Below are 63,771 nucleotides of genomic sequence, written 5' to 3' on the forward strand. Positions count from 1 at the left end.
ATTGGCAGATACACTAAAACTGCGCCCAGAAAGGTAAGATGAGAACCATTCTAACACAGACCCAGACAGTCCCACTTCATCCCTTAGTCTTCTCAGCAGGATCTGGTGATCAACTGTGTCAAAGGCTGACGACAGATCCAAGAGAACCAGAACAGTGAATTTACCAGAGTCAGCCGACATCATGATGTCACTGGACACTTTCAATAAAGCTGTCTCCGTAGAGTGATGTTTACGGAAGCCAGACTGAAACTTCTCATGGATGTCGCTCTGATCCAAGAACAAAGACAGCTGCTCGGACACCACCTTCTCCAAGATCTTGGACAAGAAAGGGAGCTTAGAAATAGGTCTGAAATTACTGAGGTCAGTTGGGTCTAAGCCTGGTTTTTTGAGCAGAGGCTCCACAATGGCATGTTTAAATGCATTGGGAAAAACCCCTGTGGAAAGGGAGAGGTTCACCATATTGGTAACCCAGGGGCCAATTACATCAAATACTTTGATAAAAAGCCTACAAGGAAGGACGTCATCTGAGCAAGAGGAGGGTTTCATCTTGTTCACTAGTGCTGAAATATCACCCAAAGATACAGCAGAGAAGGATGACCAAGAGGAGGAGATGGGCTCAGAGACAGTAGGGGTTCCCAACAAAGGGGGAGAGATTTTCTCTTTGATCAATTTAATTTTGTCAATGAAAAATCTCAACAATGCATTGCTGTCAGCTTCACAGAAGACCGGCGTGATTTGAGGAGCAGGAGACACGAGAGAATTAATCGTGTCAAACAAAACTTTGGGGTTTTTCCTATTTGCTGCTACCAGTTTTCTGATGTAATCAGATCTAGCAGTTTCTACCATCTCATTGTAAGAAGTCAACAGATCCCTGAGGTGAAGTCTGTGCACCTCAAGTTTAGTAGACTTCCAGAGACGCTCAGTCTTTCGACAAAGTCTCCTCAGACTCAGGAGATCTTCATTTGTCCAAGGGCACCGTTTTTTCTGAATTTTCAAGTTCGATTTAACAGGTGCCACTTGATCTAGTATTTCAACACAATGATCAGTAAAACAGTGAATCAAACTGTCCACAACTGGACAGTCATCAAAGGAAAGACGGTCAAACATAGCAGAAAAACTGTCTGCAGTATCGGCTGAGATGACACGCCTCTGAGACCTAACTTTCAAAGGCTTAGGTTCAGGGATGAAGTCCAGGTTGAACAAGACAAGAGAATGATCACTCAGATGGACATCATGTACAGAGTGACGTCATCGGTGCTGAATGTGGGACTTCTTAATGTTCGCTCCATTACTAATAAATCCTTTATTCTTAATGATCTTTTCACAAGAGTTAATTTGGATTTATTATGTCTTTCTGAGACTTGGCAGAGAGAGGAAGAGTTTATTCATCTGAACGAACTCTGTCCAGTAGGGAGCGCTGTCCTGGGGAAGCCTCGCCTCTCTGGTCGTGGAGGAGGTCTTGCTACTGTTTTTAGGGAGAGTTGTTCTTGCAAAGTGATTCAGACACAGGAATTCACTTCTTTTGAGTCTCAGATGATCTTGGTTGGTTCTACAAGACCTTTCTATTGTGTGTCAATCTACCGTCCGCCTGGTCCTGCGGCGATGTTCTTGAAAGACTTTAGTGACTTCTTATCTTCCATTATTCAGATGGAATCTGTTCTTATTCTTGGAGACTTTAATCTTCATGTTGATGACGTCACATCTTGTTCTGCTAAAGAACTTTTAACTTTAACTGAAGCCTTTAATTTTGAGCAACATGTTTCTGAACCCACTCATCAAAAAGGCCACATTTTAGACTTAGTTTTTTGCTTAAATATTATTAATTTTAACATATATATCTTGTCTTTGTGTTTCATGCACATAATAATATTTTCCTTGAAACCCTAATAAAATCATTTTCTTGAAATACTGTTTTTTTTCTATACATGTTGGTATACTTTACTATTGCAGGTTATGCAAATATGCATTTCATATTTTCATTTGAACAACTTTATGACATTGGTTAAATATTAATATATTAATATTACATTAATAGTTTTTTCTGGTTTCATTTCAGCATTTTATTTTGGTAAACTGTATTTTTTGTTTCTCGCAATCACGAAATCACTTCTTATTTCTGACATTTCCCTCCATACTTAACTTGAAATTTTCCAATTCAGCTTTATTAACAAATATCTTGGGTCCTTACTACTCATTTGGCCCCAAAACATGAGTTGTTTTTTCCGCTGTAAGTGAATTGCTAGAAAGAAAGTCTAATTTCTCTCTTTTTCTTCCTCCATTCTAAAGATGAATTGAAGTATATATTCGAATGACATCTCAACAACATGAGTTTATTTTATTAAGAGTATTTATTTACACAACTCTGTTCTTCAATTGAGCCGTTAAACATAAACATTATTTGACAACAGTATAAAAAAGGCCTAAACTATCAGACGTTGCCTCAACCGAAAGTTCAGAGAGGTTACTTGGCCCCCCCAGTTGGCTAAACATGATATATCATTTACAAAACAAACACAAGTATACTGTTATTTTTTTTTCGGCATTCATGCATTTAATAAAACAAAAATAATTATGAACATTTATGGTTAACATCCAATTTTTGTATTCAAACGTCATTTTTTTACGGGTTCATCGTCTATAGTGGTACCTCTTGAAGTGGAACCACAGCTGAAAGATACCATTTGAAAACTGGCATCGGAAACCATGACGGTGAGAGTACTCCCACTCTCTGTTCACGATCTTAAATGCGATATCCTCGTACGGTGGCCCAGCATGGAATCTTAAGATGCCAAAGTCCTTGTTGTCGGGACTGGGCTCTAGAAAGTACTGCGGGGTCGAGCGCTTGTCGATCAGATCTGGGTAGAAGATATTGAACTTGTAACCTTGAACAATCTTGGGTGGCGGGTTGTCAAAGTCATAATGCGTCTGGTTATATTTGTTCCACTCGAAGCCAGTGTGTACTCGGTTAAAGAATCTCGGCTTCCTGGGTCGGTATTTGTCAGCCCACAGGTACATCTTCCCTGTGACTGGGATCTCCACGCTGAACTGGGCTTCGTTGTTATCCATTCCCTGTTTGGCTTGACGTACAAAGAAGTCCTCGGCACTCTCGCTGGCGTCACCTAACAGAAAGACAGGAAAAAGTCAAGCTTGAAGTAAGTCGTGTAACTTTATATGACAGACAGAACGAGGATGAGGCAGACACACAACCTTATGATACTGTGTGCCATTCGTACCTGTAACCTGCAACTGTCTACGTGCTAGCTGCAACTTGTGCGCATCTTCCTCTGCCGTTATCGTGTGTGTGTCGAGTGGCATCTCCGATGAAGTCAGAAGAGCTGGACTGTAGCGACCGGAGTCATACTCTGCTTGGCTTTGCTGGATAAGATCTTCCTCCGTCAATACAATTCTCCTCTTCTCCCTTGTCTTCATCCTTCTTTCCTTCCTCGTCTTCAATCCCTCTGTTAGTGCTGGTTGATGTTGATGGACCAGGCTCATCATTCTCCTGTGCACTAGCTTCATTCACAATTCTACCAGTTGATGATGAAAGGCTGGAATCTTCTCTGCTCCTGCTGTTTCGAAAACAAAAAATGTTTGTAAAGGATGAGGAGTATTATAATAATATTCATTTTAATATGGTGCCATCCTACAATTTAAAGACACCTTCAAAAGGCCATAAAGAAGTTCATTTTTCTTCCGTGAAGGAACATGCATTCAAACCCAATTGTGTCAAGACTCAAATTTGACACAATTATTGTCGTACTAGGACACAAACAAACTTACTCAATGCTCTCAGTCACTGGTTCATCCTTGATGATGGGGAACGATGGTTCGCTTTCCACTCCCTGTTCTTGTTTCAGCCTGAACAGCTTTTGGCGAAGCACATCCTGGTGTCGCTCTCTCAACCTGTAATCATTCATTGATAAACACATTTTAGTTTTTTGAAAGGGTTGAGACCTTGGGTTAGAAATGTAATTATTGAATAAGCGGAAGGTGTGGACCTTGCTCTCGCCATGTAGACGCGGACCTGTTGCAACAAGCTCTCCCAGTAGCCGATGTCGAGGTTAGATCCACCAGCTCGGATTTTCGTCTCGATGTTCAGATGTAGAGCCTGCAGTTGGCTGTATGTCTTGCCTTTAAATACTATCTGAACATCCGTGCTTACAGCTGTGTTTATGCCTAAGACAACGATTATTTAACATGAATTAAATATGAAAGATTATCAGTTAATCAAGTGACTATTTGAAATGTGTGTTAAATCTAGATGATTGATTACAGTAAAGTTGTCATTTCCTTACAATATTTTATTTGGATCAATTTGAGGATATATCTTCAATCCCTCCTTTGACCTCTGAAACCAGAGGTCAACCTTAAAATGTAAGGCTCAAATAAACTAATCAGACAGATCAGGTTGAGAGTTGAGGAGGCCACATCTGGCTCCACAGTTGTTTTTAATTTAGGTTCCTAATTTAAACTATTAGTACAGAGAGATAAGGAGAAAATAAATTCTGAAAAAACATAACTTCCTTATAGAAAAGTACATGTAAATAATGAATACACTTGTTGTTTGTTGAATATATATTGAAGTTCCCCTTATAAAATACAAATATGTCAACATTGTTAACTTTAGTTTAACTTCCGTTTCATCAATTCCAGTTAGCTTTTTGCTTTTTGTGTCAAACCCATCAGGAGAGCTGTCACTTTCCAAAAAAATGACATTTTACTTTCATATGAATTACAGTAATTTACATTTCACACCTCAACATTTATTAATTCATTTAAATGTAGTAAGTTATTTATTCACCTCTTATATCATTTGTTTTTGTACATTAGAATTAACAGGGCAATGTTTGGAAGTTAATTTATTAGCATAGACATATCCGTACATTTTGAACAAGTAAGGAAATCTAATATCATGACAAATGCACACAGGTGTCTAAAATCAATAATGAAAAGTATCAGTAGAAACAATTTGCCACAGTTCATAGGATAGGCTCCCTTTCAACAGCTAATAGGACTTTTTTTGTTTGTTTTTTGCTATTTCCAAGGTCTGAGGTTACCTCATGAAACCCATCACCTGCTTCCACACATTCCCAATACAATTTCCAAGCTGCATCTGGTCTAAAAGTAACATCTCAAATGTGTATTACATCTATGTATATGAATGATATTAATTGGTGCCACACATCGAAGATACAGCCAATGCTGCTGCTCAAAATTACTGCACATAAGTCAGCAGAGTAACTGTAAGAGATAGTCATTGAAGACTGAAAAGTAAATGCTCAACAAAAATATACTACTTCATTGTACAATACTGAAATTAAGAAAACAACTTACACATAAATCAACCTTCTTATAGTCATTTTGCAAGAGCTTACTTTTCAAAGCATTATTGCAAGAGATTAAAGTACATTTTCACCAAGTGACTATTCTAATATGAATTCAAACTAAAACAGAACTAATGTTTTCATCCTCCTCCGACGGATCGAAGATTTCAGCCAACATCTGGAACCGTGGTCCCCAGTTGTTCAGGTCCTGGTCTTGGTCATCAGAGCTGAATGAACAAATGGAGCTAAGACTTTCAGACACAGAGCCCTCTCCTTCACAGTGGAAGATCTGAACCACATCATGTGCTGGAACATTTGGATCTTTTGCTGCCACTTCCAGGTACTGAAAAGAGGAAAAAAATTCATGACTCTTTCTGTACTTTCTCCCTCACCTTCTGGTAGAAAGAATCGTTTGCTACACTTGTAGTTAATTATATCAAAGTATAGAGTAGGAATTGCATCCAAATCTACAGTAACATACATGCAGTTTTCTATTTTCAGTACAAAACAAAACCAAAAATGATTCAATGAAATATCTGGGATGTTGAGAAATGTACTAACTTGAACCAAACTGTAGTGTGTTACTTGAGCAGGACTTAAGGGCACTTTAAGAAGACACTCACCCTAATGATTAGGTCCGCAATGTTTGCTTGATCTCCTGGTGGTCTGCATGGTTCGGAGGATCCAGATAGGCTTTTTGGATCCTTTTCTCCAGTTGATGCTTCCGGGTTATTGCATACTGGGTGGATATTTTCAGAGGCAGGCACAACGTTGGTGGCTGAAGCCATGGTGTTGTCAGTGGCACATACTGCGTTGGTTGGGGCCAGCGCAGCATTGGCGGGAGAAACCACGTCATTGGTGGGGGCAGGTGAGGCGTTGTTGAGAGCAGGCACTGCGTTGTCAGGGATGCTCAGGGCGTTGAGATTTATCGAATTCTGGGGCATAACAAGACACCATTAGCACTGAAATCTACCTCGCACTGTAGTAGACACATACCTCTTCGTCTTCTTGACCATTTTGAACGTTGCAATGTCCTCCTCTGCATAATTTCCAAGCCACTAACGACCCCACTTCAACATTAAGATATTTTGGGTTATTGAAGTAATGTAACATTGATGACACAAGAACTACTTAAAAACATATATATAAAGTTATTATAAAGTTATCTACTGAAGTGAATGACACACATGATATCATAACGTTTCAAAGGTCCAGTTTACTGAGCTGAATTTTTTTTATACCCTTGTCAGGCTAACCATAAAAAGTATGGTTAACTCTGAGTTATTTTGCCCTGCCCCCTACTTAGTAGGAGAATTCGTAAAAGTAATAAAACTTTATTGTACCTTGACCCTTACAATGATGTATGCGATGGATCTACTGTTAGGTTATTTTGCAATAATCATGATGATAGTAGAATAAGCGGAAAACTAGCCACATAACATTCTGTTCATGAACTTAATGAAGTGACGGTGAATTTACACAGAGTCACCACAAGTAGGACAGAGATGATGATGGCAGCGAGGAAACCGGCTTTATTGCTAGAATCCCTATTTGCCACCAGGATGATTAGAACTGTGGCTGTGCAGGAAGCTCCACTGGTATCTACAGAGATAAATACATTCATATATATTATATCTATATATTTTTAATATTAAAATCTCATTACAAAATCATTCCAACCCACATAGAAGCTTTTTTCAAACCAACTCACAACAATGTTTACCCATTCACACACAATCACCCAACTGATGTGACTAAGCTGTGACAGCATGATGTTCAACATGAAAGCGTGGAGTCTTGATGAGATGTCCTAAAGCGCTCTCTAAACAAAGTTGTAGGGCTTTGTACAGCAGCCATAGATACAGCCGAGGAGAGCGTCAAGTGGGGGATTCCTTGAACCACCAGAACGACGTTATTCACTTTCTTCAACTAGACGGGCATCTTTTGCTTGATCCATTTCCGTTTGTTCTATTGGTTGATTTTTAGAAGCGACTATTTTATGAGGATATTACAATTTCTTTACTTTTTAAGGTTTGAATAAGGTAAAGCTCTTACTGTAGCGGCACTGACTGATATTGACGAGCCATCTCTTCAACTGATGATGAGCACCTTGTTTATTGAAGTTGAAGATTTGAACTATAAATGGATCTCAGCATCACAAAATATATGCAATAATATTTAAACAAAGAAAACAATAAATTCCTTTAGCAAAAATTGTATTAGCACTCTTACTTATTAACTTTAGCATTAACACAAATCAAACCAAATACTACACACTTTTTTATACATATATAATATATGTGTATACATATCTATATATATATATATATATATATATATATATATATATAGGGAGAGAGAGAGAGAGAGAGAGATAAATAGATATATATATATATATATATATATATATATATATATATATATATACACATATATTATATATGTATAAAACCGTGTGTAGTACATAGATATATAGATATATAGAGATATTAGGACAGAAATGTCCTAACCATAATATGTATACAAAATAATATATAATAATATATAATATATATATACACAAAAAAGTTTGAAAAAAACATTTTTGATTGAAGTTGCTTTTTTTAATATATTTTTTAATGTCAATGTCATTAATGTTTTTTAATGTTTTTAATCTCTTGTTGTCAAGATTTAGAACTGTTGGCTGTCAGCATGCGTCCATATTATCTACCGCGTGAGTTCAGTCACGTGATCGCGCTGTGTGTCTACATTCCTCCGAGCGCTGCGGCTGCATCTGCCTGTGAGAAGATGCACACAATGACAGCTCGACTTCAGAATCAACATCCTGACGCGTTTATCATCATCTCTGGAGACTTTAATCATGCCAACCTGGACTCTACTCTGCCTACTTTCCATCAGGCCGTGGATTGTCCCACCAGGAATAACAGGACAATTGACCTTCTTTATTCAAACTTGAAGGACGCCTACAGAGCCAAACCTCTTCCTCCACTTGGAAGGTCCGATCACAACCTGGTCCACCTTCAGTCACAGTACACTCCTCTGGTGCAGAGACAGACTGTGACCATTAAGACAATCAGAAAGTGGACACCAGCTGTGGAGGACGCCATCAGAGACTGCTTTGAAACAACAGACTGGGATGTGCTGCTGAGGTCTCATGGTGAGGACATCGAGGGACAGACACACTGTCTAACAGATTATTTAAATTTCTGCTTGGACGTTGTCGCCCCTACTAAGACTGTCCGCTGTTACCCTAATAATAAACCGTGGGTAACAAAGGAGGTCAAGGATGTCCTTAACAGGAAGAAAGTGGCATTCAGGAGCAGAGACAGGGACGCCATGAGGTCAGCTCAGCAGGAGGTGAAGCGATGCTTGAAGGAGGCAAAGGACACCTACAGGAGGAGGTTGGAGGAGAAGCTGAGCCGAGAAGAAATAAGAGAGGTCTGGGATGGTGTTAAAACCATCACTGGACACAAGACCAAGGCCTCTCTGACTGCAGTGGACACGGTGGATGAGGCAAATGGACTGAACAACTTTTTCAACAGGTTTGAGCAGGTCACCTCACCCTCACTGCTGCCCGCCTCAGGACCTGCCCCACCTTCTTGTGCCCCCCCCAGCTCCACAGAACCACTTCGCAGCTTCACCTCACTCCAGGTACAGGATGTACTTCGGAGGATTCGTCCAGGGAAGGCTGCTGGTCCTGATAAGGTGTCTGCTCGACTGCTAAAGACCTGCGCTGCTGAACTAGCTGAGCCACTCCAGCATGTCTTCAACCTCAGTCTACGGCTGGGGAAAGTACCAACTCTGTGGAAGACTTCCTGTATCGTTCCAGTCCCTAAAAAGATCCGACCGAGTGTGCTGAATGATTACAGACCGGTGGCACTGACTTCGCAGCTGATGAAGACACTGGAGCGGCTGGTCCTCAAACATCTCACGCCACAAGTCCAGCACGCGCAAGACCCCCTGCAGTTTGCCTACCAGCCAGCAGTTGGTGTGGAAGATGCCATCCTTCACCTCCTGCATCGGACCTACTCCCACTTGGATAAAGGAAGCGGTTCAGTGAGAATCCTGTTCCTGGACTTTTCTAGTGCCTTCAACACTATCCAACCCACTCTGCTGCAGGACAAACTGACTAAGATGCATGTGGACCCTGGTCTGGTCTCCTGGATTACGGACTATCTTACTGATCGACCACAGTATGTCAGGCTGAAGGACATCAAGTCTGAGACTATGGTGTGCAGTACAGGAGCACCTCAGGGGACAGTACTGGCCCCTCTCCTCTTCACCATCTACACTTCAGACTTCTGCTACAACTCAGAGCTGAGTCTCATCCAGAAGTATGCTGACGACACTGCCATTGTTGGATGCATCAGGGACAACAGCGAAGACGAGTACAGGAGTCTGATATGTGACTTTGTGGACTGGAGTGAGAGGAACCACTTGCAGCTGAACACCTCAAAAACCAAGGAGCTGGTCTTGGATTTCGGGAGGTCCAGGACAAAGCCACGTCCAGTGTCCATCAGAGGCGACGAGGTGGAGATAGTGGACAACTATAAGTACCTCGGTGTGTGGATGGACAGTAAACTGGACTGGTCCTGCAACACAGACCATGTGTATAAGAAGGTTCAGAGTAGACTGTACTTTCTGAGGAGGCTTCGATCATTTAACATCTGCAAGAAGCTCCTCTGCATGTTCTACCAGTCTGTGGTGGCCAGTGTCCTGTTCTATGCTGTGGTGTGTTGGGGTGGAAATGTGTCCAAGAGGAGTGTCAACAGGTTGGACAGGTTGATCAGGAGGGCTGGTTCTGTGGTTGGAATGAAGCTGGACTCACTGGTGACAGTTGCTGAGAGGATATCATTGAATAAACTACTGTCCATCATGGATGATGACAGTCATCCTCTGAACACTGTCATCAGTGAGCAGAGAAGCAGAATGAGTGCACGAATGCTCCTACCCAGGTGCAAAACAAATAGACTCAGGGACTCATTCATCCCTCGGGCTATTAAATTGTACAATTCTGAGTTCGGGGGCAGGAGTGGAGTGAAAGTATCTGGATGTTCTGTTCCATGTTAGTCTCTGTATCTTTGTCTTTGTTGTTTTTCTTTCCTTGACCTATGTCCTTTGTCTTTGTCTTTAGACTTAGATTGTGTCATCTTGTTCTTCCTCTTTATGTTCTTCTTATTTTATTTTTTATGTATTATTTTTTATTGTTTATGAAAAATTGCTGGCTATTGGTAAAAAACAATTTCCCAAAGGAGACCTCCTGAGGGATCAATAAAGTTTTACCTTACCTTACCTTACCTTAATGGAAGTCATTTTTTTGTTATTGAGTAATAACCTCCATTCATATGTCACTGCTGCCAAACAGTACAACAAAGTTAAGGCAGTCACTGTCTTTGATCTTTTATGCCTTTATTACGTCACAGCTTTTTAGTCTTTAAAGGCTTTGTTCTTTTAATTTTAACATCATATATACAGTTGTGTCCATCCAAGTTCTATTTAGACATTTGTTTGGAGAAGAAAAGTAATAATGATTCTAGAGTTCACTTTCTTCGGACTTCTGCTGCCGGCCCTGGCCTCAGCACCGGACCCTGTCCCTCGCAGATTTGTGCCTTATGACAGTAAGTTACACTCATTACTTTGTTCTTGATACATTAGTCCAGTAGTTTATTCATCTTTAATGATACATTAGTCCAGTAGTTTATTCATCATTAATGATACATTAGTCCAGTAGTTTATTCATCTTTAATGATACATTAGTCCAGTAGTTTATTCATCATTAATGATACATTAGTCCAGTAGTTTATTTATCAATAATGATACATTAGTCCAGTCGTTTTTTCATCATTAATGATACATTAGTCCAGTAGTTTATTCATCTTTAATGATACATTAGTCCAGTAGTTTATTCATCATTAATGATACATTAGTCCAGTAGTTTATTCATCATTAATGATACATTAGTCCAGTAGTTTATTCATCTTTAATGATACATTAGTCCAGTAGTTTATTCATCTTTAATGATAAATTAGTCCAGTAGTTTATTCATCATTAATGATACATTAGTCCAGTAGTTTATTCATCTTTAATGATACATTAGTCCAGTAGTTTATTCATCATTAATGATACATTAGTCCAGTAGTTAATTCATCAATAATGATACATTAGTCCAGTGGTGTATTCATTATTTATCTCCTACCAAGGTGACAATAATCGCACGTTTCATGAGGAGGGAGTGTTGGACTACTCCACCATGCTGCTGAGGGAGGACCTGGGCCTGCTGATGGTGGGTGCCAGTGGGATGGTGTACGCCCTCGACCTTAACGACATCACCAAGAAAAATGACTCAGTAAGAACTTTTTATAGTGTATTATATTATATTATATAGTCATTGTATTCATTGTAGTGAATCTTTGGAAAACTTTACACCTTCCCCTCGATTCTTCTTTATAGTCAAGATTGTCTTCATTGGTTCTCTTTCCCTTTTAACTTATATTGTCTCAAAACTTGAGCTTTCCTTACTTAAATAAAATGTGAATTAATTCCTGTTACAATGAGCATAAATCATCGAACCAAGCATTACTTGAACTATTTACTATAAATCGTTTAAATAATTTGTTATATTTAGGTCCAATGGGATGTGCCACCAGCAGAGGTCACTGCTTGTGGATTTAAGGGAAATGATCCAGTAGTAAGTTGAATTAAAAAAAAATGTGTATGAAAGAAAACTTGGTGAAATAATCACATTTTGTTTTACACATTTTTAGATTCACTGCAGAAACCAGATTAAAACTCTGCTGAAAAGACAAGACAACAAGATGTATGTGTGTGGAACCAATGCTTTCAACCCAAAATTTGACTACATGGTGAGAAATGTTTACTTTAACAATATGATTTGAAAGGATGTCACAGATTAACTGATTAAAAACTGCATATGCCCCAGTAAGTATGTTTATTTAAAAAAGGAAGATTCATTATTGAATAAATACACAATATTTATACAAAAATACAAATTTATGAGGAATGTTAATGTTTAAACGGCTTTGCTCGAGTCCGCCAGCCAGTGACTATTTCATTTGCTACACACAAAATCTGTTATCCAGTCACGGAGGCTTATGATAGAGCAGTGTGGTGTTACATGCATTATTAAATGGATTTTCTGCTGAGATGCTGTCCATTAACATCGGTCTCACGAAGATCCACTTCCTCCAAGCAACACACTAAGCAGACAATAATCTCATAAAAACAAGAAAAGAAAACAAAAAGCAAATAAAAGAAAAAATTTCAGGGGATAACAAAGTGCAAATATAAAGACATAGATCAAAGGAAATAACAACTAAAAGGACCTAAAACCTAGGACCTTAAAGCATTCCAACATAGAATAAGATCATCTTTTCACTTTGCTCCTGCCACCATATTTAGAATTACAAGGTCTAATAATCGTAATAGCACGAGGAATTAATGAGTCCCTGAGTCAATTAGTGTTGCATCTACGAAGGAGCATTCGTGCACTACATCTGCTTCTCTGTTCACTGATGACAGTGATAGAATGTGCAGATGTCTGAAGTGTAAATGGTGAAGAGGAGAGGGGCCAGTACTGTCCCCTGAGGTGCTCCTGTACTGCAGATCACAGTCTCAGACATGTTGTCCTTCAGCCTGACGTACTGTGGTCGATCAGTTAGGTAGCCCGAGATCCAGGAGACCAGGCAGGGGTCCATATTTATTTAATGAGTCGATGTCCAGCCAAAAAAATGTTCCTAAACATTTTATACACAAACTAATGATAATCACAAAGTCCCCATCAATTTACTTTGAGAGAAATATCTTGCTTCCTATGGTTACATTTATGTAAAGTAACAATCAATTGAAAGACAATTTTGCTTGCGTACAAATAACAATAATTATTAAGTATTTCTTAGTGAAAAAAGCTACAACAATTTTATACTATTAATATGCAACAATAAAAATGATGTTATATTTATTATTGTGTAAGAACAGTCAAGTGTTTTGTTTAAAGATTGTCCACAAACAAATGTGTTTACACATTTATCTCTTGTAGTCGTACAACGATGGAAAATTGACTCTTGAGAACCAAATAAAGTCCGGTAAAGGACGTTGCCCGTATGACCCCTTCGAAAGATCAGCCTCTCTCATGCTAGGTGAGCAGAATGTTGTACATCTGAACTCCTTTTCTACAGCTTCTTTTTTTAAATTGCCTTTTACTTTTCAAGACAATGATCTGTACTCGGCTACATCAGTGAACTTTCGAGCGACTGAGTCTGTCCTGATGCGGCGTTCCACAACCTTCATTCAAACTGATTATAGAAGATCCTGGTTTTATGGTGAAGTTATATTTCATAAAGTTTTTATCATTACTTGTTGCATGTGTGCTATTTTACTGATTAACATGTTTCTCTTATTTCAATGTGATTAACAGACCCTGAATTTGTTTCCCTGGAGATGATGCCTGAGAGTCAAAACAGTGTCACCGGAGATGATGACAAGATCTACTTGTTCTTTAGTGAGACAGCAAGTACGATAGCTACAAGCAGGTGCTTGTTAGCCGGGTTGCTCGAGTCTGCAAGGTAAGAACAAACAGAAGGGCAACTTGCGATTTCAAGAGGTGGTTACTAAGGTCAGTCTCGTTAAGCCTGAAAACTGCAATTCCAAGATGGCCATGACCGTTTACCTACAGATGGTTGACTTGAAGTCCATATTTTATACTGTCCACAGGAAAACAGATGCCTTGTCCTCCAACCTTAGCACAACTACCTTCAACGTTCAAGCATTTTTCTGATGTTTCAGGGCGATCATGGAGGTCTGAGGACTTTGCAGGACAAGTGGACATCATTTGTTAAAGCAACACTAGAATGTCCAGTCCCTGACTCCAAACTGCCGTACATCATCCAGGACACATTCCGCTGGTGTGACCCCCAAAAAGACTGGAAGTCATGTTTGTTCTTCGCTGTCTTCACAGCACAGACGTATGAAGATTTAACATTCGGACATAATTTGATTCGTTTCCTTTCCGAAGTGAATTAATCTCAAATATATATTTCAGCTCCTCGAGAGAGATTTCTGCTGTGTGTGCGTACCGTGTGTCAGAGATCAGCAGGGTTTTAGCTGAAGGAAGATTCATGACGGAAGGACTGGTAAATGGAATTCATTCTAAATGGGTACTCCACAACGGAATATTGCCAGTGCCTCGTCCTGGTTCGGTAAATTAACCCCCTTTTATATGCAGATCATTTTGATTAAACTTGCCAGGACTTCTTAAGTTTTGATAACCATTGCTCCTCTCTTTTCCATCTCTAGTGCATCGATGATGCTGCACGTAACGCCAGCATCACTCAGAGTTCTGACCTTCCTGGAAAAACTCTCTTGTTTATTCAGAAAAATACACTTATTGGTGAACCAATAATGCCAATAGGAAAGAAAACTTTACTGATTAGAAAGGGAATCAAGTTCACACGGATAGTCATTGACCAAGTTCAGTCGGTGGACGGTGACAACCATCATGTGATGTTCATTGGGACAGGTGTGTATATGTGACAGGATGTAATGAATAATTGTATAAATACATGTGTAATTGTTCGCCACATTTACATCTTTTAATATAAGAGGGGGGAACCATCGTGAAAGCTGTGAACTATGATGGAGAGATGTTCGTCATTGAGGAAGTTCAAGTCTTTAAGACCTCAGAGCCCATCAAGATTCTCAAGTTCTCCAATGTCACGGTAATGTCATGACAGAGTGTTGAGCTTCATGTTGAGTTCAATCCCTGAAAATATTCTTTTTTTTCTGATGTGCAGCGTCAGATCTACGCAGGCTCAGACTCTGGGGTAGTACAGATGTCCCTGTCCTCCTGTGGAAGATCTTTGACTTGCATGGACTGTGTTCTTGCCAGAGACCCTTACTGTGGCTGGGACCACGCTGCTGGCAAATGTTCAACTCTTTCTGCTACACAGAGGTGAGTATCTGTTGGGGGATTGCCCATCTCTGCTGCTAATACATTGAACTTATGACTGTGCATCTCTAGAGATCTGATTCAGAGTGTCAAAGATGGCAACGCCTCTCTCTGTCCACAAGGAGGTGAGTAAGGCAAACATGTTGGATGTTTTGGCTTCCCTATTATAAATAGTTCTGATAAGATATGCATTATTTCAGCCTTGTTTTCAGCGCCCGTCCAGAAAGTGATACAAGCCAAACCTGATTTGGGGTCCTTGAAGCTTCCCTGCTCTACAGAGTCAATGCTGGCAACAATCATGTGGGAGAAAGATGGAGTCCCTCTGGTCCCTTCATCTCAACATCTGCACCAACAAGATGGACTGCTCATCATAAGTGTCTCACACGCTGACACCGGTAACTACCGCTGCCTCTCTGTGGAGCGATCGAAGGGAGATGAGTACAGCACAACTGTTGTCCAGTACAATGTTGTCACCTTAGACTTTGAAGAATCTGAATCCCAGAATAATGATGCCATCAGCATTGTAAAGAATGTTGTTTTGGTGCTGCTATCCATGTTTCTCTTGGGCCTTTTGACATGGAACATATTCAAAGGCCACCTATTCAAGTCACTTTCATGTAGGAGGAGTCGACAACAAACGCCTGCAGTCTTTATTATACAGGTTTAATGTTTGTGAGGTTTGATGATCATAAGCAGATGAAGACTCATAGTTTCTCACCTCTATAAAAATGGACCTTAAAAAGGTTTTAGTTAATACTTTTAAGATCTTTTGGAGTTCTATATCAAACTAGTGTTGTAAGTAATTTATTGTAAATAGTTCAACTATGCTTAAGTATCATTTATACACAATATACAACACAAAATAGTATCAACAGAATTTTGATTTATTTTTTTCAGGTTAGTTGTTTCAATTCTGTTAATAAAGTGCAGGTAATACAACCCTTTGTTATAACTATTTTGTGGTATTTCTAAGATGAACCTCAACTTGTAATTAACATTGAACAACACGTGTAATGTCTACCTTTATCTTGTTTTTTTAAAGTTTAAAAGCAGAAAAGGATGTTGTGTTGCTTAAATATTATTAATTTTAACATATATATCTTGTCTTTGTGTTTCATGCACATAATAATATTTTCCTTGAAACCCTAATAAAATCATTTTCTTGAAATACTGTTTTTTTTCTATACATGTTGGTATACTTTACTATTGCAGGTTATGCAAATATGCATTTCATATTTTCATTTGAACAACTTTATGACATTGGTTAAATATTAATATATTAATATTACATTAATAGTTTTTTCTGGTTTCATTTCAGCATTTTATTTTGGTAAACTGTATTTTTTGTTTCTCGCAATCATGAAATCACTTCTTATTTCTGACATTTCCCTCCATACTTAACTTGAAATTTTCCAATTCAGCTTTATTAACAAATATCTTGGGTCCTTACTACTCATTTGGCTCCAAAACATGAGTTGTTTTTTCCGCTGTAAGTGAATTGCTAGAAAGAAAGTCTAATTTCTCTCTTTTTCTTCCTCCATTCTAAAGATGAATTGAAGTATATATTCGAATGACATCTCAACAACATGAGTTTATTTTATTAAGAGTATTTATTTACACAACTCTGTTCTTCAAATGAGCCGTTAAACATAAACATTATTTGACAACAGTATAAAAAAGGCCTAAACTATCAGACGTTGCCTCAACCGTAAGTTCAGAGAGGTTACTTGGCGCCCCCAGTTGGCTAAACATGATATATCATTTACAAAACAAACACAAGTATACTGTTATTTTTTTTTCGGCATTCATGCATTTAATAAAACAAAAATAATGATGAACATTTATGGTTAACATCCAATTTTTGTATTCAAACGACATTTTTTTACGGGTTCATCGTCTATAGTGGTACCTCTTGAAGTGGAACCACAGCTGAAAGATACCATTTGAAAACTGGCATCGGAAACCATGACGGTGAGAGTACTCCCACTCTCTGTTCACGATCTTAAATGCGATATCCTCGTACGGTGGCCCAGCATGGAATCTTAAGATGCCAAAGTCCTTGTTGTCGGGACTGGGCTCTAGAAAGTACTGCGGGGTCGAGCGCTTGTCGATCAGATCTGGGTAGAAGATATTGAACTTGTAACCTTGAACAATCTTGGGTGGCGGGTTGTCAAAGTCATAATGCGTCTGGTTATATTTGTTCCACTCGAAGCCAGTGTGTACTCGGTTAAAGAATCTCGGCTTCCTGGGTCGGTATTTGTCAGCCCACAGGTACATCTTCCCTGTGACTGGGATCTCCACGCTGAACTGGGCTTCGTTGTTATCCATTCCCTGTTTGGCTTGACGTACAAAGAAGTCCTCGGCACTCTCGCTGGCGTCACCTAACAGAAAGACAGGAAAAAGTCAAGCTTGAAGTAAGTCGTGTAACTTTATATGACAGACAGAACGAGGATGAGGCAGACACACAACCTTATGATACTGTGTGCCATTCGTACCTGTAACCTGCAACTGTCTACGTGCTAGCTGCAACTTGTGCGCATCTTCCTCTGCCGTTATCGTGTGTGTGTCGAGCGGCATCTCCGATGAAGTCAGAAGAGCTGGACTGTAGCGACCGGAGTCATACTCTGCTTGGCTTTGCTGGATAAGATCTTCCTCCGTCAATACAATTCTCCTCTTCTCCCTTGTCTTCATCCTTCTTTCCTTCCTCGTCTTCAATCCCTCTGTTAGTGCTGGTTGATGTTGATGGACCAGGCTCATCATTCTCCTGTCCACTAGCTTCATTCACAATTCTACCAGTTGATGATGAAAGGCTGGAATCTTCTCTGCTCCTGCTGTTTCGAAAACAAAAAATGTTTGTAAAGGATGAGGAGTATTATAATAATATTCATTTTAATATGGTGCCATCCTACAATTTAAAGACACCTTCAAAAGGCCATAAAGAAGTTCATTTTTCTTCCGTGAAGGAACATGCATTCAAACCCAATTGTGTCAAGACTCAAATTTGACACAATTATTGTCGTACTAGGACACAAACAAACTTACTCAATGCTCTCAGTCACTGGTTCATCCTTGATGATGGGGAACGATGGTTCGCTTTCCACTCCCTGTTCTTGTTTCAGCCTGAACAGCTTTTGGCGAAGCACATCCTGGTGTCGCTCTCTCAACCTGTAATCATTCATTGATAAACACATTTTACTTTTTTGAAAGGGTTGAGACCTTGGGTTAGAAATGTAATTATTGAATAAGCGGAAGGTGTGGACCTTGCTCTCGCCATGTAGACGCGGACCTGTTGCAACAAGCTCTCCCAGTAGCCGATGTCGAGGTTAGATCCACCAGCTCGGATTTTCGTCTCGATGTTCAGATGTAGAGCCTGCAGTTGGCTGTATGTCTTGCCTTTAAATACTATCTGAACATCCATGCTTACAGCTGTGTTTATGCCTAAGACAACGATTATTTAACATGAATTAAATATGAAAGATTATCAGTTAATCAAGTGACTATTTGAAATGTGTGTTAAATCTAGATGATTGATTACAGTAAAGTTGTCATTTCCTTACAATATTTTATTTGGATCAATTTGAGGATATATCTTCAATCCCTCCTTTGACCTCTGAAACCAGAGGTCAACCTTAAAATGTAAGGCTCAAATAAACTAATCAGACAGATCAGGTTGAGAGTTGAGGAGGCCACATCTGGCTCCACAGTTGTTTTTAATTTAGGTTCCTAATTTAAACTATTAGTACAGAGAGATAAGGAGAAAATAAATTCTGAAAAAACATAACTTCCTTATAGAAAAGTACATGTAAATAATGAATACACTTGTTGTTTGTTGAATATATATTGAAGTTCCCCTTATAAAATACAAATATGTCAACATTGTTAACTTTAGTTTAACTTCCGTTTCATCAATTCCAGTTATTTTTTTGCTTTGTGTGTCAAACCCATCAGGAGAGCTGTCACTTTCCAAAAAATGACATTTTACTTTCATATGAATTACAGTAATTTACATTTCACACCTCAACATTTATTAATTCATTTAAATGTAGTAAGTTATTTATTCACCTCTTATATCATTTGTTTTTGTACATTAGAATTAACAGGGCAATGTTTGGAAGTTAATTTATTAGCATAGACATATCCGTACATTTTGAACAAGTAAGGAAATCTAATATCATGACAAATGCACACAGGTGTCTAAAATCAATAATGAAAAGTATCAGTAGAAACAATTTGCCACAGTTCATAGGATAGGCTCCCTTTCAACAGCTAATAGGACTTTTTTTGTTTGTTTTTTGCTATTTCCAAGGTCTGAGGTTACCTCATGAAACCCATCACCTGCTTCCACACATTCCCAATACAATTTCCAAGCTGCATCTGGTCTAAAAGTAACATCTCAAATGTGTATTACATCTATGTATATGAATGATATTAATTGGTGCCACACATCGAAGATACAGCCAATGCTGCTGCTCAAAATTACTGCACATAAGTCAGCAGAGTAACTGTAAGAGATAGTCATTGAAGATTGAAAAGTAAATGCTCAACAAAAATATACTACTTCATTGTACAATACTGAAATTAAGAAAACAACTTACACATAAATCAACCTTCTTATAGTCATTTTGCAAGAGCTTACTTTTCAAAGCATTATTGCAAGAGATTAAAGTACATTTTCACCAAGTGACTATTCTAATATGAATTCAAACTAAAACAGAACTAATGTTTTCATCCTCCTCCGACGGATCGAAGATTTCAGCCAACATCTGGAACCGTGGTCCCCAGTTGTTCAGGTCCTGGTCTTGGTCATCAGAGCTGAATGAACAAATGGAGCTAAGACTTTCAGACACAGAGCCCTCTCCTTCATAGTGGAAGATCTGAACCACATCATGTGCTGGAACATTTGGATCTTTTGCTGCCACTTCCAGGTACTGAAAAGAGGAAAAAATTTCATGACTCTTTCTGTACTTTCTCCCTCACCTTCTGGTAGAAAGAATAGTTTGCTACACTTGTAGTTAATTATATCAAAGTATAGAGTAGGAATTGCATCCAAATCTACATTAACATACATGCAGTTTTCTATTTTCAGTACAAAACAAAACCAAAAATGATTCAATGAAATATCTGGGATGTTGAGAAATGTACTAACTTGAATCAAACTGTAGTGTGTTACTTGAGCATCACTTAAGGGCACTTTAAGAAGACACTCACCCTAATGATTAGGTCCGCAATGTTTGCTTGATCTCCTTGTGGTCTGCATGGTTCGGAGGATCCAGATAGGCTTTTTGGATCCTTTTCTCCAGTTGATGCTTCCGGGTTATTGCATACTGGGTGGATATTTTCAGAGGCAGGCACAACGTTGGTGGCTGAAGCCATGGTGTTGTCAGTGGAACATACTGCGTTGGTTGGGGCCAGCGCAGCATTGGCGGGAGAAACCACGTCATTGGTGGGGGCAGGTGAGGCGTTGTTGAGAGCAGGCACTGCGTTGTCAGGGATGCTCAGGGCGTTGAGATTTATCGAATTCTGGGGCATAACAAGACACCATTAGCACTGAAATCTACCTCGCACTGTAGTAGACACATACCTCTTCGTCTTCTTGACCATTTTGAACGTTGCAATGTCCTCCTCTGCATAATTTCCAAGCCACTAACGACCCCACTTCAACATTAAGATATTTTGGGTTATTGAAGTAATGTAACATTGATGACACAAGAACTACTTAAAAACATATATATAAAGTTATTATAAAGTTATCTACTGAAGTGAATGACACACATGATATCATAACGTTTCAAAGGTCCAGTTTACTGAGCTGAATTTTTTTTATACCCTTGTCAGGCTAACCATAAAAAGTATGGTTAACTCTGAGTTATTTTGCCCTGCCCCCTACTTAGTAGGAGAATTCGTAAAAGTAATAAAACTTTATTGTACCTTGACCCTTACAATGATGTATGCGATGGATCCACTGTTAGGTTATTTTGCAATAATCATGATGATAGTAGAATAAGCGGAAAACTAGCCACATAACATTCTGTTCATGAACTTAATGAAGTGACGGTGGATTGAATTTACACAGAGTCACCACAAGTAGGACAGAGATGATGATGGCAGCGAGGAAACCGACTCTATTGCTAGAATCCCTATTTGCCACTAGGATGATTAGAACTGTGGCTGTGCAGGAAGCTCCACTGGTATCTACAAAGATAAATACATTCATATATATTATATCTATATATTTTTAATATTAAAATCTCATTACAAAATCATTCCAACCCACATAGAAGCTTTTTTCAAACCAACTCACAACAATGTTTACCCATTCACACACAATCACCCAACTGATGTGACTAAGCTGTGACAGCATGATGTTCAACATGAAAGCGTGGAGTCTTGATGAGATGTCCTAAAGCGCTCTCTAAACGAAGTTGTAGGGCTTTGTACAGCAGCCATAGATACAGCCGAGGAGAGCGTCAAGTGGGGGATTCCTTGAACCACCAGAACGACGTTATTCACTTTCTTCAACTAGACGGGCATCTTTTGCTTGATCCATTTCCGTTTGTTCTATTGGTTGATTTTTAGAAGCGACTATTTTATGAGGATATTACAATTTCTTTACTTTTTAAGGTTTGAATAAGGTAAAGCTCTTACTGTAGCGGCACTGACTGATATTGACGAGCCATCTCTTCAACTGATGATAAGCACCTTGTTTATTGAAGTTGAAGATTTGAACTATAAATGGATCTCAGCATCACAAAATATATGCAATAATATTTAAACAAAGAAAACAATAAATTCCTTTAGCAAAAATTGTATTAGCACTCTTACTTATTAACTTTAGCATTAACACAAATCAAACCAAATACTACACACTTTTTTTATACATATATAATATATGTGTATACATATCTATATATATATAGATATATATATATATCTATATATATATAGGGAGAGAGAGAGAGAGAGAGAGATAAATATATATATATATATATCTATATATATATATATATATACACATATATTATATATGTATAAAACCGTGTGTAGTATATAGATATATAGATATATAGAGATATTAGGACAGAAATGTCCTAACCATAATATGTATACAAAATAATATATAATAATATATAATATATATATACACAAAAAAGTTTGAAAAAAACATTTTTGATTGAAGTTGCTTTTTTTAATATATTTTTTAATGGAAGTCATTTTTTTGTTATTGAGTAATAACCTCCATTCATATGTCACTGCTGCCAAACAGTACAACAAAGTTAAGGCAGTCACTGTCTTTGATCTTTTATGCCTTTATTACGTCACAGCTTTTTAGTCTTTAAAGCCTTTGTTCTTTTAATTTTAAAATCATATATACAGTTGTGTCCATCCAAGTTCTATTTAGACATTTGTTTGGAGAAGAAAAGTAATAATGATTCTAGAGTTCACTTTCTTCGGACTTCTGCTGCCGGCCCTGGCCTCAGCACCGGACCCTGTCCCTCGCAGATTTGTGCCTTATGACAGTAAGTTACACTCATTACTTTGTTCTTGATACATTAGTCCAGTAGTTTATTCATCTTTAATGATACATTAGTCCAGTAGTTTATTCATCATTAATGATACATTAGTCCAGTAGTTTATTCATCTTTAATGATACATTAGTCCAGTAGTTTATTCATCATTAATGATACATTAGTCCAGTAGTTTATTTATCAATAATGATACATTAGTCCAGTCGTTTTTTCATCATTAATGATACATTAGTCCAGTAGTTTATTCATCTTTAATGATACATTAGTCCAGTAGTTTATTCATCATTAATGATACATTAGTCCAGTAGTTTATTCATCTTTAATGATACATTAGTCCAGTAGTTTATTCATCATTAATGATACATTAGTCCAGTAGTTTATTTATCAATAATGATACATTAGTCCAGTCGTTTTTTCATCATTAATGATACATTAGTCCAGTAGTTAATTCATCAATAATGATACATTAGTCCAGTGGTGTATTCATTATTTATCTTCTACCAAGGTGACAATAATCGCACGTTTCATGAGGAGGGAGTGTTGGACTACTCCACCATGCTGCTGAGGGAGGACCTGGGCCTGCTGATGGTGGGTGCCAGTGGGATGGTGTACGCCCTCGACCTTAACGACATCACCAAGAAAAATGACTCAGTAAGAACTTTTTATAGTGTATTATATTATATTATATAGTCACTGTATTCATTGTAGTGAATCTTTGGAAAACTTTACACCTTCCCCTCGATTCTTCTTTATAGTCAAGATTGTCTTCATTGGTTCTCTTTCCCTTTTAACTTATATTGTCTCAAAACTTGAGCTTTCCTTACTTAAATAAAATGTGAATTAATTCCTGTTACAATGAGCATAAATCATCGAACCAAGCATTACTTGAACTATTTACTATAAATCGTTTAAATAATTTGTTATATTTAGGTCCAATGGGATGTGCCACCAGCAGAGGTCACTGCTTGTGGATTTAAGGGAAAGGATCCAGTAGTAAGTTGAATTTAAAAAAAAAGTGTATGAAAGAAAACTTGGTGAAATAATCACATTTTGTTTTACACATTTTTAGATTCACTGCAGAAACCAGATTAAAACTCTGCTGAAAAGACAAGACAACAAGATGTATGTGTGTGGAACCAATGCTTTCAACCCAAAATGTGACTACATGGTGAGAAATGTTTACTTTAACAATATGATTTGAAAGGATGTCACAGATTAACTGATTAAAAACTGCATATGCCCCAGTAAGTATGTTTATTTAAAAAAGGAAGATTCATTATTGAATAAATACACAATATTTATACAAAAATACAAATTTATGAGGAATGTTTATGTTTAAACGGCTTTGCTCGAGTCCGCCAGCCAGTGACTATTTTATTTGCTACACACAAAATCTGTTATCCAGTCACGGAAGCTTATGATAGAGCAGTGTGGTGTTACATGCATTATTAAATGGATTTTCTGCTGAGATGCTGTCCATTAACATCGGTCTCACGAAGATCCACTTCCTCCAAGCAACACACTAAGCAGACAATAATCTCATAAAAACAAGAAAAGAAAACAAAAAGCAAATAAAAGAAAAAATTTCAGGGGATAACAAAGTGCAAATATAAAGACATAGATCAAAGGAAATAACAACTAAAAGGACCTAAAACCTAGGACCTAAAAGCATTCCAACATAGAATAAGATCATCTTTTCACTTTGCTCCTGCCACCATATTTAGAATTACAAGGTCTAATAATCGTAATAGCACGAGGAATTAATGAGTCCCTGAGTCAATTAGTGTTGCATCTACGAAGGAGCATTCGTGCACTACATCTGCTTCTCTGTTCACTGATGACAGTGATAGAATGTGCAGATGTCTGAAGTGTAAATGGTGAAGAGGAGAGGGGCCAGTACTGTCCCCTGAGGTGCTCCTGTACTGCAGATCACAGTCTCAGACATGTTGTCCTTCAGCCTGACGTACTGTGGTCGATCAGTTAGGTAGCCCGAGATCCAGGAGACCAGGCAGGGGTCCATATTTATTTAATGAGTCGATGTCCAGCCAAAAAAATGTTCCTAAACATTTTATACACAAACTAATGATAATCACAAAGTCCCCGTCAATTTACTTTGAGAGAAATATCTTGCTTCCTATGGTTACATTTATGTAAAGTAACAATCAATTGAAAGACAATTTTGCTTGCGTACAAATAACAATAATTATTAAGTATTTCTTAGTGAAAAAAGCTACAACAATTTTATACTATTAATACGCAACAATAAAAATGATGTTATATTTATTATTGTGTAAGAACTGTCAAGTGTTTTGTTTAAAGATTGTCCACAAACAAATGTGTTTACACATTTATCTCTTGTAGTCGTACAACGATGGAAAATTGACTCTTGAGAACCAAATAAAGTCCGGTAAAGGACGTTGCCCGTATGACCCCTTCGAAAGATCAGCCTCTCTCATGCTAGGTGAGCAGAATGTTTTACGTCTGAACTCCTTTTCTACAGCTTCTTTTTTTAAATTGCCTTTTACTTTTCAAGACAATGATCTGTACTCGGCTACATCAGTGAACTTTCGAGCGACTGAGTCTGTCCTGATGCGGCGTTCCACAACCTTCATTCAAACTGATTATAGAAGATCCTGGTTTTATGGTGAAGTTATATTTCATAAAGTTTTTATCATTACTTGTTGCATGTGTGCTATTTTACTGATTAACATGTTTCTCTTATTTCAATGTGATTAACAGACCCTGAATTTGTTTCCCTGGAGATGATGCCTGAGAGTCAAAACAGTGTCACCGGAGATGATGACAAGATCTACTTGTTCTTTAGTGAGACAGCAATGGAGTACGATAGCTACAAGCAGGTGCTTGTTAGCCGGGTTGCTCGAGTCTGCAAGGTAAGAACAAACAGAAGGGAAACTTGCGATTTCAAGAGGTGGTTACTAAGGTCAGTCTCGTTAAGCCTGAAAACTGCAATTCCAAGATGGCCATGACCGTTTACCTACAGATGGTTGACTTGAAGTCCATATTTTATACAGTCCACAGGAAAACAACTGCCTTGTCCTCCAACCTTAGCACAACTACCTTCAACGTTCAAGCATTTTTCTGATGTTTCAGGGCGATCATGGAGGTCTGAGGACTTTGCAGGACAAGTGGACATCATTTGTTAAAGCAACACTAGAATGTCCAGTCCCTGACTCCAAACTGCCGTACATCATCCAGGACACATTCCGCTGGTGTGACCCCCAAAAAGACTGGAAGTCATGTTTGTTCTTCGCTGTCTTCACATCACAGACGTATGAAGATTTAACATTCGGACATAATTTGATTCGTTTCCTTTCCGAAGTGAATTAATCTCAAATATATATTTCAGCTCCTCGAGAGAGATTTCTGCTGTGTGTGCGTACCGTGTGTCAGAGATCAGCAGGGTTTTAGCTGAAGGAAGATTCATGACGGAAGGACTGGTAAATGGAATTCATTCTAAATGGGTACTCCACAACGGAATATTGCCAGTGCCTCGTCCTGGTTCGGTAAATTAACCCCCTTTTATATGCAGATCATTTTGATTAAACTTGCCAGGACTTCTTAAGTTTTGATAACCATTGCTCCTCTCTTTTCCATCTCTAGTGCATCGATGATGCTGCACGTAACGCCAGCATCACTCAGAGTTCTGACCTTCCTGGAAAAACTCTCTTGTTTATTCAAAAAAATACACTTATTGGTGAACCAATAATGCCAATAGGAAAGAAAACTTTACTGATTAGAAAGGGAATCAAATTCACACGGATAGTCATTGACCAAGTTCAGTCGGTGGATGGTGACAACCATCATGTGATGTTCATTGGGACAGGTGTGTATATGTGACAGGATGTAATGAATAATTGTATAAATACATGTGTAATTGTTCGCCACATTTACATCTTTTAATATAAGAGGGGGGAACCATCGTGAAAGCTGTGAACTATGATGGAGAGATGTTCGTCATTGAGGAAGTTCAAGTCTTTAAGACCTCAGAGCCCATCAAGATTCTCAAGTTCTCCAATGTCACGGTAATGTCATGACAGAGTGTTGAGCTTCATGTTGAGTTCAATCCCTGAAAATATTCTTTTTTTTCTGATGTGCAGCGTCAGATCTACGCAGGCTCAGACTCTGGGGTAGTACAGATGTCCCTGTCCTCCTGTGGAAGATCTTTGACTTGCATGGACTGTGTTCTTGCCAGAGACCCTTACTGTGGCTGGGACCACGCTGCTGGCAAATGTTCAACTCTTTCTGCTACACAGAGGTGAGTATCTGTTGGGGGATTGCCCATCTCTGCTGCTAATACATTGAACTTATGACTGTGCTCTAGAGATCTGATTCAGAGTGTCAAAGATGGCAACGCCTCTCTCTGTCCACAAGGAGGTGAGTAAGGCAAACATGTTGGATGTTTTGGCTTCCCTATTATAAATAGTTCTGATAAGATATGCATTATTTCAGCCTCGTTTTCAGCGCCCGTCCAGAAAGTGATACAAGCCAAACCTGATTTGGGGTCCTTGAAGCTTCCCTTCTCTTCAGAGTCAATGCTAGCAACAATCATGTGGGAGAAAGATGGAGTCCCTCTGGTCCCTTCATCTCAACATCTGCACCAACAAGATGGACTGCTCATCATAAGTGTCTCACACGCTGACACCGGTAACTACAGCTGCCTGTCTGTGGAGCGATCGAAGGGAGATGAGTACAGCACAACTGTTGTCCAGTACAATGTTGTCACCTTAGACTTTGAAGAATCTGAATCCCAGAATAATGATGCCATCAGCATTGTAAAGAATGTTGTTTTGGTGCTGCTATCCATGTTTTTCTTGGGCCTTTTGACATGGAACATATTCAAAGGCCACCTATTCAAGTCACTTTCATGTAGGAGGAGTCGACAACAAACACCTGCAGTCTTTATTATACAGGTTTAATGTTTGTGAGGTTTGATGATCATAAGCAGATGAAGACTCATAGTTTCTCACCTCTATAAAAATGGACCTGAAAAAGGTTTTGGTTAATACTTTTAAGATCTTTTGGAGTTCTATATCAAACTAGTGTTGTAACTTAAGTTCTTGTAAATAGTTCAACTCGTTCTGTTTCATGCACATGAATTGAATATTTTCCTTGAAACCCTAATAAAATCATTTTCTTGAAATACTGTTTTTTTTCTATACATGTTGGTATACTTTACTATTGCAGGTTATGCAAATATGCATTTCATATTTTCATTTGAACAACTTTATGACATTGGTTAAATATGAATATATTAATATTACATTAATAGTTTTTTCGGGTTTCATTTCAGCATTTTATTTTGTTAAACTGTATTTTTTGTTCTCACAATCACGAAATCACTGACATTCTCCTCCATACTTAACTTGAGATTTTCCAATTCAGCTTTATTAACAAATATCTTGGGTCCTTACTACTCATTTGGCCCCAAAACACGAGTAGTTTTTTCCGCTGTAAGTGAATTGCTAGAAAGAAAGTCTTATTTTCTCTTTTTCTTACTCCATTATAAAGATGAATTGAAGTATATATTCGAATGACATCTCAAAAACATGAGTTTATTTTATTAAGAGTATTTATTTACAAAACTCTGTTCTTCAATTGAGCCGTTAAACATGAACATTATTTGACAACAGTATAAAAAAGGCCTAAACTATCAGACGTTGCCTCAACCGAAAGTTCAGAGAGGTTACTTGGCGCCCCCAGTTGGCTAAACATGATAAGGTAAGGTAAGGTAAGGTAAAACTTTATTGATCCCTCAGGAGGTCTCCTTCGGGAAATTGTTTTTTACCAATAGCCAGCAATTTTTCATAAACAATAAAAAATAATACATGAAAAATTAAATAAGAAGAAGAACATAAAGAGGAAGAACAAGATGACACAATCTAAGTCTAAAGACAAACACAAAGAACATAGGTCAAGGAAAGAAAAACAACAAAGACAAAGGATACAAAGACTAACATGGAACAGAACATCCAGATACTCTCACTGCACTCCTGCCCCCGAACTCAGAATTGTACAATTTAATAGCCCGAGGGATGAATGAGTCCCTGAGTCTATTTGTTTTGCACCTGGGTAGGAGCATTCGTGCACTCATTCTGCTTCTCTGCTCACTGATGACAGTGTTCAGAGGATGACTGTCATCATCCATGATGGACAGTAGTTTGTTCAATGATCTCCTCTCAGCAACTGTCACCAGTGAGTCCAGCTTCATTCCAACCACAGAGCCAGCCCTCCTGATCAACCTGTCCAACCTGTTGACACTCCTCTTGGACACATTTCCACCCCAACACACCACAGCATAGAACATGACACTGGCCACCACAGACTGGTAGAACATGCAGAGGAGCTTCTTGCAGATGTTAAATGACCGAAGCCTCCTCAGAAAGTACAGTCTACTCTGAACCTTCTTATATACATGGTCTGTGTTGCAGGACCAGTCCAGTTTACTGTCCATCCACACACCGAGGTCCCTATAGTTGTCCACTATCTCCACCTCGTCGCCTCTGATGGACACTGGACGTGGCTTTGTCCTGGACCTCCCGAAGTCCAAGACCAGCTCCTTGGTCTTTGAGGTGTTCAGCTGCAAGTGGTTCCTCTCACTCCAGTCCACAAAGTCACGTATCAGACTCCTGTACTCGTCTTCGCTGTTGTCCCTGATGCATCCAACAATGGCAGTGTCGTCAGCATACTTCTGGACGAGACTCAGCTCTGAGTTGTAGCAGAAGTCCGAAGTGTAGATGGTGAAGAGGAGAGGGGCCAGTACTGTCCCCTGAGGTGCTCCTGTACTGCACACCACAGTGTCAGACTTGATGTCCTTCAGCCTGACATACTGTGGTCGATCAGTAAGATAGTCCGTAATCCAGGAGACCAGACCAGGGTCCACATGCATCTTAGTCAGTTTGTCCTGCAGCAGAGTGGGTTGGATAGTGTTGAAGGCACTAGAAAAGTCCAGGAACAGGATTCTCACTGAACCACTTCCTTTATCCAAGTGGTAGTAGGTCTACTGGCTGGTAGGCAAACTGCAGGGGGTCTTGCGCGTGCTGGACTTGTGGCCTGAGATGTTTGAGGACCAGCCGCTCCAGTGTCTTCATCAGCTGCGAAGTCAGTGCCACCGGTCTGTAATCGTTCAGCACACTCGGTCGGGTCTTTTTAGGGACTGGAACGATACAGGAAGTCTTCCACAGAGTTGGTACTTTCCCCAGCCGTAGACTGAGGTTGAAGACATGCTGGAGTGGCTCAGCTAGTTCAGCAGCGCAGGTCTTTAGCAGTCGAGCAGACACCTTATCAGGACCAGCAGCCTTCCCTGGACGAATCCTCCGAAGTACATCCTGTACCTGGAGTGAGGTGAAGCTGGGAAGTGGTTGTGTGGAGCTGAGGGGGGCACAAGAAGGTGGGGCAGGTCCTGAGGCGGGCAGCAGTGAGGGTGAGGTGACCTGCTCAAACCTGTTGAAAAAGTTGTTCAGACCATTTGCCTCCTCCACCGTGTCCACTGCAGTCAGAGAGGCCTTGGTCTTGTGTCCAGTGATGGTTTTAACACCATCCCAGACCTCTCTTATTTCTTCTCGGCTCAGCTTCTCCTCCAACCTCCTCCTGTAGGTGTCCTTTGCCTCCCTCAAGCATCGCTTCACCTCCTGCTGAGCTGACCTCATGGCGTCCCTGTCCCTGCTCCTGAATGCCACTTTCTTCCTGTTAAGGACATCCTTGACCTCCTTTGTTACCCACGGTTTATTATTAGGGTAACAGCGGACAGTCTTAGTAGGGGCGACAACGTCCAAGCAGAAATTTAAATAATCTGTTAGACAGTGTGTCTGTCCCTCGATGTCCTGACCATGAGACCTCAGCAGCACATCCCAGTCTGTTGTTTCAAGGCAGTCTCTGATGGCATCCTCCACAGCTGGTGTCCACTTTCTGATTGTCTTAGTGGTCACAGTCTGTCTCTGCACCAGAGGAATGTACTGTGACTGAAGGTGGACCAGGTTGTGATCGGACCTTCCAAGTGGAGGAAGAGGTTTGGCTCTGTAGGCGTCCTTCAAGTTGGAATAAAGAAGGTCAATTGTCCTGTTATTCCTGGTGGGACAATCCACAGCCTGATGGAAAGTAGGCAGAGTAGAGTCCAGGTTGGCATAATTAAAGTCTCCAGAGATGATGATAAACGCGTCAGGATGTTGATTCTGAAGTCGAGCTGTCATTGTGTGGATCTTCTCACAGGCAGATGCAGCCGCAGCGCTTGGAGGAATGTAAACGCACAGCGCGATCACGTGACTGAACTCACGCGGTAGATAATATGGACGCATGCTGACAGCCAACAGTTCTAAATCTTGACAACAAGAGACTTTCTTTACAGTAACGTGTCCCGGACTACACCAGCGTTTATTCACGTACATGATCAGACCTCCTTCTCTCGTCGATCTTATTCGTCAGTGAATTGACGTTCCCCATCGTGATCGTTGGGATCGTTGGTCTGTGACGTCTCCGATTGTCCGTTAGCTTAGCCTTTAGTCTCTTCCCTGCCCGACAGCCTCTGTAACGGCGCTGAAGTTCGATCGGGATCTCTTGGCGATCTCCAGCCCGTGCCATTGACTTCAGCGACAGTAGATCCTCTCTTGAATAAACAAGACGATTCTCCCCATGTTCAAAAGTATCCATTTAAAAAATTATAGTAAAAAAATTAATAAAAAACAGAAAATTATAGAAATTTCTGCGGAGCTACTGGAAGAGGAAGCCGTCCTCGTCGGCGCCTTTAATCCTAATATATCATATATCATAAATGATATATCATTTACAACACCAACACAAGTATGCTGTCATTTAATTTTTTCGGCATTGATGCATTTAATAAAACGACAAAAATAATGATGAACATTTATGGTTAACATCCAATTTTTGTATTCAAACGTTACTGTTTTACGGGTTCATCGTCTATAACGGTACCTCTTGAAGTGGAACCACAGCTGAAAGATACCATTTGAAAACTGGCATCGGAAACCATGACGGTGAGAGTACTCCCACTCTCTGTTCACTATCTTAAATGCGATATCCTCGTACGGTGGGCCAGCATGGACTCTTAAGATGCCAAAGTCCTTGTTGTCGGGACTGGGCTCTAGAAAGTACTGCGGGGTCGAGCGCAGATCTGGGTAGAAGATATTGAACTTGTAACCTTGAACAATCTTGAGTGGCGGGTTGTCAAAGTCATAATGCGTCTGGTTATATTTGTTCCACTCGAAGCCAGTGTGTACTCGGTTAAAGAATCTCGGCTTCCTGGGTCGGTATTTGTCAGCCCACAGGTACATCTTCCCTGTGACTGGGATCTCCACGCTGAACTGGGCTTCGTTGTTATCCATTCCCTGTTTGGCTTGACGTACAAAGAAGTCCTCGGCACTCTCGCTGGCGTCACCTAACAGAAAGACAGGAAAAAGTCAAGCTTGAAGTAAGTTGTGTAACTTTATATGACAGACAGAACGAGGATGAGGCAGACACACAACCTTATGATACTGTGTGCCATTCGTACCTGTGACCTGCAACTGTCTACGTGCTAGCTGCAACTTGTGCGCATCTTCCTCTGCCGTTATCGTGTGTGTGTCGAGCGGCATCTCCGATGAAGTCAGAAGAGCTGGACTGTAGCGACCGGAGTCATACTCTGCTTGGCTTTGCTGGATAAGATCTTCCTCCGTCAATACAGCTTCCACAGAGTCGCCCTTCTCCTCTTCTCCCTTGTCTTCATCCTTCTTTCCTTCCTCGTCTTCAATCCCTCTGTTAGTGCTGGTTGATGTTGATGGACCAGGCTCATCATTCTCCTGTCCACTAGCTTCATTCACAGTTCTACCAGTTGATGATGAAAGGCTGGAATCTTCTCTGCTCCTGCTGTTTGGAAAACAAAAAATGTTCCTGAAGGATGAGGACTATTATAATAATATGCATTTTAATATGGTGCCATCTTACAATTTTGAAGACACCTTCAACACAACAGGCCTTAAAGAAGTTCATTTTTCCTCCGTGAAGGAACATACATTCAAACCCAATTGTGTCAAGACTCAAATTTGACACAATTATTGTCGTACTAGGACACAAACAAACTTACTCAATGCTCTCAGTCACTGGTTCATCCTTGATGATGGGGAACAATGGTTCGCTTTCCACTCCCTGTTCTTGTTTCAGCCTGAACAGCTTTTGGCGAAGCACATCCTGGTGTCGCTCTCTCAACCTGTAATCATTCATTGATAAACACATTTTAGTTTTTTGATTGGTTGAGACCTTGGGTTAGAAATGTAATTATTGAATAAGCGGAAGGTGTGGACCTTGCTCTCGCCATGTAGACGCGGACCTGTTGCAACAAGCTCTCCCAGTAGCCGATGTCGAGGTTAGATCCACCAGCTCGGATTTTCGTCTCGATGTTCAGATGTAGAGCCTGCAGTTGGCTGTATGTCTTACCTTTAAATACTATCTGAACATCCGTGCTTACAGCTGTGTTTATGCCTAAGACAATGATTATTTAACATGAATTAAATATGAAAGATTATCAGTTAATCAAGTGACTATTTGAAATGTGTGTTAAATCTAGATGATTGATTACAGTAAAGTTGTCATTTCCTTACAATATATTATTTGGATCAATTTGAGGATATATCTTCAATCCCTCCTTTGACCTCTGAAACCAGAGGTCAACCTTAAAATGTAAGGCTCAAATAAACTAATCAGACAGATCAGGTTGAGAGTTGAGGAGGCCACATCTGGCTCCACAGTTGTTTTTAATTTAGGTTCCTAATTTAAACTATTAGTACAGAGAGATAAGGAGAAAATAAATTCTGAAAAAACATAACTTCCTTATAGAAAAGTACATGTAAATAATGAATACACTTGTTGATTGTTGAATATATATTGAAGTTCCCCTTATAAAATACAAATATGTCAACATTGTTAACTTTAGTTTAACTTCCGTTTCATCAATTCCAGTTATTTTTTTGCTTTGTGTGTCAAACCCATCAGGAGAGCTGTCGCTTTCCAAAAAAATGACATTTTACTTTTATATGAATTACAGTAATTTACATTTCACACCTCAACATTTATTAATTCATTTAAATGTAGTAGGTTATTTATTCACCTCTTATATCATTTGTTTTTGTACATTAGAATTAACAGGGCAATGTTTGGAAGTTCATTTATTAGCATAGACATATCCGTACATTTTGAACAAGTAAGGAAATCTAATATCATGACAAATGCACACAGGTGTCTAAAATCAATAATGAAAAGTATCAGTAGAAACAATTTGCCACAGTTCATAGGACATAGGCTCCCTTTCATTGTCAACAGCTAATAGGACTTTTTTTGTTTGTTTTTTGCTATTTCCAAGGTCTGGGGTTACCTCATGAAACCCATCACCTGCTTCCACACATTCCCAATACAATTTCCAAGCTGCATCTGGTCAAAAAGTAACAACTCAAATGTGTATTAAATCTATGTATATGAATGATAATAATTGGTGCCACACATCGAAGATACAGCCAATGCTGCTGCTCAAAATTACTGCACATAAGTCAGCAGAGTAACTGTAAGAGATAGTCATTGAAGACTGAAAAGTAAATGCTCAACAAAAAAATACTACTTCATTGTACAATACTGAAATTAAGAAAAAAACTTACACATAAATCAACCTTCTTATAGTCATTTTGCAAGAGCTTACATTTCAAAGCATTATTGCAAAAGATTAAAGTACATTTTCACCAAGTGACTATTCTAATATGAATTCAAACAAAAAAAGAACTAATGGTTTCATCCTCCTCCGACGGATCGAAGATTTCAGCCAACATCTTGAACCGTGGTCCCCAGTTGTTCAGGTCCTGGTCTTGGTCATCAGAGCTGAATGAACAAATGGAGCTAAGACTTTCAGACACAGAGCCCTCTCCTTCATAGTGGAAGATCTGAACCACATCATGTGCTGGAACATTTGGATCTTTTGCTGCCACTTCCAGGTACTGAAGAGAGGAAAAAATGTCATGACTCTTTCTGTACTTTCTCCCTCACCTTCTGGTAGAAAGAATAGTTTGCTACACTTGTAGTTCATTATATCAAAGTATAGAGTAGGAATTGCATCCAAATCTACAGTAACATACATGCAGTTTTCTATTTTCAGTACAAAACAAAACCAAAAATGATTCAATGAAATATCTGGGATGTTGAGAAATGTACTAACTTGAACCAAACTGTAGTGTGTTACTTGAGCAGGACTTAAGGGCACTTTAAGAAGACACTCACCCTAATGATTAGGTCCGCAATGTTTGCTTGGTCTCCTGGTGGTCTGCATGGTTCGGAGGATCCAGATAGGCTTTTTGGATCCTTTTCTCTAGTTGATGCTTCCGGGTTATTGCATACTGGGTGGATATTTTGAGAGGCAAGCACAACGTTGGTGGCTGAAGCCATGGTGTTGTCAGTGGCACATACTGCGTTGGTTGGGGCCAGCGCAGCATTGGCGGGAGAAACCACATCATTGGTGGAGGCAGGTGAGGCGTTGTTGAGAGCAGGCACTGCGTTGACAGGGATGCTCAGGGCGTTGAGATTTATCGCATTCTGGGGCATAACAAGACACCATTAGCACTGAAATCTACCTCGCACTGTAGTAGACACATACCTCTTCGTCTTCTTGACCATTTTGAACGTTGCAATGTCCTCCTCTGCATAATTTCCAAGCCACTAACGACCCCACTTCAACATTAAGATATTTTGGGTTATTGAAGAAATGTAACATTGATGACACAATAACTACTTAAAAACATATATATAAAGTTATTATAAAGTTATATACTGAAGTGAATGACACACATGATATCATAACGTTTCAAAGGTCCAGTTTACTGAGCTGAAATTTTTTTATACCCTTGTCAGGTTAACCATAAAAAGTATGGTTAACTCTGAGTTATTTTGCCCTGCCACCTACTTAGAAGGAGAATTCGTAAAAGTAATAAAAACTTTATTGTACCTTGACCCTTACAATGATGTATGCGATGGATCTACTGTTACGTTATTTTGCAATGATCATGATGATAGTAGAATAAGCAGAAAACTAGCCACATAACATTCTGTTCATTAACTTCATAAAGTGACGGTGGACTGAACTTACACAGAGTCACCACAAGTAGGACAGGGATGATGATGGCAGCGAGGAAACCGGCTTTATTGCTAGAATCCCTATTTGCCACCAGGATGATTAGAACTGTGGCTGTGCAGGAAGTTCCACTGGTATCTACAAAGATAAATACATTCATATATATTATATCGATATATATTTTTAATATTAAATCTATCTTTAATTATCTATCTCTAAAATTTATCTCATTACAAAATCTTTCCAACCCACATAGAGGCTTTTTTTTAAACCAACTCACAACAATGTTTACCCATTCACACACAATCACCCACTGATGTGACTAAGCTGTGACAGCATGATGTTCACCACCATAAGTAACAATCTAGTGTTCTTCTCAGGGACACAATGACATCATGGTTGGACATCATTGAACTGGCAACTTCTTAAGCCACAAGCTAATAAGTCGTGGGATTTGTTGACTACTTAAAGAGTTGTCGAAATATGATCCATGTATGTAAACCTTATAATATCCATAGCCTTGTTTGCAAATTGTTGGTTTAAATTTGCATGTGAATTACTGATATAATTCACAATTTAAGAATTTAAACCAATTATCATAATGCCTTCCATGTAACAGCATTTCTTTACAAATCAGTCCTAAAAATGTATACGTACAAAATGCCTTAAAGATTGGCAACAGTTTTTATGAAGGTATTTTATGTAATGCATTAAGGAACCCTTTCTAAGGAATAACAATGCATGCTGTTATAAGTTGACCAACATGATTATTAACTGTGTAACGTCTTTATATTAGGTCTTATGAATGCATTATAATGTCTGACGAATGTGCTCACAATATGTTATAAAAAAGACCTTCATAGAAGGTGTTACCTGATGATGATCTTAAGGTGTAGTATGATGCTAAGAGGAAACTTTTTCATCTCACCTGTAAGTTTGATTGTAACAGTGTACACCTGGTTTTTAACATGTGCAGAACTCGAATTGAAGCTGCTTTTTGCCACAATCTCTCCTGTATCTATATTGATGTCCAGCCAGTTCTCAGGGTCGTCGGTGATCTCAAACCTAAGGTAGATAAAGCAGACTTGTACATTGATTCCATCTTTAAAGACATGATTTGGGTTCATACCTCATGCCCAAATTCACTGGGTGAATGGCGATGTTGTTCTTCAGTGATGTGCCAGGAAGTACATTTTGGGGAACTTCAAGTTTGATCGGGTCCTCTGTGAAGTATGGTTCTTCGTCCTTGTCGATCACAGTGACAGTGACGCTTGCTAAAAAGTTTGTAGCTTTGCTCTTTATCAGGTTTATGTTCACTACTTGGAGAGTCAACTTGTGCTCCTTTGCAGACTCATAGTCCAAAGGCTGGAATGAAGTGACATCAGATTATTTATGTGTTTGTTCTGACATGTTGGATGTGCTGGTTTTTTCTAATCATGTTTAGATGAACAACAATGAAAGGATAAATTTTGCATTTTAAAATATCAGATATCAAAGCATGATGAGAACAGTTTGTTTTGTTTTGTTTTGAATACTGTTTTGAATTATAAAAAGTATGATTAGCACTGTTTTGGAAAAGAAAGGTTATAGAATTGTTAAAGTTATTAATAACTAAATGTTAACTTGAAGTTTGACATTTTGTTGAGCAGCCATTTTGACCTCATCTTAAAGGTGCACAGTCATCAACGTCCTTTTTAGAAGGTAAGTAAGTAAGTAGGTAATTAGTATTTGTAGAACGCTATTCAAGACCAGGGTCACAAAGTGCTTAAACAATCAAAAAAATACCCAATAAAATAAATACTTAAATGGTCAAGACAACACAGAGACAAACACAAGAGTCTCAGTAAATCAAGAAAAAGCCAGCACGAATAAAATGTCTTGATGTTTCTTGAAGGAGTCAGTAAACTCCATCAAGCGCAGAGAGAGAGGACCCTTGAATAAAAGTTCAATGATCAGTCGGTTGTTCACGTCATTGAACATTTTTCAGCCTTTCTGAAATATAAACTGCCATTTTTATTGTGTTAAGTTTTTGTACCTTCACGACACTCAGGATCCCCTGGTTGGTCTCAGCATCTGTTCTTATGCTGAAATACCCTTGAGGATCATCATAGACAGAGTACTTAGCCTCCCAGTTTCCTGTTCCAGGTTCATCTCCTTCGGTCACGTTCACTCGGCCGATATCACCAAGTGTGTTCTCCAGGGCAGTCATGTGGTACTGAAAGAAGAAAACAGACTTGTACTACAAAGTAAAAGTTTGTCTATGTGATTGTTCGTTCTGAAATACTTACAAATGCTGGGCTGAACCCTGGGACGTGGTTGTTGATGTCAGTTACATTAATGATGACCATAGCTTCATTTGTGAGGCCTGTCCCACCCTTATCACTAACTTTGATTCTCAGCTGGAACGCTTTCACCACCTGAGACAAGAAATAATAATTTGGGGTACAATTAGTCTGTTTAGGAATTTCCCCACTGTGGGACAAAAAAGGAATATTTTATCTTATTGCATCTTTAAAATATTTGTCAGTGAAGTTGAGAAGCAGGTGAGATCAATCTTAGGGTCAGTTTTTACCTCTCTGTCCAGGACACTGTCTTTCATAGTGATAATTCCTGACGCCTTGTCCATCTCAAACATGGTCTTATTCAGGTCATTAACAGGGATGCTCTCCTGGCCAATGATGGAGTACACCAAGTCAGTGTTGATGCTGTGGGGTTTGTCTGCATCATCGGCTGATACTTGCATCACAACGGTGCCTGTGAACAAAATGTATCAAGTCCAGTTTCTTCATCTATAAGAGGTCAGACTTTTGATTAATGATGCAATTTTTTAAGTGACCAGAGATTACACCCAGCTTCTTTCTTTGATTCTGAATCAATTTATCGGTCTAATCAATAACTGTGATTTATATAGACTTTATATGTATTTTTCCCAAGTTACCTGGGGGTGAGAATTCCATTACAGAACCAGTGAACACTTGCTGAGTGAAGACTGGTTTGTTGTCATTCAAGTCTTGCACAAGAATTGTAATGGGCGCTGGCTTCTCAAGGTACTCTCCACTTAATGACACGGCAAAAACTATCAACTGCAAACACAAAGAAGGGATGTATGGTGAAACTGTAAAATGCTTTATTGTTCTACTACTATTAATAATAATACTTATTTATTTTATATATACATCACGTATTATTCCATTTGCACCTTCAGTCAGAGACTTGAAGTACAGCTTACCTCAAAACTCTGGTGTGTCTCTCTATCTAGTGACTCTTTGAGCCAAATTCGTCCAGTACTTTCATCTATTTCAAACATCTCTGGTCCCTGCATCTTGTAAAGCCCCTCACCTTTGGAAAACCTTTCTGACTGAACCTGAAATGACAAGAGAAACACATTTATGGTACATGTACATACCAGGTGCACATTTTGACTTTTACACAGAATCACCAGACAAAGACAGAACTGTTTGAAACAGCTTTGAATCTAACAATAGCATTCAGTTAAACATCAAGTATATTTTTCATTTACATCTGCTACCATACATTTATTTGTATTATTATTTATTGATTTGTTTGTGAATGAACATGTGTGTGTATAAACCTGTTTACCTTGGTGACTGTTTGGAATCCTATGGTATTTTCCCAAACATTGAATGGAGCTTTTAAAGACTCTCTCCATGGATAAATAGTTCTCGAAACCATTTTTGGATCCTTCCCAACATCTTCACTCCAAACCTGAACCAACTAAAACAAAAGCAAAAACATGTATAGGCAATTAAAACAAAGGTAAACATACATATAGACATACAGCAGCACCATTAAAACCATACCACAGTTTACATATTCACTACAACCACATGGAAGTTTATTTATTTTAGTGATTTCATATAATGCAGTCTTTGTATAGAAAAAGATAAATGCCACACTAGGGAATGACCTGTCCTTCAAAATGTTTTGAAATCCAAATGAGGACGATGTTTGATTGTAACTTTGAAGAAAATGATGTCACCTTACACATCAAACATCATGGAAAATACAGTAATATTAAAAAGAAATGAGTTATAGAATATTGTTTAAAGAAAAGCCAGAGCAAAATAATATTATTATATTGCAAAGAAATAAAATGTACTCTAGAGCCAGGAGTTAGTAAACACTTACGCCAAATAGTGGAGAAGTCAACACCCATAAGGTGAACGCAAGAGAATACATTTCTTCTTCTTCTTCTTCTTCTTCAGGAAACACTGGAAAGGAATAATATCCACTTTAAAATCCAGAATAAGAACTCTCATTACAACATATAAAGGATTTGAAATGAAAGTACTTACGATGAATGAAAGGCTTACGTTTCTAAAAACAAACCTCACAAAGCTTAAATAAATACAGTATAAAGGCATTATAGTGTAAACACATAGAGATAAGGGACATAAAAGCCTGCTTCTTATCGAGCCAAAAGTCAACGGATTAAGTAGAATTTTCTTGTGAGCAAAGTCTAATGCCAACAGAGAAATAATAAAAGAGATTTCAAGCAGAATATGTGAATAGTTTAAATTTAATTCAGGAAAATTAAGATTAAAGACGCATGTATGCTCTGTATTTTTTCTATAGCAGATGCTATCTAGTGTTAGTTTGCTGCAATGCTGTGTAAGGATATGACAACTTTACTGTAATCGATCATCTAGAGTTAACACACATTTCAAATAATCACTTGATTAATCTTTCATATTTAATTCATATTAAATAATCATTGCCTTTCTTTAGAAATTCATGTGTGCTCAGCAATTCTTTAGGTCAGTTCACACTGAGAAAGACAACGCAATCTCTCAATGGTGCCATTTTGTCTCTGGGACCAAGGACACATCTGCTTAATTCAACTTATAAACAGATTCTCTCTAGATGACCAAACTCCGGTAACTTTCCACTACCAACACGTGAGACGGCCATCTTAGATATCAAGTGTTTAGAGCAGGGGTGCTCACACTTTTTCGGTTCACGAGCTACTTTCATAATTGTCAAGTTCAAAAGATCTACCTTCAACAAATTTGCTCAACGTAAGTTAGAACATACTTTACTCAGATGACTTGCATTGAATGAAGTGAATGCACTGATAATCAGTCACGATGGAAGGATGTGTGGATTTAATAATCTTCATAGAAATGCTGACTTATATAAATAACTAGAGTCAGTCAGTAAGAAGCATATTTCCTCATAAGAAGATACTTTTAAGGGTCTTCCAAAAATGTCCATGAGACCTGGTCTTAAGCTCAGTGTCAGCCTTTGTTAAATCTCATCCTCCACTGCAGACAAGTTCAGACTCGTATGTTCAAAGAATTGCATTGATTTCCAACTAAAAATGGTCATTCATTCGAACCCAAATGATGCACAAAACATATTCATGTGTAAGAATCTGTGCTTGACACGAATTCAAGCCCTTTTCCTTTGTTCATCAAAATCAACAAAGAATTCAGACGGGTTCATCCCTTTCCATGCCTACATTTTAACATGCCGATCATATTTAAATGAAGGACAAGACTTAAATTTCTCCATTTTTGTGATCATGAAAAAACAAAAACAAATGAAAACATGAATTCAAACTAACAGTTTATATTTGTTAATTTTAAACATGTCTGATATGAATCACACAAGTGGATTATTTACATTTTAAAACATCTTCAGATGAAGTTTAACGAGAATAAAACTGTTAACCAGTAACTTCACATCATCATCGCTTTGTCTGATCGTCTCTGACGTCATTAGAATGTGTGTCTCACCTGCAACTGTTTAACGTGTTTGGGTTTCAGCCTATTCTTATTATATTCGTGAGATAAAGGTAATTTACAAATAGTCATCATGTGATGGTGTATTAATACAAGTGTGTTTTAAGGACGCGATCACAAAAGGAAAACCAGCCTTTGTTGCGCTTTCATTGGAACCTGCAGCTTCACTTTGATGGAACTGACGTCATGTTTCTGTGACTCTCGTAGAGAAGAACCTGAAGCGATCAAACGCACATTATTTTGTTCGATATATTATTTAAAAAAAACAAGTTTATAATTCTCGTAATATCGTTTTTCTGAATTGCGTAAAATGGCTGTCGCACGTTTTGCTCTTTTTATTTATTATTGTGAACTTTGCCGAGCGTTCAGTGGAAGAGGCTGGAGCTCTGATTAGCTGCTGTGCATGTCAATCAAATTGTAAACCAACCGCTGCAATAACTATTTAATTGACATGCACAGTAGCCAATCAGAGCTCTCTTTACTATTTTCTTATATCATATTTTATTAAATCACGCGATCTACTCGCAATAGCTTCGATCGCGATCAACGTATTGCCCACCCCTGGTTTAGAGTAACTGACCAATCATACAAGGATGAAATGGAAGAATGTTTTAATTCTGAGCAAAAGGTAATATTGTCAATGTTCACAATTAATAAACATGAATACATAAAATGAGGATATATAATTTAACACTTCAATGAGAATATATATATATATATATATATATATATATGTGGATCAATTTGAGGATATATCTCCAATCCCTCATTTGACCTCTGAAACCAGAGGTCAACCTTAAAATGTAAGGCTCAAATAAACTAATATCAAACGATTCCTTTATATATAGTACGTAAGTAAGTAAAATATGAGGTTATTAATTCGTCCCCACCCATCAGAGCTCATCATGATCTTCCAACAACAGATCAGGTTGAGAGTTGAGAAGGCCACATCTGGCTCCACAGTGTTTATTTTAGGTTCCTAAAATTTATTTTAGGAACTAAATTAAATTAAATTAAATTATTTTAGGTTCCTAATTAGGTTCCTAATTTTAACTATTAGTACAGAGAGATAAGTTGAAAATAAATTCTAAAAAAAACATAACTTCCTTATAGAAAAGTACATGTAAATAATGAATACACTTGTTGTTTGTTGAATATATATTGAAGTTCCCCTTATAAAATACAAATATGTCAACATTGTTAACTTTAGTTTAACTTCCGTTTCATCAATTCCAGTTAGCTTTTTGCTTTTTGTGTCAAACCCATCAGGAGAGCTGTCACTAAAAATGACATTTTACTTTTATATGAATTACAGTAATTTACATTTCACACCTCAACATTTATTAATTCATTTAAATGTAGTAAGTTATTTATTCACCTCTTATATCATTTGTTTGTGTACCTTAGAATTAACAGGGCAATGTTTGGAAGTTCATTGATTAGCATAGACATATCAGTACATTTTAAACAAGTAAGGAAATATAAAATCATGACAAATGCACACAGGTTTCTAAAATCAATAATGAAAAGTATCAGTAAAAACAATTAATTCCACAGTTCATAGGATATAGGCTCCCTTTCATTGTCAACAGCTAATAGGACCTTTTTCTTTTTTTTGCTATTTCCAAGGTCTAGGGTTGCTCCAGGCTCCATGAACCCATCACCTGCTTCCACACATTCCCATTACAATTTCCAAGCTGCATCTGGTCAAAAAGTAACAACTCAAATGTGTATTACATCTATGTATATGAATGATAATAATTGGTGCCACACATCGAAGATACAGCCAATGCTGCTGCTCAAAATTACTGCACATAAGTCAGCAGAGTAACTGTAAGAGATAGTCATTGAAGACTGAAAAGTAAATGCTCAACAAAAAAATACTACTTCATTGTACAATACTGAAATTAAGAAAAAAACTTGCATATAAATCAACCTTCTTATAGTCATTTTTCAAGAGCTTACTTTCAAAGCATTATTGCAAGAGATTAAAGTACATTTTCACCAAGTGACTATTCTAATATGAATTCAAACAAAAACAGAACTAATGTTTTCATCCTCCTCCGACGGATCGAAGATTTCAGCCAACATCTGGAACCGTGGTCCCCAGTTGTTCAGGTCCTGGTCTTGGTCATCAGAGCTGAATGAACAAATGGAGCTAAGACTTTCAGACACAGAGCCCTCTCCTTCATAGTGGAAGATCTGAACCACATCATGTGCTGGAACATTTGGATCTTTTGCTGCCACTTCCAGGTGCTGAAGAGAGGAAACAATGTCATGACTCTTTCTGTACTTTCTCCCTCACCTTCTGGTAGAAAGAATAGTTTGCTACACTTAGTAGTTAATTATATCAAAGTATAGAGTAGGAATTGCATCCAAATCTACAGTAACATACATGCAGTTTTCTATTTTCAGTACAAAACAAAACCAAAAATGATTCAATGAAATATCTGGGATGTTGAGAAATTTACTAACTTGAACCAAACTGTAGTGTGTTACTTGAGCAGGACTTAAGGGCACTTTAAGAAGACACTCACCCTAATGATTAGGTCCGCAATGTTTACTTGATCTCCTGCTGGTCTGCATGGTTCGGAGGATCCAGATAGGCTTTTTGGATCCTTTTCTCCAGTTGATGCTTCCGGGTTATTGCATACTGGGTGGATATTTTCAGAGGCAGGCACAACGTTGGTGGCTGAAGCCATGGTGTTGTCAGTGGAACATACTGCGTTGGTTGGGGCCAGCGCAGCATTGGCGGGAGAAACCACGTCATTGGTGGGGGCAGGTGAGGCGTTGTTGAGAGCAGGTACTGCGTTGTCAGGGATGCTCAGGGCTTTGAGATTTATCGCATTCTGGGGCATACCAAGACACCATTAGCACTGAAATCTACCTCGCACTGTAGTAGACACATACCTCTTCGTCTTCTTGACCATTTTGAACGTTGCAATGTCCTCCTCTGCATAATTTCCAGGCCACTAACGACCCCACTTCAACATTAAGATATTTTGGGTTATTGAAGTAATGTAACATTGATGACACAAGAACTACTTAAAAACATATATATAAAGTTATTATAAAGTTATCTACTGAAGTGAATGACACACATGATATCATAACGTTTCAAAGGTCCAGTTTACTGAGCTGACATTTTTTTATACCCTTGTCAGGTTAACCATAAAAAGTATGGTTAACTCTGAGGTATTTTTTCCTGCGGAAAACTAGCCACATAACATTCTGTTCATGAACTTAATGAAGTGACGGTGGATTGAATTTACACAGAGTCACCACAAGTAGGACAGAGATGATGATGGCAGCGAGGAAACAGACTCTATTGCTAGAATCCCTATTTGCCACTAGGATGATTAAAACTGTGGCTGTGCAGGAAGTTCCAGTGGTATCTACAAAGATAAATACATTCATATATATTATATCTATATATATTTTTAATATTAAAATCTCATTACAAAATCATTCCAACCCACATAGAAGCTTTTTTCAAACCAACTCACAACAATGTTTACCCATTCACACACAATCACCCAACTGATGTGACTAAGCTGTGACAGCATGATGTTCAACATGAAAGCGTGGAGTCTTGATGAGATGTCCTAAAGCGCTCTCTAAACAAAGTTGTAGGGCTTTGTACAGCAGCCATAGATACAGCCGAGGAGAGCGTCAAGTGGGGGATTCCTTGAACCACCAGAACGACGTTATTCACTTTCTTCAACTAGACGGGCATCTTTTGCTTGATCCATTTCCGTTTGTTCTATTGGTTGATTTTTAGAAGCGACTATTTTATGAGGATATTACAATTTCTTTACTTTTTAAGGTTTGAATAAGGTAAAGCTCTTACTGTAGCGGCACTGACTGATATTGACGAGCCATCTCTTCAACTGATGATGAGCACCTTGTTTATTGAAGTTGAAGATTTGAACTATAAATGGATCTCAGCATCACAAAATATATGCAATAATATTTAAACAAAGAAAACAATAATTTCCTTTAGCAAAACCGTATTAGCACTCTTACTTATTAACTTTAGCATTATCACAAATCAAACCAAATACTACACACTTTTTTTATACATATATAATATATGTGTATACATATATATATATATATAGAGAGAGAGAGAGAGAGAGAGAGAGAGAGAGATAAATAGATGTATAGATATATATATATCTATATATATACACATATATTATATATGTATAAAACCGTGTGTAGTGTATAGATATATAGATATATAGATATATAGAGATATTAGGACAGAAATGTCCTAACCATAATATGTATACAAAATAATATATAATAATATATAATATATATACACAAAAAAGTTTGAAAAAAACATTTTTGATTGAAGTTGCTTTTTTTTATATATTTTTTAATGGAAGTCATTTTTTTGTTATTGAGTAATAACCTCCATTCATATGTCACTGCTGCCAAACAGTACAACAAAGTTAAGGCAGTCATTGTCTTTGATCTTTTATGCCTTTATTACGTCACAGCTTTTTAGTCTTTAAAGCCTTTGTTCTTTTAATTTTAACATCATATATACAGTTGTGTCCATCCAAGTTCTATTTAGACATTTGTTTGGAGAAGAAAAGTAATAATGATTCTAGAGTTCACTTTCTTCGGACTTCTGCTGCCGGTCCTGGCCTCAGCACCGGACCCTGTCCCTCGCAGATTTGTGCCTTATGACAGTAAGTTACACTCATTACTTTGTTCTTGATACATTAGTCCAGTAGTTTATTCATCTTTAATGATACATTAGTCCAGTAGTTTATTCATCAATAATGATACATTAGTCCAGTAGTTTATTCATCAATAATGATACATTAGTCCAGTAGTTTTTTCATCATTAATGATACATTATTCCAGTAGTTTATTCATCTTTGATGATACATTAGTCCAGTAGTTTATTCATCATTAATGATTAATAGTCCAGTAGTTAATTCATCAATAATGATACATTAGTCCAGTGGTGTATTCATTATTTATCTTCTACCAAGGTGACAATAATCGCACGTTTCATGAGGAGGGAGTGTTGGACTACTCCACCATGCTGCTGAGGGAGGACCTGGGCCTGCTGATGGTGGGTGCCAGTGGGATGGTGTACGCCCTCGACCTCAACGACATCACCAAGAAAAATGACTCAGTAAGAACTTTTTATAGTGTATTATATTATATTATATAGTCACTGTATTCACTATAGTGAATCTTTGGAAAACTTTACACCTTCCCCTCGATTCTTCTTTATAGTCAAGATTGTCTTCATTGGTTCTTTTTCCCTTTTAACTTATATTGTCTCAAAACTTGAGCTTTCCTTACTTCAATAAAATGTGAATTAATTCCTGTTACAATGAGCATAAATCATCGAACCAAGCATTACTTGAACTATTTACTATAAATCGTTTAAATAATTTGTTATATTTAGGTCCAATGGGATGTGCCACCAGCAGAGGTCACTGCTTGTGGATTTAAGGGAAAGGATCCAGTAGTAAGTTGAATTAAAAAAAAATGTGTATGAAAGAAAACTTGGTGAAATAATCACATTTTGTCTTACACATTTTTAGATTCACTGCAGAAACCAGATTAAAACTCTGCTGAAAAGACAAGACAACAAGATGTATGTGTGTGGAACCAATGCTTTCAACCCAAAATGTGACTACATGGTGAGAAATGTTTACTTTAACAATATGATTTGAAAGGATGTCACAGATTAACTTATTAAAAACTGCATATGCCCCAGTAAGTATCATTGTTTAAAAAAGGAAAATTCATTATTGAATAAATACACAATATTTATACAAAAATACAAATTTATGAGGAATGTTAATGTTTAAACAGCTTAGCTCGAGTCCGCCAGCCAGTGACTATTTTATTTGCTACACACAAAATCTGTTATCCAGTTACGGAAGCTTATGATAGAGCAGTGTGGTGTTTTTCTTTCTTAGTGAAAAAAGCTACAACAACTTTAAACTATTAATACGCAACAATAAAAATGATCTTATATGTATTATCGTGTAAGAGCAGTCAAGTGTTTTGTTTAAAGATTGCCCACAAACAAATGTGTTTACACATTTATCTCTTGTAGTCGTACAACGATGGAAAATTGACTCTTGAGAACCAAATAAAGTCCGGTAAAGGACGTTGCCCGTATGACCCCTTCGAAAGATCAGCCTCTCTCATGCTAGGTGAGCAGAATGTTGTACATCTGAACTCCTTTTCTACAGCTTCTTTTTTTAAATTGCCTTTTACTTTTCAAGACAATGATCTGTACTCGGCTACATCAGTGAACTTTCGAGCGACTGAGTCTGTCCTGATGCGGCGTTCCACAACCTTCATTCGAACTGATTATAGAAGATCCTGGTTTTATGGTGAAGTTACATTTCATAAAGTTTTTATCATTACTTGTTGCATGTGTGCTATTTTACTGATTAACATGTTTCTCTTATTTCAATGTGATTAACAGACCCTGAATTTGTTTCCCTGGAGATGATGCCTGAGAGTCAAAACAGTGTCACCGGAGATGATGACAAGATCTACTTGTTCTTTAGTGAGACAGCAATGGAGTACGATAGCTACAAGCAGGTGCTTGTTAGCCGGGTTGCTCGAGTCTGCAAGGTAAGAACAAACAGAAGGGCAACTTGGGATTTCAAGAGGTGGTTACTAAGGCAGTGGAAAATCATGTTCACTCCCAGTCAAAAAGAAAAATCCAGGGCATTGAAAAACATTGAAGGCTGTTACTGACCTTAAACACTTTTTAATATTCTCCACTGTTTTAAGCTTAGCTTAAAGTTACATGGATGGAATTTCATCACCCAATCATAATTCCGCTTGCTCTGACTGTAGTCAGTCTCGTTAAGCCTGAAAACTGCAATTCCAAGATGGCCATGACTGTTTACCTACAGATGGTTGACTTGAAGTCCATATTTTATACAGTCCACAGGAAAACAACTGCCTTGTCCTCCAACCTTAGCACAAATACCTTCAACGTTCAAGCATTTTTCTGATGTTTCAGGGCGATCATGGAGGTCTGAGGACTTTGCAGGACAAGTGGACATCATTTGTTAAAGCAACACTAGAATGTCCAGTCCCTGACTCCAAACTGCCGTACATCATCCAGGACACATTCCGCTGGTGTGACCCCCAAAAAGACTGGAAGTCATGTTTGTTCTTCGCTGTCTTCACATCACAGACGTATGAAGATTTAACATTCGGACATAATTTGATTCGTTTCCTTTCCGATGTGAATTAATCTCAAATATATATTTCAGCTCCTCGAGAGAGATTTCTGCTGTGTGTGCGTACCGTGTGTCAGAGATCAGCAGGGTTTTAGCTGAAGGAAGATTCATGACGGAAGGACTGGTAAATGGAATTCATTCTAAATGGGTACTCCACAACGGAATATTGCCAGTGCCTCGTCCTGGTTCGGTAAATCAACCCCCTTTTATATGCAGATCATTTTGATTAAACTTGCCAGGACTTCTTAAGTTTTGATAACCATTGCTCCTCTCTTTTCCATCTCTAGTGCATCGATGATGCTGCACGTAACGCCAGCATCACTCAGAGTTCTGACCTTCCTGATAAAACTCTCTTGTTTATTCAAAAAAATACACTTATTGGTGAACCAATAATGCCAATAGGAAAGAAACCTTTACTGATTAGAAAGGGAATCAAATTCACACGGATAGTCATTGACCAAGTTCAGTCGGTGGACGGTGACAACCATCATGTGATGTTCATTGGGACAGGTGTGTATATGTGACAGGATGTAATGAATAATTGTATAAATACATGTGTAATTGTTCGCCACATTTACATCTTTTAATAAAGGGGGGGGAACCATCGTGAAAGCTGTGAACTATGATGGAGAGATGTTCGTCATTGAGGAAGTTCAAGTCTTTAAGACCTCAGAGCCCATCAAGATTCTCAAGTTCTCCAATGTCACGGTAATGTCATGACAGAGTGTTGAGCTTCATGTTGAGTTCAATCCCTGAAAATATTCTTTTTTTTCTGATGTGCAGCGTCAGATCTACGCAGGCTCAGACTCTGGAGTAGTACAGATGTCCCTGTCCTCCTGTGGAAGATCTTTGACTTGCATGGACTGTGTTCTTGCCAGAGACCCTTACTGTGGCTGGGACCACGCTGCTGGCAAATGTTCAACTCTTTCTGCTACACAGAGGTGAGTATCTGTTGGGGGATTGCCCATCTCTGCTGCTAATACATTGAACTTATGATTGTGCATCTCTAGAGATCTGATTCAGAGTGTCAAAGATGGCAACGCCTCTCTCTGTCCACAAGGAGGTGAGTAAGGCAAACATGTTGGATGTTTTGGCTTCCCTATTATAAATAGTTCTGATAAGATATGCATTATTTCAGCCTCGTTTTCAGCGCCCGTCCAGAAAGTGATACAAGCCAAACCTGATTTGGGGTCCTTGAAGCTTCCCTGCTCTTCAGAGTCAATGCTGGCAACAATCATGTGGGAGAAAGATGGAGTCCCTCTGGTCCCTTCATCTCAACATCTGCACCAACAAGATGGACTGCTCATCATAAGTGTCTCACACGCTGACACCGGTAACTACAGCTGCCTGTCTGTGGAGCGATCGAAGGGAGATGAGTACAGCACAACTGTTGTCCAGTACAATGTTGTCACCTTAGACTTTGAAGAATCTGAATCCCAGAATAATGATGCCATCAGCATTGTTAATAATATTGTTTTGGTGCTGCTATCCATGTTTCTCTTGGGCCTTTTGACATGGAACATATTCAAAGGCCACCTATTCAAGTCACTTTCATGTAGGAGGAGTCGACAACAAACGCCTGCAGTCTTTATTATACAGGTTTAATGTTTGTGAGGTTTGATGATCATAAGCAGATGAAGACTCATAGTTTCTCACCTCTATAAAAATGGACCTGAAAAAGGTTTTAGTTAATACTTTTAAGATCTTTTGGAGTTCTATATCAAACTAGTGTTGTAACTTAATTTCTTGTAAATGGTTCAACTCTTTCTGTTTCATGCACATGAATTGAATATTTTCCTTGAAACCCTAATAAAATCATTTTCTTAAAATACTGTTTTTTTTCTATACATGTTGGTATACTTTACTATTGCAGGTTATGCAAATATGCATTTCATATTTTCATTTGAACCACTTTATGACATTGGTTAAATATGAATATATTAATATTACATTAATAGTTTTTTTCTGGTTTCATTTCAGCATTTTATTTTGTTAAACTGTATTATTTTTTTCTCACAATCACGAAATCACTATTTATTTCTGACATTTCTCTCCATACTTAACTTGAAATTTTCCAATTCAGCTTTATTAACAAATATCTTGGGTCCTTACTACTCATTTGGCCCCAAAACATGAGTTGTTTTTTCTGCTGTAAGTGAATTGCTAGAAAGAAAGTCTAATTTCTCTCTTTTTCTTCCTCCATTCTAAAGATGAATTGAAGTATATATTCGAATGACATCTCAACAACATGAGTTTATTTTATTAAGAGTATTTATTTACACAACTCTGTTCTTCCAATTGAGCCGTTAAACATGAACATTATTTGACAACAGTATAAAAAAGGCCTAAACTATCAGACGTTGCCTCAACCGAAAGTTCAGAGAGGTTACTTGGCGTCCCCAGTTGGCTAAACATGATATATCATTTACAAATCCAACACAAGTATACTGTCATTTAATTTTTTCGGCATTGATGCATTTAATAAAACAAAAATAATGATGAACATTTATGGTTAACATCCAATTTTTGTATTCAAACGTCATTTTTTTACGGGTTCATCGTCTATAACGGTACCTCTTGAAGTGGAACCACAGCTGAAAGATACCATTTGAAAACTGGCATCGGAAACCATGACGGTGAGAGTACTCCCACTCTCTGTTCACGATCTTAAATGCGATATCCTCGTACGGTGGGCCAGCATGGAATCTTAAGATGCCAAAGTCCTTGTTGTCGGGACTGGGCTCTAGAAAGTACTGCGGGGTCGAGCGCTTGTCGATCAGATCTGGGTAGAAGATATTGAACTTGTAACCTTGAACAATCTTGGGTGGCGGGTTGTCAAAGTCATAATGCGTCTGGTTATATTTGTTCCACTCGAAGCCAGTGTGTACTCGGTTAAAGAATCTCGGCTTCCTGGGTCGGTATTTGTAAGCCCAAAGGTACATCTTCCCTGTGACTGGGATCTCCACGCTGAACTGGGCTTCGTTGTTATCCATTCCCTGTTTGGCTTGACAAACAAAGAAGTCCTCGGCACTCTCGCTGGCGTCACCTAACAGAAAGACAGGAAAAAGTCAAGCTTGAAGTAAGTCGTGTAACTTTATATGACAGACAGAACGAGGATGAGGCAGACACACAACCTTATGATACTGTGTGCCATTCGTACCTGTGACCTGCAACTGTCTACGTGCTAGCTGCAACTTGTGCGCATCTTCCTCTGCCGTTATCGTGTGTGTGTCGAGCGGCATCTCCGATGAAGTCAGAAGAGCTGGACTGTAGCGACCGGAGTCATACTCTGCTTGGCTTTGCTGGATAAGATCTTCCTCCGTCAATACAGCTTCCACAGAGTCGCCCTTCTCCTCTTCTCCCTTGTCTTCATCCTTCTTTCCTTCCTCGTCTTCAATCCCTCTGTTAGTGCTGGTTGATGTTGATGGACCAGGCTCATCATTCTCCTGTCCACTAGCTTCATTCACAGTTCTACCAGTTGATGATGAAAGGCTGGAATCTTCTCTGCTCCTGCTGTTTCGAAAACAAAAAATGTTTGTAAAGGATGAGGAGTATTATAATAATATTCATTTTAATATGGTGCCATCCTACAATTTAAAGACACCTTCAAAAGGCCATAAAGAAGTTCATTTTTCTTCCGTGAAGGAACATGCATTCAAACCCAATTGTGTCAAGACTCAAATTTGACACAATTATTGTCGTACTAGGACACAAACAAACTTACTCAATGCTCTCAGTCACTGGTTCATCCTTGATGATTTGGGAACGATGGTTCGCTTTCCACTCCCTGTTCTTGTTTCAGCCTGAACAGCTTTTGGCGAAGCACATCCTGGTGTCGCTCTCTCAACCTGTAATCATTCATTGATAAACACATTTTAGTTTTTTGAAAGGGTTGAGACCTTGGGTTAGAAATGTAATTATTGAATAAGCGGAAGGTGTGGACCTTGCTCTCGCCATGTAGACGCGGACCTGTTGCAACAAGCTCTCCCAGTAGCCGATGTCGAGGTTAGATCCACCAGCTCGGATTTTCGTCTCGATGTTCAGATGTAGAGCCTGCAGTTGGCTGTATGTCTTGCCTTTAAATACTATCTGAACATCCGTGCTTACAGCTGTGTTTATGCCGTAGACAACAATTATTTAACATGAATTAAATATGAAAGATTATCAGTTAATCAAGTGACTATTTGAAATGTGTGTTAAATCTAGATGATTGATTACAGTAAAGTTGTCATTTCCTTACAATATTTTATTTGGATCAATTTGAGGATATATCTTCAATCCCTCCTTTGACCTCTGAAACCAGAGGTCAACCTTAAAATGTAAGGCTCAAATAAACTAATCAGACAGATCAGGTTGAGAGTTGAGGAGGCCACATCTGGCTCCACAGTTGTTTTTATTTTAGGTTCCTAATTTAAACTATTAGTACAGAGAGATAAGGAGAAAATAAATTCTGAAAAAACATAACTTCCTTATAGAAAAGTACATGTAAATAATGAATACACTTGTTGTTTGTTGAATATATATTGAAGTTCCCCTTATAAAATACAAATATGTCAACATTGTTAACTTTAGTTTAACTTCCGTTTCATCAATTCCAGCTTTTTGCTTTTTGTGTCAAACCCATCAGGAGAGCTGTCACTTTCCAAAAAAATGACATTTTACTTTCATATGAATTACAGTAATTTACATTTCACACCTCAACATTTATTAATTCATTTAAATGTAGTAAGTTATTTATTCACCTCTTATATCATTTGTTTTTGTACGTTAGAATTAACAGGGCAATGTTTGGAAGTTAATTTATTAGCATAGACATATCCGTACATTTTGAACAAGTAAGGAAATCTAATATCATGACAAATGCACACAGGTGTCTAAAATCAATAATGAAAAGTATCAGTAGAAACAATTTGCCACAGTTCATAGGATAGGCTCCCTTTCAACAGCTAATGGGACTTTTTTTGTTTGTTTTTCGCTATTTCCAAGGTCTGGGGTTACCTCATGAAACCCATCACCTGCTTCCACACATTCCCAATACAATTTCCAAGCTGCATCTGGTCTAAAAGTAACATCTCAAATGTGTATTACATCTATGTATATGAATGATAATAATTGGTGCCACACATCGAAGATACAGCCAATGCTGCTGCTCAAAATTACTGCACATAAGTCAGCAGAGTAACTGTAAGAGATAGTCATTGAAGACTGAAAAGTAAATGCTCAACAAAAATATACTACTTCACTGTACAATACTGAAATTAAGAAAACAACTTACACATAAATCAACCTTCTTATAGTCATTTTCAAGAGCTTACTTTTCAAAGCATTATTGCAAGAGATTAAAGTACATTTTCACCAAGTGACTATTCTAATATGAATTCAAACTAAAACAGAACTAATCTTTTCATCCTCCTCCGACGGATCGAAGATTTCAGCCAACATCTGGAACCGTGGTCCCCAGTTGTTCAGGTCCTGGTCTTGGTCATCAGAGCTGAATGAACAAATGGAGCTAAGACTTTCAGACACAGAGCCCTCTCCTTCATAGTGGAAGATCTGAACCACATCATGTGCTGGAACATTTGGATCTTTTGCTGCCACTTCCAGGTGCTGAAGAGAGGAAACAATGTCATGACTCTTTCTGTACTTTCTCCCTCACCTTCTGGTAGAAAGAATAGTTTGCTACACTTAGTAGTTCATTATATCAAAGTATAGAGTAGGAATTGCATCCAAATCTACAGTAACATACATGCAGTTTTCTATTTTCAGTACAAAACAAAACCAAAAATGATTCAATGAAATATCTGGGATGTTGAGAAATGTACTAACTTGAACCAAACTGTAGTGTGTTACTTGAGCAGGACTTAAGGGCACTTTAAGAAGACACTCACCCTAATGATTAGGTCCGCAATGTTTGCTTGATCTCCTGGTGGTCTGCATGGTTCGGAGGATCCAGATAGGCTTTTTGGATCCTTTTCTCCAGTTGATGCTTCCGGGTTATTGCATACTGGGTGGATATTTTCAGAGGCAGGCACAACGTTGGTGGCTGAAGCCATGGTGTTGTCAGTGGAACATACTGCGTTGGTTGGGGCCAGCGCAGCATTGGCGGGAGAAACCACGTCATTGGTGGGAGCAGGTGAGGCGTTGTTGAGAGCAGGCACTGCGTTGTCAGGGATGCTCAGGGCGTTGAGATTTATCGAATTCTGGGGCATAACAAGACACCATTAGCACTGAAATCTACCTCGCACTGTAGTAGACACATACCTCTTCGTCTTCTTGACCATTTTGAACGTTGCAATGTCCTCCTCTGCATAATTTCCAAGCCACTAACGACCCCACTTCAACATTAAGATATTTTGGGTTATTGAAGTAATGTAACATTGATGACACAAGAACTACTTAAAAACATATATATAAAGTTATTATAAAGTTATCTACTGAAGTGAATGACACACATGATATCATAACGTTTCAAAGGTCCAGTTTACTGAGCTGACATTTTTTTATACCCTTGTCAGGTTAACCATAAAAAGTACGGTTAACTCTGAGGTATTTTGCACTGCGGAAAACTAGCCACATAACATTCTGTTCATGAACTTAATGAAGTGACGGTGGATTGAATTTACACAGAGTCACCACAAGTAGGACAGAGATGATGATGGCAGCGAGGAAACCGACTTTATTGCTAGAATCCCTATTTGCCACTAGGATGATTAAAACTGTGGCTGTGCAGGAAGCTCCACTGGTATCTACAAAGATAAATACATTCATATATATTATATCTATATATTTTTAATAATAAAATCTCATTACAAAATCATTCCAACCCACATAGAAGCTTTTTTCAAACCAACTCACAACAATGTTTACCCATTCACACACAATCACCCAACTGATGTGACTAAGCTGTGACAGCATGATGTTCAACATGAAAGCGTGGAGTCTTGATGAGATGTCCTAAAGCGCTCTCTAAACAAAGTTGTAGGGCTTTGTACAGCAGCCATAGATACAGCCGAGGAGAGCGTCAAGTGGGGGATTCCTTGAACCACCAGAACGACGTTATTCACTTTCTTCAACTAGACGGGCATCTTTTGCTTGATCCATTTCCGTTTGTTCTATTGGTTGATTTTTAGAAGCGACTATTTTATGAGGATATTACAATTTCTTTACTTTTTAAGGTTTGAATAAGGTAAAGCTCTTACTGTAGCAGCACTGACTGATATTGACGAGCCATCTCTTCAACTGATGATGAGCACCTTGTTTATTGAAGTTGAAGATTTGAAGTATAAATGGATCTCAGCATCACAAAATATATGCAATAATATTTAAACAAAGAAAACAATAATTTCCTTTAGCAAAACCGTATTAGCACTCTTACTTATTAACGTTAGCATTAACACAAATCAAACCAAATACTACACTTTTTTTATACATATATAATATATGTGTATACATATATATATATATATATATAGAGAGAGAGAGAGAGAGAGATAAATAGATATATAGATATATATATATCTATATATATACACATATATTATATATGTATAAAACCGTGTGTAGTATATAGATATATAGATATATAGATATATAGAGATATTAGGACAGAAATGTCCTAACCATAATATGTATACAAAATAATATATAATATTATATAATATATATACACAAAAAAGTTTGAAAAAAACATTTTTGATTGAAGTTGCTTTTTTTTATATATTTTTTAATGGAAGTCATTTTTTTGTTATTGAGTAATAACCTCCATTCATATGTCACTGCTGCCAAACAGTACAACAAAGTTAAGGCAGTCACTGTCTTTGATCTTTTATGCCTTTATTACGTCACAGCTTTTTAGTCTTTAAAGCCTTAGTTCCTTTAATTTTAACATCATATATACAGTTGTGTCCATCCAAGTTCTATTTAGACATTTGTTTGGAGAAGAAAAGTAATAATGATTCTAGAGTTCACTTTCTTCGGACTTCTGCTGCCGGCCCTGGCCTCAGCACCGGACCCTGTCCCTCGCAGATTTGTGCCTTATGACAGTAAGTTACACTCATTACTTTGTTCTTGATACATTAGTCCAGTAGTTTATTCATCTTTAATGATACATTAGTCCAGTAGTTTATTCATCAATAATGATACATTAGTCCAGTAGTTTATTCATCAATAATGATACATTAGTCCAGTAGTTTTTTCATCATTAATGATACATTATTCCAGTAGTTTATTCATCTTTAATGATACATTAGTCCAGTAGTTTATTCATCTTTAATGATACATTAGTCCAGTAGTTTATTCATCATTAATGATTAATAGTCCAGTAGTTTATTCATCAATAATGATACATTAGTCCAGTAGTTTATTCATTATTTATCTTCTACCAAGGTGACAATAATCGCACGTTTCATGAGGAGGGAGTGTTGGACTACTCCACCATGCTGCTGAGGGAGGACCTGGGCCTGCTGATGGTGGGTGCCAGTGGGATGGTGTACGCCCTCGACCTCAACGACATCACCAAGAAAAATGACTCAGTAAGAACTTTTTATAGTGTATTATATTATATTATATAGTCACTGTATTCACTATAGTGAATCTTTGGAAAACTTTACACCTTCCCCTCGATTCTTCTTTATAGTCAAGATTGTCTTCATTGGTTCTTTTTCCCTTTTAACTTATATTGTCTCAAAACTTGAGCTTTCCTTACTTCAATAAAATGTGAATTAATTCCTGTTACAATGAGCATAAATCATCGAACCAAGCATTACTTGAACTATTTACTATAAATCGTTTAAATAATTTGTTATATTTAGGTCCAATGGGATGTGCCACCAGCAGAGGTCACTGCTTGTGGATTTAAGGGAAAGGATCCAGTAGTAAGTTGAATTTTTAAAAAATGTGTATGAAAGAAAACTTGGTGAAATAATCACATTTTGTCTTACACATTTTTAGATTCACTGCAGAAACCAGATTAAAACTCTGCTGAAAAGACAAGACAACAAGATGTATGTGTGTGGAACCAATGCTTTCCAATTTTGTAATCCATGCGTTTGTTTCTTCTCGTCTGGACTATTGTAACAGTTTGTTTTCATGTCTTAACAAGAAGGAGCTGTCTCGCCTGCAGTTGATTCAGAACTCTGCAGCGAGAATTCTGACCCGCTCTAGTAGAAGAACTCACATTTCTCCGGTCCTTAAAACTCTTCACTGGCTTCCAGTTTCTTTCAGGATCAACTTTAAAATTCTGGTTCTTACTTTCAGAGCTATTCATGGTCAGGCTCCTCCTTACATCACTGATCTGATCCAGCCTTACACCCCAGCTCGGGCTCTGAGGTCTGTGGATCAGAATCTACTTATGGTTCCACGCACACGGCTCAGGACCAGAGGAGAGAAATCTTTTCAGGCTGTTGCTCCTAAGCTTTGGAACAATCTTCCTCTCTCTTTGCGCTTGATGGAGTCTACTGACTCCTTTAAGAAACACCTTAAGACGTTTCTATTTGTGCAGGCTTTTCCTTGAATTTCTCGAACTCCTGTGTTGTTCTCGGTGTTGTCTTGATCTTTGAAGTATGTACTGTTTTGAGTATTGTTTTGATTGTTAAAGCGCTTTGTGACCCTGGTCTCGAAAAGCGCTATATAAATATATATTACTTACTTACTTACTTACTTTCAACCCAAAATGTGACTACATGGTGAGAAATGTTTACTTTAACAATATGATTTGAAAGGATGTCACAGATTAACTTATTAAAAACTGCATATGCCCCAGTAAGTATGTTTGTTTAAAAAAGGAAAATTCATTATTGAATAAATACACAATATTTATACAAAAATACAAATTTATGAGGAATGTTAATGTTTAAACGGCTTAGCTCGAGTCCGCCAGCCAGTGACTATTTTATTTGCTACACACAAAATCTGTTATCCAGTCACGGAAGCTTATGATAGAGCAGTGTGGTGTTTTTCTTTCTTAGTGAAAAAAACTACAACAACTTTAAACTATTAATACGCAACAATAAAAATGATCTTATATTTATTATTGTGTAAGAGCAGTCAAGTGTTTTGTTTAAAGATTGTCCACAAACAAATGTGTTTACACATTTATCTCTTGTAGTCGTACAACGATGGAAAATTGACTCTTGAGAACCAAATAAAGTCCGGTAAAGGACGTTGCCCGTATGACCCCTTCGAAAGATCAGCCTCTCTCATGCTAGGTGAGCAGAATGTTGTACATCTGAACTCCTTTTCTACAGCTTCTTTTTTTAAATTGCCTTTTACTTTTCAAGACAATGATCTGTACTCGGCTACATCAGTGAACTTTCGAGCGACTGAGTCTGTCCTGATGCGGCGTTCCACAACCTTCATTCAAACTGATTATAGAAGATCCTGGTTTTATGGTGAAGTTATATTTCATAAAGTTTTTATCATTACTTGTTGCATGTGTGCTATTTTACTGATTAACATGTTTCTCTTATTTCAATGTGATTAACAGACCCTGAATTTATTTCCCTGGAGATGATGCCTGAGAGTCAAAACAGTGTCACCGGAGATGATGACAAGATCTACTTGTTCTTTAGTGAGACAGCAATGGAGTACGATAGCTACAAGCAGGTGCTTGTTAGCCGGGTTGCTCGAGTCTGCAAGGTAAGAACAAACAGAAGGGCAACTTGCGATTTCAAGAGGTGGTTACTAAGGTCAGTCTCGTTAAGCCTGAAAACTGCAATTCCAAGATGGCCATGACCATTTACCTACAGATGGTTGACTTGAAGTCCATATTTTATACAGTCCACAGGAAAACAACTGCCTTGTCCTCCAACCTTAGCACAACTACCTTCAACGTTCAAGCATTTTTCTGATGTTTCAGGGCGATCACGGAGGTCTGAGGACTTTGCAGGACAAGTGGACATCATTTGTTAAAGCAACACTAGAATGTCCAGTCCCTGACTCCAAACTGCCGTACATCATCCAGGACACATTCCGCTGGTGTGACCCCCAAAAAGACTGGAAGTCATGTTTGTTCTTCGCTGTCTTCACATCACAGACGTATGAAGATTTAACATTCGGACATAATTTGATTCGTTTCCTTTCCGAAGTGAATTAATCTCAAATATATATTTCAGCTCCTCGAGAGAGATTTCTGCTGTGTGTGCGTACCGTGTGTCAGAGATCAGCAGGGTTTTAGCTGAAGGTAGATTCATGACGGAAGGACTGGTAAATGGAATTCATTCTAAATGGGTACTCCACAACGGAATATTGCCAGTGCCTCGTCCTGGTTCGGTAAATTAACCCCCTTTTATATGCAGATCATTTTGATTAAACTTGCCAGGACTTCTTAAGTTTTGATAACCATTGCTCCTCTCTTTTCCATCTCTAGTGCATCGATGATGCTGCACGTAACGCCAGCATCACTCAGAGTTCTGACCTTCCTGATAAAACTCTTGTTTATTCAAAAAAATACACTTATTGGTGAACCAATAATGCCAATAGGAAAGAAAACTTTACTGTTTAGAAAGGGAATCAAATTCCCACGGATAGTCATTGACCAAGTTCAGTCGGTGGACGGTGACAACCATCATGTGATGTTCATTGGGACAGGTGTGTATATGTGACAGGATGTAATGAATAATTGTATAATAAATACATGTGTAATTGTTCGCCACATTTACATCTTTTAATATAAGAGGGGGGAACCATCGTGAAAGCTGTGAACTATGATGGAGAGATGTTCGTCATTGAGGAAGTTCAAGTCTTTAAGACCTCAGAGCCCATCAAGATTCTCAAGTTCTCCAATGTCACGGTAATGTCATGACAGAGTGTTGAGCTTCATGTTGAGTTCAATCCCTGAAAATATTCTTTTTTTTCTGATGTGCAGCGTCAGATCTACGCAGGCTCAGACTCTGGGGTAGTACAGATGTCCCTGTCCTCCTGTGGAAGATCTTTGACTTGCATGGACTGTGTTCTTGCCAGAGACCCTTACTGTGGCTGGGACCATGCTGCTGGCAAATGTTCAACTCTTTCTGCTACACAGAGGTGAGTATCTGTTGGGGGATTGCCCATCTCTGCTGCTAATACATTGAACTTATGATTGTGCATCTCTAGAGATCTGATTCAGTGTCAAAGATGGCAACGCCTCTCTCTGTCCACAAGGAGGTGAGTAAGGCAAACATGTTGGATGTTTTGGCTTCCCTATTATAAATAGTTCTGATATGCATTATTTCAGCCTCGTTTTCAGCGCCCGTCCAGAAAGTGATACAAGCCAAACCTGATTTGGGGTCCTTGAAGCTTCCCTTCTCTTCAGAGTCAATGCTAGCAACAATCATGTGGGAGAAAGATGGAGTCCCTCTGGTCCCTTCATCTCAACATCTGCACCAACAAGATGGACTGCTCATCATAAGTGTCTCACACGCTGACACCGGTAACTACAGCTGCCTGTCTGTGGAGCGATCGAAGGGAGATGAGTACAGCACAACTGTTGTCCAGTACAATGTTGTCACCTTGGACTTTGAAGAATCTGAATCCCAGAATAATGATGCCATCAGCATTGTAAAGAATGTTGTTTTGGTGCTGCTATCCATGTTTTTCTTGGGCCTTTTGACATGGAACATATTCAAAGGCCACCTATTCAAGTCACTTTCATGTAGGAGGAGTCGACAACAAACACCTGCAGTCTTTATTATACAGGTTTAATGTTTGTGAGGTTTGATGATCATAAGCAGATGAAGACTCATAGTTTCTCACCTCTATAAAAATGGACCTGAAAAAGGTTTTGGTTAATACTTTTAAGATCTTTTGGAGTTCTATATCAAACTAGTGTTGTAACTTAAGTTCTTGTAAATAGTTCAACTCGTTCTGTTTCATGCACATGAATTGAATATTTTCCTTGAAACCCTAATAAAATAATTTTCTTGAAATACTGTTTTTTTTCTATACATGTTGGTATACTTTACTATTGCAGGTTATGCAAATATGCATTTCATATTTTCATTTGAACAACTTTATGACATTGGTTAAATATGAATATATTAATATTACATTAATAGTTTTTTCGGGTTTCATTTCAGCATTTTATTTTGTTAAACTGTATTTTTTGTTCTCGCAATCACGAAATCACTGACATTCTCCTCCATACTTAACTTGAGATTTTCCAATTCAGCTTTATTAACAAATATCTTGGGTCCTTACTACTCATTTGGCCCCAAAACATGAGTTGTTTTTTCCGCTGCAAGTGAATTGCTAGAAAGGAAGTCTAATTTCTCTCTTTTTCTTCCTCCATTCTAAAGATGAATTGAAGTATATATTCGAATGACATCACAACAACATGAGTTTATTTTATTAAGATTATTTATTTACACAACTCTGTTCTTCAATTGAGCAGTTAAACATGAACATTATTTGACAACAGTATAAAAAAGGCCTAAACTATCAGACGTTGCCTCAACCGAAAGTTCAGAGAGGTTACTTGGCGCCCTAATCATGATATATCATTTACAAAACCAACACAAGTATGCTGTCATTTAATTTTTTTCGGCATTGATGCATTTAATAAAACAACAAAAATAATGATGAACATTTATGGTTAACATCCAATTTTTGTATTCAAACGTCACTTTTTTACGGGTTCATCGTCTAATGATGCCATCAGCATTGTAAAGAATGTTGTTTTGGTGCTGCTATCCATGTTTCTCTTGGGCCTTTTGACATGGAACATATTCAAAGGCCACCTATTCAAGTCACTTTCATGTAGGAGGAATCAACAACAAATGTCTGCAGTCTTTATTATACAGGTTTAATGTTTGTGAGGTTTGATGATCATAAGCAGATGAAGACTCATAGTTTCTCACCTCTATAAAAATGGACCTGAAAAAAGTTTTAGTTAATACTTTTAAGATATTTTGGAGTTCTATATCAAACTAGTGTTGTAACTTAATTTCTTGTAAATAGTTCAACTATGCTTAAGTATCATTTATACACAACATACGACACAAAATAGTATCAACAGAATTTTGATTTATTTTTTTCAGGTTAGTTGTTTCAATTCTGTTAATAAAGTGCAGGTAATAAAACTCTTTATAATAACTATTTTGTGGTATTTCTAAGATGAACCTCAACTTGTAATTAACATTGAACAACACGTGTAATGTCTACATTTATCTTGTTTTTTAAAGTTTAAAAGCAGAAAATGATGTTGTGTTGCTTGAATATTATTAATTTTAACATAGATATCTTATCTTTCTGTTTCATGCACATGAATTGAATATTTTCCTTCAAACCCTAATAAAATAATTTTCTTGATATACTGTTTTTTTCTATACATGTTGGTATACTTTACTATTGCAGGTTATGCAAATATGCATTTCATATTTTCATTTGAACAACTTTATGACATTGGTTAAATATGAATATATTAATATTACATTAATAGGTTTTTCTGGTTTCATTTCAGCATTTTATTTTGTTAAACTATTTTTTTTTCTCGCAATCACGAAATCACTATTTATTTCTGACATTTCCCTCCATACTTAACTTGAAATTTTCCAATTCAGCTTTATTAACAAATATCTTGGGTCCTTACTACTCATTTGGCCCCAAAACACGAGTAGTTTTTTCCGCTGTAAGTGAATTGCTAGAAAGAAAGTCTTATTTTCTCTTTTTCTTCCTCCATTATAAAGATGAATTGAAGTATATATTCGAATGACATCTCAAAAACATGAGTTTATTTTATTAAGAGTATTTATTTACAAAACTCTGTTCTTCAATTGAGCCGTTAAACATGAACATTATTTGACAACAGTATAAAAAAGGCCTAAACTATCAGACGTTGCCTCAACCGAAAGTTC

At 38.0% G+C, this 63,771-nt stretch overlaps 7 protein-coding genes, 2 long non-coding RNA genes and 2 pseudogenes across 9 annotated transcripts; 6 read left to right on the forward strand and 5 right to left on the reverse strand.

Moving 5' to 3' along the window:
- Positions 1 to 2,628: 2,628 nt before the first annotated feature.
- On the reverse strand, positions 2,629 to 3,429 carry LOC148063663 (splicing factor Cactin-like). The gene is made up of 2 exons (XM_087811797.1): positions 3,234 to 3,429; positions 2,629 to 3,119 (listed from the first exon to the last, which is right to left on the reverse strand). Exons 1-2 carry the CDS (start codon positions 3,427 to 3,429, stop codon positions 2,629 to 2,631), a joined length of 687 nt encoding a protein of 228 aa, XP_087667923.1.
- A 7,422-nt stretch (positions 3,430 to 10,851) lies between these two features.
- Positions 10,852 to 16,845, forward strand: LOC148063664 (semaphorin-4E-like; annotated as a pseudogene).
- A 333-nt stretch (positions 16,846 to 17,178) lies between these two features.
- Positions 17,179 to 17,979, reverse strand: LOC148063665 (splicing factor Cactin-like). Its single transcript, XM_087811798.1, has 2 exons — positions 17,784 to 17,979; positions 17,179 to 17,669 (listed from the first exon to the last, which is right to left on the reverse strand). Exons 1-2 carry the CDS (start codon positions 17,977 to 17,979, stop codon positions 17,179 to 17,181), a joined length of 687 nt encoding a protein of 228 aa, XP_087667924.1.
- Positions 17,980 to 23,306: 5,327 nt separating this feature from the next.
- On the forward strand, positions 23,307 to 27,094 carry LOC148063666 (semaphorin-4E-like). Its single transcript, XM_087811800.1, has 9 exons — positions 23,307 to 23,465; positions 25,176 to 25,275; positions 25,348 to 25,458; positions 25,554 to 25,705; positions 25,926 to 26,104; positions 26,182 to 26,338; positions 26,436 to 26,658; positions 26,742 to 26,857; positions 26,933 to 27,094. The coding sequence occupies exons 1-9, from the start codon at positions 23,370 to 23,372 to the stop codon at positions 27,092 to 27,094; spliced, it is 1,296 nt and encodes a 431-aa protein (XP_087667926.1). The 5' UTR covers positions 23,307 to 23,369.
- A 60-nt stretch (positions 27,095 to 27,154) lies between these two features.
- LOC148063667 (uncharacterized) lies at positions 27,155 to 27,975 on the forward strand. Its single transcript, XR_015713545.1, has 2 exons — positions 27,155 to 27,209; positions 27,285 to 27,975. It is a non-coding gene; the product is annotated as an uncharacterized LOC148063667 (long non-coding RNA).
- A 3,769-nt stretch (positions 27,976 to 31,744) lies between these two features.
- LOC148063668 (splicing factor Cactin-like) lies at positions 31,745 to 33,299 on the reverse strand. The gene is made up of 4 exons (XM_087811344.1): positions 33,128 to 33,299; positions 32,911 to 33,033; positions 32,341 to 32,693; positions 31,745 to 32,226 (listed from the first exon to the last, which is right to left on the reverse strand). The coding sequence occupies exons 1-4, from the start codon at positions 33,139 to 33,141 to the stop codon at positions 31,745 to 31,747; spliced, it is 972 nt and encodes a 323-aa protein (XP_087667470.1). The 5' UTR covers positions 33,142 to 33,299.
- Positions 33,300 to 34,576: 1,277 nt separating this feature from the next.
- Positions 34,577 to 40,110, reverse strand: LOC148063669 (cadherin-15-like). The gene is made up of 13 exons (XM_087811801.1): positions 40,081 to 40,110; positions 39,532 to 39,666; positions 39,161 to 39,295; positions 38,870 to 39,014; positions 38,504 to 38,685; positions 38,220 to 38,348; positions 37,967 to 38,146; positions 37,061 to 37,296; positions 36,860 to 36,996; positions 35,947 to 36,069; positions 35,458 to 35,531; positions 35,085 to 35,396; positions 34,577 to 34,804 (listed from the first exon to the last, which is right to left on the reverse strand). The coding sequence occupies exons 2-13, from the start codon at positions 39,622 to 39,624 to the stop codon at positions 34,577 to 34,579; spliced, it is 1,974 nt and encodes a 657-aa protein (XP_087667927.1). The 5' UTR covers positions 39,625 to 39,666; positions 40,081 to 40,110.
- A 6,564-nt stretch (positions 40,111 to 46,674) lies between these two features.
- LOC148063670 (semaphorin-4E-like) lies at positions 46,675 to 49,663 on the forward strand. The gene is made up of 10 exons (XM_087811807.1): positions 46,675 to 46,854; positions 47,134 to 47,196; positions 47,273 to 47,371; positions 47,794 to 47,893; positions 47,966 to 48,076; positions 48,172 to 48,323; positions 48,721 to 48,899; positions 48,977 to 49,133; positions 49,231 to 49,453; positions 49,536 to 49,663. The coding sequence occupies exons 1-10, from the start codon at positions 46,759 to 46,761 to the stop codon at positions 49,661 to 49,663; spliced, it is 1,308 nt and encodes a 435-aa protein (XP_087667933.1). The 5' UTR covers positions 46,675 to 46,758.
- Positions 49,664 to 49,779: 116 nt separating this feature from the next.
- LOC148063671 (uncharacterized) lies at positions 49,780 to 50,772 on the forward strand. Its single transcript, XR_015713544.1, has 2 exons — positions 49,780 to 50,006; positions 50,082 to 50,772. It is a non-coding gene; the product is annotated as an uncharacterized LOC148063671 (long non-coding RNA).
- A 726-nt stretch (positions 50,773 to 51,498) lies between these two features.
- LOC148063672 (splicing factor Cactin pseudogene) lies at positions 51,499 to 52,705 on the reverse strand (annotated as a pseudogene).
- Positions 52,706 to 59,449: 6,744 nt separating this feature from the next.
- Positions 59,450 to 60,461, forward strand: LOC148063673 (semaphorin-4E-like). Its single transcript, XM_087811400.1, has 4 exons — positions 59,450 to 59,578; positions 59,799 to 59,977; positions 60,055 to 60,211; positions 60,309 to 60,461. The coding sequence occupies exons 1-4, from the start codon at positions 59,450 to 59,452 to the stop codon at positions 60,402 to 60,404; spliced, it is 561 nt and encodes a 186-aa protein (XP_087667526.1). The 3' UTR covers positions 60,405 to 60,461.
- Positions 60,462 to 63,771: the final 3,310 nt, after the last annotated feature.

The sequence above is a fragment of the Callionymus lyra genome, chromosome 16, assembly GCF_982586985.1.
Source record: "Callionymus lyra chromosome 16, fCalLyr1.hap1.1, whole genome shotgun sequence".
Classification (NCBI taxonomy): Eukaryota; Metazoa; Chordata; class Actinopteri; order Syngnathiformes; family Callionymidae; genus Callionymus; species Callionymus lyra.

Coding starts and splice junctions, on each gene's coding strand:
- LOC148063673 (XM_087811400.1), top strand. CDS start 59,450: ATGATGCCTGAGAGTCAAAACAGTGTCACCGGAGATGATGACAAGATC. Junction 59,579..59,798: donor GGGTTGCTCGAGTCTGCAAG/GTAAGAACAAAC, acceptor CTGATGTTTCAG/GGCGATCACGGAGGTCTGAG. Junction 60,212..60,308: donor CAGTGCCTCGTCCTGGTTCG/GTAAATTAACCC, acceptor TTCCATCTCTAG/TGCATCGATGATGCTGCACG.
- LOC148063666 (XM_087811800.1), top strand. CDS start 23,370: ATGCTGCTGAGGGAGGACCTGGGCCTGCTGATGGTGGGTGCCAGTGGG. Junction 26,339..26,435: donor CAGTGCCTCGTCCTGGTTCG/GTAAATTAACCC, acceptor TTCCATCTCTAG/TGCATCGATGATGCTGCACG. Junction 26,858..26,932: donor TCAAGTTCTCCAATGTCACG/GTAATGTCATGA, acceptor TCTGATGTGCAG/CGTCAGATCTACGCAGGCTC.
- LOC148063668 (XM_087811344.1), bottom strand. Junction 32,694..32,910: donor CCAGTGACTGAGAGCATTGA/GTAAGTTTGTTT, acceptor TTTTCCAAACAG/CAGGAGCAGAGAAGATTCCA. Junction 32,227..32,340: donor TAGACAGTTGCAGGTCACAG/GTACGAATGGCA, acceptor TCTTTCTGTTAG/GTGACGCCAGCGAGAGTGCC.
- LOC148063663 (XM_087811797.1), bottom strand. CDS start 3,429: ATGAAGACAAGGGAGAAGAGGAGAATTGTATTGACGGAGGAAGATCTT. Junction 3,120..3,233: donor TAGACAGTTGCAGGTTACAG/GTACGAATGGCA, acceptor TCTTTCTGTTAG/GTGACGCCAGCGAGAGTGCC.
- LOC148063670 (XM_087811807.1), top strand. CDS start 46,759: ATGCTGCTGAGGGAGGACCTGGGCCTGCTGATGGTGGGTGCCAGTGGG. Junction 47,372..47,793: donor ACCCAAAATGTGACTACATG/GTGAGAAATGTT, acceptor TATCTCTTGTAG/TCGTACAACGATGGAAAATT. Junction 48,900..48,976: donor GCTGTCTTCACATCACAGAC/GTATGAAGATTT, acceptor TATATATTTCAG/CTCCTCGAGAGAGATTTCTG.
- LOC148063665 (XM_087811798.1), bottom strand. CDS start 17,979: ATGAAGACAAGGGAGAAGAGGAGAATTGTATTGACGGAGGAAGATCTT. Junction 17,670..17,783: donor TAGACAGTTGCAGGTTACAG/GTACGAATGGCA, acceptor TCTTTCTGTTAG/GTGACGCCAGCGAGAGTGCC.
- LOC148063669 (XM_087811801.1), bottom strand. CDS start 39,624: ATGGTTTCGAGAACTATTTATCCATGGAGAGAGTCTTTAAAAGCTCCA. Junction 38,147..38,219: donor CAGGGTTCAGCCCAGCATTT/GTAAGTATTTCA, acceptor TTCTTCTTTCAG/TACCACATGACTGCCCTGGA. Junction 37,297..37,966: donor GGATCCTGAGTGTCGTGAAG/GTACAAAAACTT, acceptor ACTTCATTCCAG/CCTTTGGACTATGAGTCTGC.